This window comes from Pan troglodytes, chromosome 4 (assembly GCF_028858775.2).
Source record: "Pan troglodytes isolate AG18354 chromosome 4, NHGRI_mPanTro3-v2.0_pri, whole genome shotgun sequence".
Classification (NCBI taxonomy): Eukaryota; Metazoa; Chordata; class Mammalia; order Primates; family Hominidae; genus Pan; species Pan troglodytes.
Genome location: NC_072402.2, coordinates 62612709 through 62684797, shown reverse-complemented (window position 1 = coordinate 62684797; position 72089 = coordinate 62612709). Strand labels below are relative to the sequence as shown.

Here is a 72089-nt window from a genome sequence, read left to right as displayed (position 1 = left end):
ATGATTTCTGCTCTTTTTAGGGATATTTAAACACATAATCTTCCTATATGATTTTTGCTCTTTTTGTTTTTCTCCTATGTAAAAAATTGGCAAGTCGATCATTTATCATTTTGGAAACCTAAATGCTGAGAATGGCAGTGGATCCAATGGTATCTTCTCTGTAAAGTTGAGGAATGCGAGAATTGCTTTTTTACCTGCCATTCTTCTCATCACAATTAATATTAAATAGTAAAATCTTATTCTTTTCATCACAGTTAATATTAAATAGTAAAATCTTCTAACTTATGTAAAGAATGGGATACTAGAAGATGGTAAAATGTACAATCTTGAAGTGACGCACCAAATTGTACTTCTCTCTCACCTATATTTGGAACTAAAAAATAATACTGGTGTATCTGTAGATCAGATCATCCAAAAATGTCTTGAGTGTTCATAAAATGTGGAATGAACTATATACTGAGAATAAACACCAAAAGGAATTTACTACTTTTTTTTTCCTGGTAAATCTGTTCTTTAGAATAGATGCTTACTCAAGAAAAAACGAAGGAGTAAAAGACTAAATCACTCGAGGCAGATGTTTGATGAATTAGATACACTCAGTTGAGAAATCTAGACCAAGGGTTGTCATCAACCAGCCAGGTAACAAATTGAGGGGCAGAGAGGGATCCATCTTCATGGAAATAAATGGCAGGAATGGGGGATAAACATTTCTGCTACTAACAGTAGAGGAGAAAACTCTGGAGGGAACTTTATCCATATGTCTTGCCACATTGATCATTTTTTAGTGCCTCTTTGGGGTGCTTATATCATCTAGATCTGCCATTTGATACCTGTGAGACTAGAAATTGATTAATTTCTACATATGTAAAATGGTCACTGTAATAGAAACTACCCTATGCATTTGTTATAAGAACTAAATTAGATAATTCATGTCCAGTCCTCATCATAGTGCCTGACACATGATAAACACTCAATATATAATAGGACAAAACAATGTCTGTATCGTATGCCATATGATCCCATATGTAATAAAAACTGGATGATATTTGATTACTTCTGTGCCAAATTTAGCTCTTGCCTTGTGCCTTAACTTACCTATATATATGGCTGGCCTGGGAGGATAAAGGATTGAGAAGAATTAGGTGAATGACATTCTTGACTCTTGGTATTTATGGCTCTGTAGTTTCTAGCAAAAAAAAAAAAAAAAAAAAAAAAAATCTACTCTTGGCCAAAAGGAAAATTGCTGTAAGAATATGGGGTCACTCAGAATATCAAAGGGACACTGAGGCACCAGGTAGCTCCTGAAGACTCAGAAATAGGGATTCATCTATAGCTGAAATGAAGAAACAAATGACAGCCATTTTTCCCCTCTCTGGTCTCTGTATTTCTCAGCCCTTGAGAGAGAATCCATTTGATTGTGTTTGAGTCATTCATTGGTCCTAGGTAAATTAAAAGCAATACATAGCCACCATGGTGACCCTTTACTAGTCAAAGACCAATTAAAATTTCAGGTCAGATGGTCTAATGGAGAGCTTCTTTCCTGAACCTCTACCAACATATTGCTTTTAGATTAAATAACACTTTCAATAATAAGATTCCATTTATTTTTTCCAGGATAAAAAGCTTCAATTGAACAGCACATTGTACCCTTCATAGTTTATATTTATGGAATGAAGAATTCCCTTCTATCCTGACAGCCTAGACTTAGCCAACCTTGTAATAACTTCAATAGAAGGAATTAACATCCCCTTCAGGGGCAATATTACAATTATGTCTATTTCTACATACGGTTACCTAGCCCATTGTAACCGTATGTTTGATTGATTGATGGATGGATTTATTTATTTAGTTAGTTAGTTAGTGAATTATTGGAATATTGTGTGCATTGGAGTACAAGGGAGATATCAGGGGATTTGGGGGCTGGATAAAATTGATAACCATTTATTATTATGAGTCCTAACTGTGGCTTTGCTATTTCTTAGAATATATTTGGCCTCAAGAGATTCCTCATTTTACTTTATTGGTCTTTGATTTTAAAAAAATTTGGGGGTACCCTGAACAGTAGCATATTTAACACTTTCCTAAAGTGTTTTTAATTAATTTATTGGCTAATAACTAGAGTTATATTGGAGACACAAGATGTGTTTTTCTAATATTAAGTAGGTAAATAACACATTTGAGTTTTCTTGCTTTGGCTTTTAATTCAAAATCCCTTTGGAATAAATATAGCAATATTATTTTCCAAACTGGTACTTTAGTGAGTAAAGTAGCATTTTCATTGTCATACTGATAAAAGGAAATAATGAAATAATCTGTACATTAAACTCCTGTGACACTAGTTTACCTATGTAACATATCTGTATGTGTACCCCTGAACCTAAAATAAAAGTTTAAAAAAACTACATAATTTTAGTTAGATTTCTACAGATCTTTTGTGTCTTAAAGTCATTCCAATCTTATGTGTATACTGAAAAATTTAATATTTCTTTTCAGACAAAACATTTAGGGTACTTTAAAATCTCTTTATCATACTCAATTAAAAACTATGTCCAAAGTGTCAGAATCCTTATCAAATGCTGAATAGTGTACAGGGAACGGAATTTCCACGTATCTAAAAGCTTGTCAAGCAGTAAATTACTCTAAGCATCTATTAATATATGAAACAAAATACTTTTGTTGTAATTCTATTTTCTTACTATTTCAGTTTTAAAGTTGGTTTACCTTTCCACTCACTTGTGGATATCCTTGTTTAAATCTCTGATGAAATAAAAACATTTATTGAAATAAATGTTTACCTTTAACATTTTTTGTCTTTATATTAACTCAAGTTGAGACATAATTGCCATATTCTAAATGTCCACTAAAAAGCTTAAAAATGCAATAGATTAAAATGTAAATATTTTCTTTGGTACTTGTGATGCAAAAATATGAGTCTTTGAATTGCCCCACTGTTCAGGGCAAAGCAATGTCTGTACCACATCCAATATGATCTCACATGTACTAGAAACTGGAGAGTTTAAAAGCCCTTCTATTCTTTCCCTTTCAGTAACTGCCTTTACCCTTCGAGATCACACTTTCATGTGCCAGACCCCGTGGAGCTGTGTTAACATTAACACGATCCCCCTGACAGAAAATCAGATCAATTGTAAGCCAGTTCTTTCCTGAAGTAAACAGCTTTAGGGGCTGACTGGAAACCCATTTGACAAAATAAATATATATTTTGTGTGTATATATATATATATATATATATAGTAATATATATTTGTATATATTACCCTACCTCATTTATCTCTCATATCTGTTATTTTTTAAATAACATAAAGGAACTCAAGTCTTAATTTAATTGTGAATGTAAAAAAAAAAAGAGCTTTCACTTCACAGAATTAAAGTCTACCTAAGGTTGGATTTAAAGAAGACAGAAAGGCATTGATGTTTGCTGTATGAGTCCTCTCCTTTCTTTTCATCAGTTCTGTGATGTCGATAGTCTGCCATTCGTGTTTCATTCACGAATCATGTTTACAAGCATTGAACAAATATGCATTTTTATAAATGTTATCTGTGAAACCACACTTTACGTGTTTTATCTCCTTTTCCACCACAGCAACCCCATGAAAAAGGCATGAGTCCAGTTTCATGGGGGGAAGCTAAGGCATGGGGACATTTAGAAATTTCTTCCAGGATAAGCAACTACTTAATGGAGTAACCCGAATTTTAACTTTGGCCTATTTAACTACAAAATCAGTATCCTTTCAGTTTCCTGCCTCAGCAGTTGGCTATTTCAGTAGGAATGCATATGTGTGTTCTGACAATAATCGCCAATAATGTGTGTACTAGTTAGGAGTAGTCTGAGCAGTGTCTAAATTTAAAATAAAATCTAATTTTTCTCATCAGATGAAAAAAGCTATATTGTTACACAGTCGAGTAATAGGTCATAATAACACTCTATATTTTGTAGAACTTTACAGTGTGCAAGGCGCTTTCTCATCAGTTATTTGTTTCTCAAAACAAAGCTGGGTATAATTATTATATGAATTCCCAAAGCAAATGATGACCAGTAAGACAGGGTAGTTTAAAGAGAAGGAACAGGCTGGGTGTTACAACTCACACCTGTAATACTAGTACTCTGAGAGGCCGGGTGGGTGGATTTCTTGAGCCCAGGAGTTCAAGACTAGCCTGGGCAATATGGCAAAACTCCATCTCTACAAAAAATACACAAATTTGCCAGGCGTGTTGGCATATACATGTAGTGCCAGCTACTCAAGAGGCTGAGAAATGGGAGGATTGCTTGAGCACAGGAGGTCGAGGCTGCAGTGAGCCATGATCAGACCATTGCACTCCAGCCTGAGCAACAGAGCAACATTCTATCTCAAAAAGAGATGGAACAGGGCTAGAGGTTTAAAAAATTATTATATGGTCCAAAGCAAGTGAAAAATATTATTATAGTTAACAAAGGAATTTAAAGAGCACAAATTTTGTGTTCTAAAACCTGTTCCCCTTGCCATCTGGACAAGAATATAGTGCAAGAATACCTTAGTCCTCACCTCAAACAGCCCCAATTCCTTCATTTTTAAATTGAAGGATAGTGACTTCAGAGGTTCCTAATAGCATTCAACCTCTATTTTAGCAGAGATATCTGTCGGGCTAGTTAACTTTACCCAAAAATTTAGATTTTATGCTCTCTAGAAGTCTAAATCTATTCCTCAAGTTTCTGCAAAAGCTGGCCTTTTACCCCCAGTCTTGTATTCTCATGGGCATCAGCTGGCCACAAGCTCCTCTTTGTCTGTGCTGTATCAAATAAAATAAAATGGTAAATTTTATTGCCAGGAACAAAATTAAGAGTAAAAGATGAACACACATAAGCATAGCAGGTTCTACTGAAGATGCGGGAGTGGAAAGGAAGAATCCCATAGTGCATTACACAAAAAGTCACCTTTCGGAATAGTCATGTTGAACCTCACATCACCCTACAGCACTGATTTTTTCCTTCATCCATCTACACCTAGCCTTCCTTCTGTGTATTAGTCAGTACAGGCTGCCATAAAAGATACTGCAGACTAGTGGCTTAAACAACAGAAATTTATTTTCTCATAATTATTCAAATTAGAAGCCAAAAATGAAGTGCCAGCATGGTTTTTTTCTGGTGAATCTTTTCTTCCTGACTAGCAGACAGGTGCCTTTTCACTGTGTCATCAAAAGGCCTTTCCAGACAGGTGCCTTTTCACTGTGTCATCCATCAAAAGGCCTTTCCTCTGTACATAGGCAGAGACAGAACTCTCTGTTGTCTCTTCTTTTTTCCAATTGGTTTGATGTCCTGTTGGGTTAAGGTTCCACATTTATGAGCTCATTTAACCTTATTTACCTCCTTAAAGGCCCTATTTCCAAATATAGTCACATAAAAGGTTGGGACTTCAACATATAAATTAGGGTGGAGGGGCACAATTCAGTCTGTAACTCTTCGTTATTCTAATTTCTCTCTCCATTTCCTTCTTTTTCCTTTCTTGCTGTAACTCTCACTCTCACACTGCACTTTGACACCCCAATATTTTCTTCCCAACATTCTCCAGCTTATAATTCTGAACTTGCATTCCAAGTTCTCAACTGGTGGGTAAGAAATGGAAAGGAGGGAAACAGAAGGAAAGATAGATAGCCTTCCATTGTTAGTTACCACTTTCTTTGTAGAGTATAAATCAATATACAGTAAGTAGTATTTTTTTCTGTTGCATCAACTCTTTAAAGTATAAAACAGCATTATAATTAAATTTCCCAATTGAAGCACACAAGTATTATTGCCAGAACACTCTCATTTTCTAAGGTTTGATGGCACCATGAGAGAAGAGTATAAGCATTGTGAATTCTCAGAGCAGTACTATAAATATGCAAAGCATAGCAGTCTAGACATCACTGGTACAGTGGCCAAATATTATGAATGCACATTTAAGTGAACCAGACTGAATTTTTTCATTGGATTTCATTTTAATTTTGCAATTATCCCAGTGCCTAGCAGAGGAACAGGCACATAGTAGGTACTAAAACAACAATTGTGGAATGAATTCATTTTCTCACTTAAAGCGTGATTCTAATCCCTGAAGGTATGCATTCATTATATTGTGGTAAATTGTATGTTTTAAAAAATTAAGGTTTATATATAGTTATACATTACATATGATCTGAAAAATGCATTGTTAGGCAATTTCATCTTTGTGGGAACATGATACAGTGTACTTACATAAACCTAGCTGGTTGAGCCTATGTTGCTCCTAGGTACATACCTGTACAACATATTCCATACAGAGCACTATAGGCAATTGTAATACAATGGTATTTGTGTATCTAAACACAGAAAAGGTACCATGAAAATATGGTAAAAAGATTTAAAATGCTACACCTTAATACGGTACTTATCATGAATGGAGCTTGCAAAACAAAGTTACTCTGGGCAAGTCAGTGAGTGAGGAGCAAATGAATGTGAAGACCTCGGACATTACTGTACACTCTTGTAGATCCATTAAACACTGTATACTTAGGCTACACTAAATTTATCTTTTAAATGTTTATTAATAAATTAACCTTAGCTTACTGTAATTTTTTTACCTTATAAACTTTTAAATTTTTTTAACTTTTTGACTCTTGTTATAACAGCTTAAAACAAACACATTGTACAGATGTACAAAAGTATTTTCTTTGTATCCTTAGTCTATAAGCTTTTTACTATTTTTTAAATTTTAAATTTATCTTTTAGTTTTTAAACACTTTTGTTAAGAACTAAGACACATACATACATTATCCTAGCCAATACAGGGTCAGGATCATCAACATCACTGTCTTCTACCTCCACATCTCATGCCACTGGAAGGGGTGTGGGGGCAATAACATGCGTGGAGCTGTCATCTCCTGTGAGAACAGTGCTTTCTTCAGGAACATCTCCTGAAGGATCTGCCTAAAGTTGTTTTACAGCTAACTTTTTTTTTTTAATATGAAGGAGTATACTCCAAAATAATAATGAAAAGTTCACAATAGTAAATATGTAAACCATAAAAGCCATTTTTTATCAAATATTATGTACTGTATATACTTGCATGTGCTATACGGCTAGAGGCAAAGTAGGTTTGTTTACACCAGCATTATCACAAACATGTCACAAAAAGATCTTACAATGTCTACAACATCGTATTGTTAGGAATTTTTCAGCTCCATTATGTTCTCATGGAACTACCATCATGTATCATTGACCGAGACATCATTATGTGGCTTTTGACTGTGTATGTGTATGTGTATGTATGTATGTGTATGTGTATGTATATGTATGTATGTGTATGTATGTATGTGTATGTATGTGTATGTATGTGTGTGTATGTATGTGTATGTATATGTGTGTGTATACATATATACATACTATACATATATATGTATATATATTGTATGTGTGTGTGTATGTATATATGGTGGCTGTAGCCTGCTGTCTTACCTTCAAACAGGCCTTCTGGTAAAATACATGTTAATGCTTTGTTGACAGGCCACAGTATAAATTAGAGGAATTATGGCTCAAAGGAAAGGAATCTACCTGCACTTTCCTTTGTGGAAGATCTGCACCTTGCAAGGGTGTCGACAGCTCTTTGTCCCCACCTGGGCCTAACTTCAAATATTAGTTGGTGCTTTTCTTTCTGAATTGCATCCAGCTGAGTAGATGGCAAGCCCACAGTTCTCTCTAAAGTGAGTCAGGATTTAGTAAAGCAGTTGGGTTACCCTCTGGCACAAAGAACAACAACACAGCTGAGGATTGATGTTATTTAACAGCCAGCAAGAAAATTTCCAAGCATTCCTTCCATGTGATACCTGGAGAACAAGCTAGCAAATATTGAGTTCAGGTTTGTTTACTCTTGATATAATTTCACTTTTCTGTTTAAGCAAAAAACTTGAAAGACATTTTTTTAAAAGTCTCACACTGCTTCTGGGACATCAAAACATTATTTCTAAAGAGGGACTGGGTGATTTAATTATATGTTTTTCAGAAAATGTTGGAAATTTTTTTTCAAGTAATATATTTCAGTGATGTGAATTTAATTGCTATATTCACTGGACTACTGGGCCTCTAAATGCAAAATGTGCCTATATTTGTACATGTTTTAATCTAATTTTCAGAAGCTATATCTGAATAGGCATGATGAAAATGTGGAGTTTTTACAGTTAGTTAAGATACATCCTGACTATATCTGATGCATTTCTGCTTTAAATAGGAAATTAAAAAGTTAATTAGATGCTTAATAGTCTGTCATTGGTGGGCAGTTGGAACCAGGAATATAGCATCACTAGGTATCTCCAGCCCTGTAACCAGGGATCCTAAGGATTTTAGCAGGAGGACATCCCTTTGCAGAGGAAAGCCCCTTAATCTCATAGTTCATTTGTGCAGCTTCTAAAATCCTCTTGCTCAAATGGGGCGCTGTGAAGTTTGGTGGTTTAAGTAAAGGATGGAGGTTGCCTCTGGAGATATCAGCATGGAGAAATGTAGGACACCAGTCACAGACATTTGTACTTCAGTTGCAGATTCTCCAGTACTAAGTAGCAGAGAAACAGATTAGAAATATTCCTAGGCTGTAAAAGTGCAGTGGTTAAGAGAGCAGGCTCTGGTGTCTGAACCAGGCTTGGATTCAGACAAGATCTCCCAGACTCTAGCTGGACATTCTTGATAGTTTATTTCATCTATAGAAGCCTCAGTTTTTTTATTTGTAAAATGGGGTAAAACAGGGCCAATAATACCCAATCCATAGCAGGTTGCAATGCCTACATAATTTAGATAATTGATGATAAGCACAGTGCCTGCGCTAAGTGCTCTATAAATGTGAGTAGTATAATAGGCATGGGGCCTGGATTTGGTGATATCATACAGCTGTGGGTCACAATGCTGCCTGCACATTAGAATCACCGAGGGAACTTTTAAGACATGCCAATGCCCAGGTCTACTCCCGGATATTAATTCAATTTAAAGCTCCCCAGGTGATTCTAATGTGCAGGCAAGGTTGAGCCCCACTGCTATAGTCCCTCAGATTTTCAAATCTGTCAGGGCTTTTAGTAATCAGCTAAACCAATGCCCACATTTTACAGCTGGGGATGAAGACCAGCATAGTGTAATAATGATTTGTCTAGGATCATTTTTAGTAAGTGGCAGAGGTGGTGCTGGAACAGGAGCTTACTGATTCCTAGCCCAGAGCACTTTCTTCTCTACTAAATAAATCAAAACCTGGCATATTTTCTATGATTGTTTTAGAGATTTTGTAATTTATTAAGTTAACTAGTAATGAGATTTAGTGTCAAGGTGGTTAAAAGAGTCTGGTTAGCATACCATGCTCCTCTGATATGACAGTATTCCTAGAGCTTTATTTATGGTACTCCTCTTATTTGGCAACCCTAAGATAAAAGAGAAAATAAATGATTTTACTAGAAAAAGGGGCTGTGTACATGATCTTAAATGCTGTGTTATTCTTTGAGGTTGATCCCAGCACAACGAAGCAAAACCACTTCTCTGTTGTGCCCAACTTTCTTAGGTACAAGCTACAGGTAGCTGATGGGCATAAACTGATCTCCAAAAAGCTGGAGGACTGGAGAGTAGTTTCAAGGCTGTGGATTTCCAAGTGTTCCTCCTTCCCTTCCTGCTGTTGCCCTAGTTACACAGCTGCTGGAACAGCACCACTAATTAGGTGATGTCCCTTGTTCCCCACCATCTGGATGTCACGGCCCAGTCCCAGCCCAAGTCTCCCTTGTGACTCTCCTTCCTGGCATTGTGTACCATGCTCTCAATCCCTGCAAAGTGCTCTGTGATCCTGCCCACACTGGAGCTCATTGTGGGATTCAGTGGTTAAGCAGGTGGCACAAGGGAAAGTGCCAAGGTCCTAGTCCAGAAAAGACTCTGAAGTGTCAAGTAACCAAGATAAGAACAGCGAAGCTGAAGTTAAGTCTTGTGTCACTAAATTTAGATATCTTCTCAGGAAGCAGTAACAATTCAATTGTTTTACTAAATTCTCAAAATGTGTGAAGCTTGCAAATATATTTCTGAAATCAGAGAGTTTACACAGTATTTGGATATGCCTTACTGTATATATTACAAAATATTAATTCTGTCTGTTTTTCTTACATTTGTAATTTAGAATGTTATTTTCAAGCCTTTCTGTATCTTTTCTAAATCCAAATTTCTTAATTTTTTGATGGAGTCTTCACTACTTCTAGTCTAAATGTGTGTGCATATTTAACTAAACCAAGACAACATGTATTCTAATGTTTATATTTCAAGAAGATTCATAGTTATTTAAGAGGTCTTGATAGGAATTGAAAACACATTGGATTTTTACATGTGATACAAAGTTAAGGTTTACTTAATAATTTGTATAAACCATTACTCTTAAAGAGATTGAACTGTATCTAGGCTAAAATTCCCAGATTCATCCTCCTTCTGCCAAATGTTATTAGCAGCAAGTTAAAAGTGGGCCTGCTGTCACTGTGACCCCAGCTGACCTCTTAATTTCTTGAGTTCAAGTCCAATTAACCTCTACGAAGAGGCACAACTGTTCTAACCAGACAGGTCAATAGAATCCAATAGTAATCATTTCATCTTCTGCCTTGTCAAAGGGTGGCCCTCCCACCTAACCCATTTCACACAAAGGTGGTCATTTATCACCGTTTAGAGAACTGTACTGAGCTGTGTCCTAGCCTTGCCTGAAGTACATTCATCAGTCGTTTGGACAGGAGCTGGGGCGTGCCTTGCTGTGGACGGGCCCAGCAGAAGGTGCTACTAGAAAACCTTCCTTGTCTGGACAACCTGTTGGTGCTCTTTGCAAAACGACACCCAAAGTTTGAACCCAGAAGGCAACTGAAACTGATTAATGGATATTTCCTTCAAGGAACGACTCCTCCCAATTCCTACCCCCATTAATCTATAAAGCCTTTCTTTCAGGAGAGGTTAGACATTATTATGATAATTTTTAAAAGACTTACTTTGAAAGTCATGGTGAAATAAGATATTCAAAAGCAATAGACATTTATAACCAAAGCTAGTTCCTAACTAGGCTGCTTTTGGAAAAGTGAGGGGTAGAGCTTTAACTGTGTAGTTAACATTTAAACCCATTTTCTAGACAATTCCTCACAAATTCTAGATGTTCATTATGATGTATCGATTTTTGGAAGTGGTTCTTTGAAATCTTTTTTTTTTTTTTTGGTCTGGAGAGGACTTGGTTTTACTCAAATGTTACTATACTTCAAAACTTTGGCTTATTAGAAATTGAATTCTAGAAAGAATCTAAAAACCAAATTATGTTAACATATTTTCAGTGTTTCCAATTAAATAAGATATGAGTGTGGAAACCTGATATTTTATTTATATTCCTATGGCAGGGCTATATACACAGGTATCTACTTATGCTTTATATTTTATCATTTAAATTAATGTGAAAATTAAGAAGAATTAACAAGAAACCAGTTATTGGGAGAATATATGTCTGCCTTGGCAGACGTTTAAAACTAACAAACACAATAATTCAATGTATTTTTTTTTACTTCTAAGTTGGATCTTTTGGGGCTCAGTGAGTTTATTTCTTTTCATAAAAAAACAAAAAATTACCAAGGTTCAAAGTCCATCAGCATCGCTAACATATTGAATATATCTTGCCCTTCATTTTCCTTCTGCTTCTTTTTTACATTCCACTTCTTCTCTTACCCCCAAAGAGTATTAACTGCAAGGCACAAGCAGGGATGTAAACTTGGTAGAATGAACAATTCCACTTCCAGACTAAGTCACTCTTCAAAGTAAGACCACTAAAGATATCATGGATCCTAAGTTATAAGGAATTGATCCCTTGCTTTCCAGATCAGCACTGTCCAGTAGAACTTTCTGTGAAGATGAAAGTGTTATATAACTCTGCTGTCTAATGCTGGAACCAATACACCCATATGTGCCTACTGAGCACTTGAAATGGATGAATGCTACTGAGGGATGGACACAGGGTACCTAGAATACCCTCAGTCTTCACTAGGTAGGACTTAGCAGGTTGATTCTTTCCTTGAAATTGGAAAAATGTCTTAGACTCTCAAATGTACAATTAATCTTAAAGTCTGTGTCTGCCTTTCTTTACATTCTCATTGAGTCTGTGGCTTTAAGTTGTATGGACAGTGACACATGCACGGAGAGGATACACTGATCTTCATGACCCATGAAAAAGACCTTTGTCTCAGCATGGGTAGTAACATAGCCATGTGGAAATTAGTGTTATCTGCAACAGGAGTTAAAATAGAAACTTCTATGTTGTCTTACCACCTTCCAGGTGGCTAGTCTCAAAGTGGTCTGAGGCTAGTCTTCATGGATTAACTCGTAAATGTACAGGAATTAGGTTATTTTTGACACACAAAAAAATGTTCCTCATATTTCATGCACATATTCCTTATGGTTAACCAAATGTCTTCTGCAAATAAGTTGACACTGGATATAAATATTTTAAGACATACAGAATTGACATAAGTAAAAATGTAGGCAGCTTTTGAATTACTGTTATGGAGATATGAAATATTGTTTCTGTGAATTAGCCAACTATCCTATGATTGTTCAAATGCATGAGACACAAAACAGCAGTGAAAAAAATCCCTCTAATTTAGTTGTTCAGTTTCCTACTGTCTTGTATTAAAAGCTACCTAATAGAATTTATAGTTGGAGAAACCTTTTAGGCAGCACTCTTTGTATTTTTTATTAAGTCCAAACCCAGAGAATCTACTTAATGTCAATTTTGTACAATGGTTATACTGCACATCATATTTTATTTTAAATCTGCAGGACATGATGATAAATTGATAATTGACCCCAAGGCCATTACAAATAAAGAGGCCCTGTTTTTCATTAGTACAGTAATACCTAGTCATAAGGGAAAGAAGACCAATGCTAATTTAGCCCTGAGAAGTGAGCAATCAAGAACTTGTGGTTTTAAAAACACACGTTTAAAGAAGGCAAATTTCTAGTTGTGAACAGTAAAAGAAAATTCAATTATAGGAACATGTGATTAGAAACATGCCAAGAGCAGTTTGTGTTGTGTGCTGATAAATAGAACATTCTTAACTGTGTTTACTTAAAAAAAAAAAAAGTCCAGCTGAGAAATAAACTAAATAATGTCAGTTAATAGAATTCCTGGTGGTATTTTTGTTTAGAGTATGTAAATGTAATTTTCTCCCCTTAACGTCCCCACCCTAGAAGCAGTTTTCAGAAAAGTTCATTCATGTGGAGACATCTGTTTAAACATGCTCCCCAGACCTATATGAACTTTATATCACCATATGTAGACTACCTGTCTTAGCTCTACTGGCTCTTGCTTCTCTAATAAATAAACAAAATTTGTTGTGAGGCTCTTGTTATAAGCAAAGATACCATGAAGAATGCAAAGTCTATAAAATATAGTCACTGATCTTGAGCATCCAAATATAAAGAAAATGAACACATCTAGAAGTTAATATTTTATAAATATAATAGCAGGTACTAATCAAGTATTCTGCCCACTCAAAAATATAGAGATAGCATTAATTTGTGAGAACTAAAAAGTCTATCAAGAAATATGTGGTGTTTAGAAATAGTCTTGAAGGATAAGCAGAATTTTAATTGATATGGTATTTGGGAGGTTTTGTTCTTCAAAGGACTCTATAAGGAATATAAAAAGACAACCCAAAGAATAGGGAAAAATATTTATAAAATCTCTATCTAATAAGGCTTGGTATCTCTAAAAGAATATATACAAATGACCAGCAAACACATACAAAGATGCTTATCATCTTAGTAATTTGGTAAATGCAAATCAAAACCACAATGAGGTACCACATCACACCTACTAGGATGGCTAAAATAAAAAATGCAGACAATGAAAAGCATTGGTGTGGATATGAGGAAATTGCTTCTGGAATACCAAATGGTGTAGCCACTTTGGAAAACAGCTTTTCAGTTCCTCGAGAAGTTAAAAATAGAGTAACATAGGACCCAGCATTTCACTCCTAAGCATATGCGCAAGAGAATTGAAAACATTTGCCCACACAAAAACTTGCACATAAATGTTTATATTAGCATTATTTAAAATATCCCCAAAGTAGAAATAACTCCAATGTCCATGAAGTGATGAATGGATAAACAAAATGTGCAATATCCACACGGTGAAATATTATTCAGCCATAAATAGAAATGAAGTACTGATACATGCTATAACAAGCATGAACCTTAAAAATGTTATGCTAAATGAAAGAAGCCAGACACAAAGGTCCTATGTTGTACGATCTCATTTATTTGAATGGTCTAGAGTTGAGAAATCCATAGAAACAGAAAGGGCCGGGTGTGGTGGCTTGCACCTGTAATCCCAGCACTTTGGGAGGCCAAGGTGGGCAGATCACTTGAGCCCAGGAGTTCAAGACCAGTCTGGGCGACAGGGAGAATCTGTCTCACCAAAAAATACAAAAATTAGCAAGGTGTGGTGTGCACCTGTGGTCCCAGCTACATGGGAGGCTGAGGTGGGAGGATCACTTGAACCTGGGAGGCGGGGTTTTCAGTGAGCCCAGATCATACCATTGTACTCCAGCCTGGGAGACAGTGAGACCCTGTCTCAAGAAATGAGAAAAAAAAAAAAAAAAAGAGACAGAAAGTAGATGTGTAGTTTCCAGAGACTAGGAGGAAGGAAAAGTGGGGCGTGACTGTAATGGTTACAGGGTTTCTTTTTGAGGTGATAAATATATTGTGGAATTAGATAGTGGTGATGGTTGCACAACTTTATGAATATGCTAATAACCACGTGTACATTTAAAAGGTTTAATTTTATGGTGTGTGAATTATATAGCAATTTAAAAAATAGGATACAAGAGGGCACATGGGTAAAGTGAGTGGATAGTATAAACAAAGGTGGGAAACTGTGAAGAGAACTAAGATATATTTGGAACAGGGTAAGTAATCTTGTTGATTGTAGTCTTGGATGGATATGCAGATAGATAGACAGACAGATAGAGATAAAATGGTAATGCTAAAATGTCAAATAATGGAAAGATCAGGGAGTGCTTCCACAGGACAGGCTAAAGAGTTTGGCATTTATTTGTTGATATTAAGCAGTCAAATTAATTTGGTAGTAGGGCTATTTTAATCTAAGTTGCAAGGAGAAAAAGCTGGAAGGAGCAAATCATCTATTCACAATAAACATCAGTTGCTCTGAAAGATAAAGTGTCACACTTCGTGGGTGAGGTAATGTGGGGAGAGGGTCAAGAGAGTGGGCTAAGTAGTCAGAAATGACTCAGAGAAACAGCTTCCCTGAGCCAAGAACTGCCCTCTGACCAGAAGAAAATGTCTCCTGGTCTCTATCATGGATACCAAATAAAACGAAGTCTATATCTTTTTAAAAGTATAAAAAGAGGAATTTTATCCTTTACTCCAGAAATGTTATTAGATGTCAATTACGATTCTTCTTGAGGTTTTGCTAATAATTTTAACAAAGCCTTTAAAATTTTTTTTAACAGAAAAACAAACTAATGAACAGTGAGGAAGTTTAGTCTTACTGAGAGTTAGGAATTTTGTTAAATTTTTAAAGGAACTAGAGGCTACAATAAATCTTAGAGTAGGCTGGGCACGGTGGCTCATGCCTGTAATCCCAGCACTTTGGGAGGCCGAGGCAGGTGGATCACGAGGTCAGGAGATCAAGACCATCCTGGCCAGCATGGTGAAACCCCATCTCTACTAAAAATACAAAAATTGGCCAGGTGTGGTGGCGCACGTCTGTAGTCCCAGCTACTCAGGCAGCTGAGGCAGGAGAATCACTTGAACACAGACGGAGGTTACAGTGAGCTGAGATCATGCCACTGCACTCCAGCCTGGGCGATAGAGCAAGACTCTGTCTCAAAAAAAAAAAAAAAAAAATCTGAGAGTAAGTGGAAAGCATCCATGGACAGGACTATTTCAATTCATGTGCTGGGTGGGCAATTTCCCCTTAATGATGAAAGGAATTAAGTTCATTTTATCTGTGGAAGACTTTAGAGGATATAGACAGAGCACAACCAAAGATAACTGATCATAGGGCACCATTGTCTCTTGCTGGGATCAATGGCCAGCTGGCACAGCAAATTGTCCTCTGATATCCAAGGTTGTCCACTACATATTGCAGAATTTCGATGGTCCTGAATATATTATCATTTATAAGAATTTGCATATAGAACAATGGACAATTAAGTTATAAATTTTTTGCACATATATTTCAGAAAAGAAAAAGGACAAGGAATGGAGCCTTTCCTGAGAATGTTTGCCCAGGAAAGCTAAGTTTGTATTAAAATATAGATAGGCAAATAGAAACAGAAAGTATTTTTGGTAAGTAGATTCCATGACAGGCAGAAGAAGGCAATGACTATATTTTAGGAGAAAAATGTTATAGAAAAAAATAAGTTTAAAAACATCTAACACATCAAGGAAAGAACTCAGTGTGTTATTGGATGAACACGAATGGTGAGGACCCTGCCTAAGTACCAGTGAAATTCCAGCATCTGCAGCAGTTGATTTGATATGGCAGAACACTGAGTGATTCCAGCAAGAGGCAATAGTGCCCTTTTATCAACTCAGGGGCAGTAAAAACGGAGAGGAAAGTTGAATTTAAGTGGAAGTTTGAGGAAATCATTAAATGTGGCTGATTCAGAAGTGTGGACAGCCTTGGATGTCAGAAAGAATATTTAAGATGATAAAGAGAGACAGCAAAGATGTGGGCCATGAAGAAAATGTTCATCCACAAAACAACTGCATGATTCTCTGCTAGGCTGACTAATAACAGGGTGGCAATATTAACAAAGAAAGAAAACTTTAGAAAGGAGACACTGATATAATTTATCCATTGATTCATCAAACACTTTCAGATATTCTTCTTTACCTTGTGCAGTTAGCCAAGCATCAACAATACAGTGATGGAAACAATAAAATCTCCGCTGTTCAGGGTCTCTGAGAGATTATCTGTCCTTGTAAACAATTGCAAATACAATATTATAAGCACAAAGCTGTGAGTAAGACAAAGTTGGTGAAGTAAAAATCAGAGAAATTGTCACTGAAAAGGGTCTATTCGAGATGGGATTTAAAAATTAATAGGAGGCCGGGCGCAGTGGCTCACGCCTGTAATCAAAGCACTTTGGGACGCCGAGGCGAATGGATCATAAGGTCAGGAGATCAAGAACATCCTGGCTAACACGGTGAAACCCCGTCTCTACTAAAGAATACAAAAAATTAGTCGGTCTTCGTGGCGGGCGGCTGTAGTCCCAGCTACTCAGAAGGCTAAGGCAGGAGAATGGTGTGAATCTGGGAGGCGGAGTTTGCAGTGAGCCGAGATCGCGCCACTGCACTCCAGCCTGGGCGACAGAGCGAGACTCCGTTTCAAAAAAAAAAAAAAAATAGGAGCTCACCATGCCAGAAATTAAAAAAAAAAAAAAAAAAAAAAAAAAAAAAAAAATTTAAAAGGCAACATAGCAGTGTTTGCAGCCATGAGGAAACCAAAATTAGGGAGTATTCTGAGTCATGTTGAAAAATTTGGTGACATTAGATCCAAGCATCCCAGTACCAACGAACTACTGGAGAGGAAGAAGATGAAGGAAGTTGCTGAAGATAATATGAACTTCAGATTTCGTTCCACAGGCAATGAGGGGCCAGTGAACGCTGTAGAGCTGGGGAATAACGGGATTATATTTACATTCTAGAAAGGTTAATTTTGTGGTAGAATCTGAGAGTGAAGGGGTGAGAAGGCTGCCTAGAATCTTGCTCTCTTCTGATGAGAGACTGAGATGATGAGGACCTCCTCGGGCTGGCTGAGGACATGGAGAAACAGAAACAGATTTTGGAGCTGTTTAAGAGGTTAAATCACCAGAAAGAAGCGATGTGATAGAGGGAGAAAGTGAGAGGGAATGGAAGCTATCAAGGAAGACTGGAAGGTTTCTGGTTTGTGTGACATGAAATGGAAGATATGAAAGACTGGAAGGGAAGCAGTTCTCAGGTGGAAGAGGGGCAGACAACAAATTCATGTTGGTATATGTTAAAAATGAGTTGCAAACAGCACTCTACTTTGAGCTCTAAAGGACATTTCCAGAGACATTGGCTGCTCTGCATCTTCAAGTTGATGAAGGAAGGGCAATTAGTCTATATTTTTCTCTGCATCCAAAGATGCAGTATGGGAATATGATTCCTTTAGTTTTTACCAGGGTCGGTAGTGCAATTTAATTGCTTTAGGGCCCTTCATCTTTTTTATTTACATGAGGAATATTTGGATTCCTGAACTAGTCTTGTACTTTTTTGTACCACTGATTGTTCTTTCGGTGGTGTTGTTAGAATTGAGCTAGTTATTTATAGTTCTCTGTTGAAAGAGCCCACAGGGAGGAGAGGTGAGCTGAGCATTTGAAATTCAGGATCTGGTTAATGTTGTCAGCTCAGTGGATTTGAGAATATTCACAGATAAGCAACTCAGAAGGATCATACTTGTATTGTAGGCCCTCAGGTATTCAGGAAATAGATCTTCTCTTGTGATTCAATAGCCATAATCCAAATTAAACATCTGGCTTTTCCAATGTGTATTTTTGAATGTATGTGTCATTTCTTCATAGACATATCAAGTCATTACTATGTGGTAAGATTTTATCCAGAAGATTCTCTTCCTTAAACCTTTATATATGACCCTTTTAAAGCATAAAATTGTTTTAGGTGTGAGTTTTTATTATGCAATACAAGGATACAGTCTTTAATTTTCTACCTTTAAGAAATTGATTTAAATTTACATTACGATGCAATTGATTGAAAAGGTGGAGGGACAAAGTCCTTAGGCCATGGATACCTGAGGGGACAATGAATCAGGGAAGACAACTGGAGTGAGAATAAGACTATAATCTCCCAAATATAAACTTTGTTTCTATCTCATTATTTCTATTATCTCTCAGTCTAAGTCTCCAGACTTTGCGTGTGTGTGTGTTTGTGCATAAAGAGTTTAGGAAATATAAAAATGCAGCAAGGTTAATGGGAAAAGGTCGAGAACAGGAGTTTCAAAATCCTGTTTCTGAAACTATAAACCCCTGAAACTGTCACAACCTGAATGTACACTCTTTGATGATTCTCTCACTGGACAGGATAGTGAACGGGTATACCAGAGGGAAACTGAAAGTGATGATTATGGGGATGATGATAAGTATCAATTGGATAGATGTATAAAATATAAGTCTGTAGGTATACTTTGTAATATCCACACATGTCTTTTGAGAAATCTAAAAGTAGAAATAACAGGGTGGCTCTTTTGGTATTAGATTTTTAAAAATAGATAATTTAATTGGATTTTAAAATTAACTATAAACATTGCAGACCCAAATGCCTTACAAATAATCTTTGGACCAAAAAGAAAGAAAAAGCAAGAAAGGAGAGAGGGATGGAGGGAGGGAGGAAGGGAGGGAGGGAAGGAGGGAAGGAAGGAAGGAAGGAAGGAGAAAAGCATAAAATAATTTATTATTTCATAAATAATGAATTTCTAAATAATTTATAAATATAATGTAAATATTTTATAAAATAATAAAAATGAAAAAGCCTGCAATCTAAAAAATAATAACAAATAAAAAGCTTGCAATAAAAAAATTAAAAAGCCTGCAATCAGTCTACTCATTAGAGTATAGCAAATAGTAATTGAATTAAAATTACTGATTTGTATTAAGAATCTGTTTATTGAGTCTGTCTACCTATATTTATTTCTGTCTTGTCTCCACTAACCTGTTGTTACTGAAATAAGTGTGAAATAAGCAAATACATGCACATTTACTATAGCAAACAGGCCGCCCACAATCTAATTAGACAAAACTCTGCCCATCTGCTCTGCATTATCATGGGGCCCGCTCAAATGGATGCTGTTTCATTACTAAAAGGCAGAGAGATGCAAATTGAATTGAGCTGGACTTCCTCTCAGACAGAGACCAGGGCATGAAGTCAAACCCTTGCTGTGATCTAACAAAGCACCACTGGGAAAAAGTGGGATGAGAGGGGATTTCTTTTTCTAAGGCCACATGTCTAGTACTTACTAGAGGCCATAAGGGAGTGTTCATCCTATTGTTTGGTACAAGGCTACATGAGTCACCACAATATAAACCTTGTTCACTATGCAAATTGTTGATTTTGGTACTTAGTCCCTTGTCACAGATGCCCTTTTATTAGCTATATGTCACGGCATGTTGAATTGGATTCAACATGAGTGAGACTATAACTAGTAGGACAGACATGATCGTTTGTTTCATAGAGTTTGCAATTTGCATTTAGTACTAAGGTGTATACAGAGATTAATTAAAATATATTGATGAAACTATTGTTCAAAGTAGGGTCCATGATATGCAGCAATGTGAACGCAGTTTTGGTGACATTCCTGACCAGTTTTAGACTGGTTTTGACAAATCTCTATTAATAGGGATAATTAATTGCTGATGTCTCCAAAAGATTTTAAAAACTCTTTGGCTTTAAAAATTTGTAAATTTAGAACAAGAAAAAAGCTAATATAGTGTATTAAAAGTTCTGCATTTTGATCTTGGAAATAGGCTTTGAAATGACATTTTTCTCCATATGATGAATTTGTGCCATTTTCTTCAGTAAAAGCTATTTTCCTGCACAAATGGATGCATTTTATCCTGGATTCCATTCATGCTTATTTTTTTAAAATGTTTATCTCTTTGTAGAAATGCACTCTAATAAGGATCCAGTCTTCCAAGCTTCAATAGGAGCAAAAAAATTAGATTTTATGTTAAATTTAAAGGTTTTTCCTGTAAGTATTTTTCCTGATAAAAGGTTACACTGTATCAAAAGAGAACTACATACAATTGGTAAAATCTTAAAAACTGGAGACATATGGTGACAGACTCAATGTTTCTTTTTGTACTTTCAGTGACAGGTGAGCCTGAAGTAGGGGGAGCAAAAGTTCCATGTCCCGAGTCTTCCCTATTGTACGCTATTCTCCACTCAGAGTTCATTCCCAGGTTGCCTCCAGATACTCAGACTTTCTTAGCCAATAAAGCCCATCCCTAGGCCCCTAGGGAAGAATCAGATGAACAGTTCTATCCTGCAGGAATAATTTTTGAGATTCAAAGTGTTTTGTTACACTTCTCTTCCATTTTGTACAGATTGGAGTCATCATTTCCAAATGGGGAAGAAATACCCTTTAGTGTTGAAACAGCAGACATTTGTGTCTCATGAGACTGTCCCAAACTCATAATAGACATCAATGAGTAATCATAAAAGCCCTGCTAACCTAGTACTCAGTGTACCTGTTGCTCTCATTACCCGGTGATAAAATGAAGACTCTTTGCTTTCCTTGCTCTGGCATCTGCAATACCTACCATGAATCTCAAATAGAAGTGGCTATTTGAACTCCACAGGAGTAAATCCATTGTACTGGCCTACAAGTTAAGAAGAGGAACATAGGCAGATGTTGTGGTAACTTTGCTATTTAGTTAGATTGAATAAAACACATACCAAATAGTGTTCAAATCCAACAATCCCTTTTGCTTACACAGCTTCCTTGGACTCAACTCCACCTTTTGTGAATCTCTATATTGTGGTATCTGTGACCTGAATACCTGTAGTTCCTATTGCTTTTTGAGTATCCCATTTGGCTGTTCCTTCCATTTATTAAAAAATGATCGGCCTGGCGCGGTGGCTCACGCCTGTAATCCCAGCACTTTGGGAGGCCGAGGCGGGCGGATCACGAGGTCAGGAGATCGAGACCATCCTGGCTAACACGGCGAAACCCCGTCTCTACAAAAAATTAGCCGGGCGTAGTGGCGTGTGCCTGTAGTCCCAGCTGCTCGGGAGAATGGCATGAACCCGGGCGGCGGAGCTTACAGTGAGCAGAGATTGCGCCACTGTACTCCAGCCTGGGCGACAGAGCCAGACTCCGTCTCAAAAAAAAAAAAAAAAAAAAGAATAAAAAGAAATGAACAGCCTGGGCTGTATGACTAATTTTCCCTTCAGTTGTTAATCTCACTATTCTTTGTTGTCACAGATGCGCAACACCCTCTTCACTTGTTCTAACATTCAGTTTTTTGTTCTTTTTTGTTGGTCATTGGTCATTATCATTTGCTTTTCTTTTTTTTTCTTTCATTCTTTTTCTCTTCTTTTCTTATTTTTAGAGACAAGGTCTCACTGTGTCACCCAAGCTGGAGTGCAGTAGCACGATCATGGCTCACTGCAGCCTTGACCTCCTGGGCTCAAGTGATCCTTCTACCTCAGCTTCCCAAGTAGCAGGAATTACAGGTGTGTGCCACCGTGGCCAGTTAATTTCTGTATTGACCTCCAGGACTCAAGTGATCAGCCCATCTTGGCCTCCCAAACTGCTGGGATTATAGGCATAAGCGACCGCAACCTGGCTACCTTTTTTCCTTTTTGTTGAGCAAGTAAATCTGCATTCCATTACTTTGCTTATACATAGCTCTACCTACTCATCTGACTAGACTTGTCTGTATAATGACAAATATATATATATTTTAAAGTTTCTCCACTAACTTTGTTTCCAGAATAAAGTTCACTGTCTCAGTCTTTCCTGCTGTGTCTATCTACTGTTGATCACTAGTCACTCTAACAACTTATGAAGCATTTAACTTTTGGCATGAAAAAAGCTGTGCTTTCGGTAAATTTTACACACGAAGTTATGTTTGTAAAGGTTTAGGTGTAAAATAAGTTTGGGGATGGACATTTCAGGAGAAATTGCAACCTTGCCACTGCCCCTGATATTGTAGGATTTAAGTTGCAGCCTCTGCTTCTGGGATCAGCTCTGGGCACAAGCAGGAAAAAGACAGCAGTGATAAATTTTTAGACAATACAGCAAACAATTTAACCTGATCCAACTCTTAACTAACTATTAAATCTTTACACCAAAATACTTATGGAGATAAAAATAATTAATAAAAAGTGATAAATCAGTTTGAATTATTGAAACCTTTAGATTACATTATTTTGATTTTGTTTCTAGCATATATTCAACTAATTTGTAGATAATACCTTTAATTCATTTTAATTATAAAGTAGCACATGAAGACTTTTGAATATATTGTTAACAGATATATAGCTTCTAATCTAGGGAATATTTGAACGAGAATTAGGATACGAGGAGAGATAGAAAAAATTCCTTCAGAGGTAGATGCCTGAGAGGAAGACACACATATTTGGTGCATAACTCATTTTATCTTTTGTGAAAGAATCTATGTAAGACAAGGAACTAAAACTCAAGTGTGTCAGGGGGCCAGGCCTGTGATATAAAGGCGTGAAATCAGCTGGTTGTTGGCAAGAAGTAGAGACTGGAAAACTGGAAAGCACGTGGCCTGCTATTCAGATCCACCTATTTGTGGTCATCTTATGGTATTTCAAAAGAAGCCAGAAAGCCAGATTAGCATGTGAAATCATTCATTATTCAAATTTCATTCAAATGTTTGAAAACCTGATAGGCCCCTCCCCCCCACCAAATATCTGTAGTCTCCATCATAGCCTGTGGGCTGCCAGTTTATAATCTCAAATATAAGCTTTATCAAACTTATTTCATATCTATTTGAACTATAATTCTCTGCTTCCAGTGAGGACTAGTCCATGTTAGTTTAGGTCCCTTTGAGGCTAGTATTTAATAAGGACTCAAAATACATTTGTTGAAAATACGCTGAGAATTGCCTATTACAGTATAATCACACCTTCCTCTTTATACTCTTATAGTACATTGGGCTAATGTAGCTGATTAGTAAAATGGGGTTTTAGACATACCCATTCTATGAACCCTAGTGAAACTAGTATATTTTTGATTATTAAAAATAAGTAGAAATTAAATTTGCTGTTGCAGCATATTGGTGATTAGAAATTCTTAATTTAATGCCATTGATAATTTTTATTTTTAGCAATGTAAATGGTGATTAAATGTTCTAAGATCAGCAATTTTTACTTTATGTTTTCCTTCTTATACAAATAAATCAGTTTATGCATTTATTTTCCACCAAAGTTTGTTATTTGGTTTTGCAGAGTTGAGTAACACAGAGGAATGCATGGTGTAGCACATGAAATCAAGACCTCTTAGAGCAATATTATGAAATCTGTTTTAGGGCCTGTAGTGCTCCCCAAGGCCATAGATTCTTGTGTCCGATCATTTCCTTGAATTGTTTTCAATTTGTTTAAAGTGTTCAAATTTGTACTTATTATCAATAACTTATTTAGATATTTGAGTGTGATGTGTTATAAAATTATTTTTTGGTTGCTGTTTATTTTTTGAAGGGAGACAGTTTGTGTAATCCTTATCTGTGTTAAATTTGCTGTGAAAGAATAAATCAGAGGGAATTATTTAATTATCAGGTTTTTAATTTGTATTTTTAGTGCATTATTTTAATGTCTGTATGAATCTCCTTTGTCCTCTTTTCATAGGTCTGCCCATGAAGTGGGCTGGCATCATTCTCCAGGGATTCATCAGGTACCACAAACACCTATGTATCACCTGTAAAAACATTTATTGGTGCAAGCAAAACCCTCCAGCAATCTCAAACAGATCTTTAAGGGCTGCTTTTTTTGGTTTTTTTTTTTTTTTTAACTTTAAGGGTTTTAAGTACCTGTTCCTGATGTGGAATATCTTGTTGCATCTTCTCTGAAGCTAGATAGAAGCTGAATCTGGACTCCAGGAGCTCACTGACTGTTTAGGGAGTTCACTGTCATAGAAGCAACACTTGAGAAATAGTTACCTCTTCCCACGTGAGCTATGCTGCTTTGGCAGTGTATGGATTATGTATGGAGGGTACTACTCCAACTAAACGAATTCTATTATCACCTTTGCTATAAAGCCATATTTTATGGTGGAGGCAGTCAATAGCCATAACCACCACTTGATACTACCTCTTCTGTAGGCTGTTCTATCAGCCAATGGTATTACTTTATACATATCATGAGATTTTCTTCAGTGTGTGCAAGCTGTGGTAAGACAACTTTAGTGATGCATTAACCAAAGGTAAGACATTTCAGTGAAACAAGGATTGATACCCATGGCCAAAGTTTATGTGACTATGGGGAATGTGTTGCCTACAGGAGGTTTTCATGCTTCAGGTTGGAATTGGAGTCAGTGAATGAGAGTAGAAGAAAATGAGAATAAGACATGGAGGATAAGTTATCAATCTACCAATGTTAAAGTCTAAAAGCCTGATAACTTAAAAGTCTTAGTCTGATATCAGAAAGGTTTATATCTATGTGTTTCTGTAAAACTTGAACAGAAGTTTGGGGGTAGATATTTATTAGGAAACAATTTTTACATTGGATCAAAACATGTAAGATAGGTAACAGTAATTTCTTCTGCTTCAATGACTGTGATAACAAGACATATTAGCCAGAAAAAAAATAGAATGTATTAAAAAAAATAGAGTTGAGTGATTTTTATGAAAAAATGTATCTTGGATTAAGGAGTATGTCTACGAAGGTGGTGGGGCTCAGAACGTGATACCCCAAAGTACGTTGTCTTGGCATGCTGAGTACTTTGAACTAAAGGAGATTAGAAGTCCTCAGAAGCAAGTTCTCTTGGCCTTCTCCTGCCTTCTTGTCTCCTGTCTCTCTTTTCCATCAGAAGAGAGTCATGGAAACCAGAATTCCTCTTCCCCTAGGGGGATCATAGAAACTAGAAGTCTTTTTCCCCAAAGCAATCCATAAAACCTAGAAAGGCCACTTCCTCCCTTCTTTCTTCTCCCTTGAAGATCCTTGTTGCAGAGGGACCCTGCTCTATACCATATGTGGGGGGAAGGAATGCTACACAGAGAGGCCAAGAAGAACATGAATAGCCAGGTTTTGCCTGGTTCCCCCCTCAGTCTATTACCATTCGATTATTTCCTTTTGTCTAATCACATTTCTACATGACTATCCATTTGTCATTGAACCTAAGCATAACAAAGGGCAGTTTTTCTTTGGGTCGTTGGGTCTTTCCTTTCTGAAGACTCTCATGTCATGTAAAACTTTGAATAAATACATTTGTTACAGTCTTCTCTTATTAATCTTTTGTCATAGGAGTATCAGTTGTGACCCTTATGATGGGTGATGAAAGGTATCACACCTTTCCACTTCTAAAAAGGTAACTGCTATTTCTGCCCTTAAGAGTTTGTTTAGGTTAATTTAAGGCCAGAAGAATTTCTGAGATATGGTTAACTAAATGAAACATAAATATGATACATATATTTTCATCATTTCTATGAAAATATATAGTGCTAACTTTTTTCATTGAAATTGTTCAATACCCTAGTTACATTTACTTATGATTATCATTGTGTAAGAATCATAAGTAAAAAAGGAGATTACTTAACTAATATAAAATTTATGAAAAAGGACTTTATTCCTAGTTTAAGGAAAATAATTTTTTTTTTCATTTTTGTGTCCAAGAGCTTTTAAGAGTGTTCATGAAGTAGGAATTGTAATGCCTACTTGACTGGCTGGCTGTGAATAAGATATGTGATGATATGTGAAAACTACCACCAATATGCCTAGAAAATTTAGGTGATCAATAAATACTTATTTCTCCACCTCATCTCCACTATGTCCCCTTCCTTCCACCTTACTTTTCTAATCTGCCTCTTATTTGGACATTTGAGGTTAGTATTTTACAAGACATATTACTTGGTGATTTTCAAATATCCTTATTGTCTACCTTTAATTGCTTAAAGTGTTTCATCTTAAGCAAGCTATACATTTGACTATTTTACATAAATAAATATTGTTTTTTAAGTCCTGTATTCCAAATGCCCCTGGGTCATTTGAGCTATACCAGATCACACATAGTTCTCCAAATACGACATAAACTTTGACAATGTGCTCCTGATCATTCTGCTTATATTTCCTGGTATGTCATTAATTGCTCTATTGCTTTGGTATTCAAAGTATTTGAAAATATCTTATTTTTGACATTTATACTATATTCAAATAACTTTTACTCTCTGATAAATAATGACCTTTTTCAGAACAGGGATCACATTACTTTCAACTTTGTATCTTGGGTGCATAACACAGAACCTGGTCTTTATTAGGAATGCAATAATGGATTGTTGAGTAAATGAGTAAATTAGACCACCAACTATTAACCAAATATAGAAATCAATGAGAGCTGTGAAGCCATGCACCAACAAAGTAGGTTTAAACCTTTGATTAATGTCCTGATGAATGAAGGATGGGATTTAGATACTCAACATACAGCAAAAGTGTACCCAGGATGGCGTGGTACTATCCCCAACTCCTCTCTTTTACCCCTTCTAATCAGGAATCATACCACAATGCAGGTGAGTAAGAGTTATGATCTTTAGAAATAACCATGAATATGTATTTTAAAAAATAAGAAAATCATTTCTAAATTTTTTGTAATTCCTTCAGAGGTATGCTTCTAAAAGGAAATGATTATGAAGGAAATTGTCTCTATAATGGTTAAATGTACTACAGTTTTTTACATGAGGAAATATTTTTGTTTAAGCACAAGACAGAGTGGCATTACATTTCCTGGAGTTTATTATTAGTCAATAATAAACTGACTTTGCCAGTAATGTTATCTTTCATTCTTGGAAATTCACAATGAATGTTGAATGTTGAAGTATCTGAAAAGTCTTGCAGTTGAGATACAGCTTGGTAGGGATCTGAAAAGCATATGTATTAGCTACATACCAATTATAATCATTTTTTACCTAAGAAAGTCCTGAAGTTTAACTTGTCTACACTTTCAGTTAAACCTTTGATTTTCTAATATTGATCTAGAAAATGATTTACTAGAAGATTCTCAATTATAGAGGAGTCCAGCTTTCACCCAGAGGAGGAGAATGTAGAAGCTGGCTCCATATTAGGAAAGCATTTTATTAGTTTGAGATAATTTTAGTGCCCAGGTATATACTTCCATAGTATATTTTGTCTATACATGCATTACATTTATTTACTGTCCTAACAGAGGAGAGTTGAGCAGAATATATGACTTTATAGTACTTATCATCTATTTTATAGTACTAAGTTTAATTCCTTTTTATAGTGTTAGGATTGATTAAGTTACATTAAGCTATCAAACAAGTCCAAAATCTCAGTGGCCTAAAACAATAAAGATCTATTTTTGGACCATGCTACATATCTGTTCTGGTAAACTAGGGATTTTCTTCCACTTTGACTTCACCAAATGATTGAGGCTGATGAAGAAGCCAGAGTTTGGAAACTATCATTTTGACAATTCCATGTTTCTGCTTGGAAGTGACATAGATCGCTCTCACACTTGTTTCTTTGCTAAAGTAAGTCACACACACATATGACATCAAGGGAACAGGGAAACACACATTTCTCTTTTACTCAGAAGTTAAGAAGAACCTAATATTACCTAACAGTAGTATTGCTACCATATTAGTCCATATTTATGAGACTATATGCCAAATTAGAAAATAATTACTTAAAATAAAATAATAGATTTATTTAAAAACAAAACAAAAAAAAAATGAGAAGACCAAAGACTGCACCTAGCCTGTGCTGTGGTTGTTTGGAAGAATGGCATTAAAATCCCAGAATGACAGCAGTAACCATTATATTACACATCACTTAGAAGATTTTACAACAAAAATCTAGTATCACAGCATAGCAAATATTCCTATAAACTTTCTCTCCACAGATAAGGCATTCTGATTGCTTTGCATTTCCCCATAAAATCTATTTTTCAAACTTTGCACTGAGAAACACTTGTTATTTTGCAAAAGCCTTTACAAAACCTTCAACTTACAATTCCTTAATTGATGGGATAGATATAGCGGAGAGTCACATGTAGTCCACAGAATCATTTACATTTTCTGCCTTAAACATATTGCAAGGGTGATAACATTTTACAGGTTCTCATTAACTGTCTTGATAGTGTTATAAATTGATGTTTGGCAAAGAGCAGTTTCTAATATACACGAATAATTTGAGAAGGATAGTGGAGATGGTATACTTATATGGCTGTACATATATAACTCATGAAAAGGAAAGATAAGGCCCAAAGAATGCCTGATTTAGTTTGGTGATGCAAGGTAAATCCACTAAGATTTGGTTTACTAAGAGCGTGGGAAGTATTCTAATATACAAAGAGGTTTGTTCTTTTGTTGAAGTTTTGAACTTTTAGAGACAGAATCCTTGGTGTTAATTTAGGCAAGCTGCACATCCCAAACCTGCACTGGGACCTTGGTTAGCTGCATATTCTGGGGGAAGATTGCCACCTACTGGAATACCAGCAGCATTCCCTCAGGTTTTATGGTCGATGTAAATATGGCTCCTTTAAAATAACATACCTTCCCACATTTATTTCAACGCAAACTCCTAGATATGAAATTAGTGTATTCTTCCTCTGAAGTAAGCTCAATATGACCTGCTCCAACCGTCAGCTGCTAATCCTCCCTGTTCCAGGTATCAATCCTACAGTTCTTTGGGGATATGATAGACGAAGTTCTGGTTTTCTTAATTGCCAGGTAGGCATCAGTTGATATCCTGCCGCAATCAAACCCAGCTATTACCTAATAGATAACCATTCTAAAAGAAAAAAAGGTAGCATGATATTTAAAAAATTTGAATGCTTGGAGCAGTTTTACTGTCTAAAAAGTGTTCACCTTTGAAATATGTTTTTGACCACATATTACAAGTTTGTGAACAAGAAAAATAATACTACAATTTAAAATGTATTCATATAAGCAGCAAAACTGTCGGTGATTCATCTAGGCAAATGGCATACAGCCAAAATTATACTTTTCCATTCTGTTGTCACAGTGTGGACTTTTGTAACATAGCAAGGGATTTCAATGCCATCTTTTGAGTATTGAATGAAGGGTGAATTTGAGACCACTTACAACTCCATCATCAATTTTAAAGGTAAAATTGTTATAAATGTTATTGGGTTGATAAAACTTAATGGTTTGAGCAGATGAGCATACGGAAAGATGAGAAGAGGATTTAAAGACACAGAACAGCAGCATGAGGAAGAGTGCCAACTGGAGGGGTAGATCCATAATAAGAGAGGTGACTGATAAGAGAAAATGGGATAGGAGTAAGGGATTAAGGATAGCTATTGGAAATGAAGGTAAAAAGCTGAGATAGTGTCTATGGAGGAGGCAATGTGATATAGAAAGAACAAAAAAGCCAAATCAAAACTTTGGAATTGCATAGACCTGGGTCATCAGCAGGTCTGCTTCAACTGCTACAAGCTGAGAATAACAATTTCCCCATACTTTTTACCTCTATTAAGTTAGAGAGTATCTATGAAACACTGAAGCTCTTGAAACATAGAGTAAACATTTTTCATTTCAGTAAAGAGTTTAAAAGAAAAATACAAAATTAATAAAGATGAAAAGAAAGGTCAATACAAAAGAACTTCGGAAAGAAGAGCTGAGATGAAAAGAATTAAAATAGCAATAGCGATAAGAAAAATCAGATCTTGATGAGAAAATTGATGGGGTAATAAAAACAGTAATTGTTCAACACGATGCCCATATTATCAAAAAAAAGTAAAATATGCAGGCAGACAACATTTGCATTGGCCAAACCACACCAAATAAACAATTTAGCTATTCGCATGACTTTCTATCCACGTGAAAGAAATTTCCATTTATCAGCTGTAAATTTTTAACTCACTTCTCTTTGAGCTACACTTTCACTTTTCAACAACTTTCTGGACCTTTCGGTTTAAATACCTCACCAAAATCTTCAACTCCGTATGTCAATAATGAAATTTTGTTGTCTTCATTACTAAATTTGACCCTCTCTCCCTGATTCTTTTACTTGGTAATTAGCATCACCATTCTCCCAGGACAGTGGCCACTTAATTTGGTACTTCTACTTTTCCTCTTTCTCTCTCTTCACCTTTCCCATGTGGAAAACCACATACCATATTTATGGTAGTGATAATGATGAAAACTAGAATATATATATTATTTTAGAATTTATCCAACATTAAACTTTTTCTAAAGATTCTTCTGCTGAATCTATCTCTCTATATCTGTTTGAATTTTTTCCCTTAAATTATATGCTTCTTAACATGTCAAGACCTTCCATGATCTTATACAACTTGGTTTTTAGATTAATTTTCTTTATATCTTCCCAATATCCTGTTCCAACCTGTTTTTTCTCCAAGATAACTGGTTATGTCTTTCTCCCTGGGTATTGAAAGCCCATTCATATTTCAAGACCCTGATTTGATGCTATTTTCTCTATGATCATTTCCCAGTAGCAGGCCAGCCACCCAGAAGTTGCCAGATGCCAGTTTCTTCTACCACTCAGAACATTACTAGAATTAACTGGAGTTGTTTCTGACCAAATAGATACATATACACACACGTATATGTTCTCAATTACTCATAGTGATTTAAATTTAATGTTATTAAGAAATTCATTACATTGCTACTTTGAGGCCAAATAATACATAGTGTAACCCTGCTTATTTGAAATTAGTGATCTATTTTATAATCAAAATGTTAAGTCTTCCCAAGTTAGTTATCTGTTTAGAGCAGGAATTTAAAAAAAAAGAAAAAAGAAAAGAAATAAAGAGGTAATAGGGACCACATAGAATTGGTTAACTGTTTTGTTTTTTTTTAATTTCTTTCAGAACAGTGACTCTTCATTGGCCAGTGGAAGAAATTAGTAAGTGAATTTATTTCTGTACGTAATATTTATGAATAGAAAAAACACTTTCTGCCGGTATCCACTAAGTAAATACTGAACAAATAATTAATATGTTTTGAAAGACCTTGACTGTATTAGGCTTTGTAATGTTTAGAGTCCTCTTAGTTTATGTTTCTTATATTTACTGTTTTTTTTTTTTAAGAGTTTAGCATAGGTTTGCCTTTTCCCCTAAGTCTTAGGAAGGCAGATTTTCTGTCTTAGACAACACTGTGGTAGAATAAAAACATGAACAATTGAGACGTGGAAGTCAAGAACAATACTCTCCATGTTAGTTTCTGGGCGCACAGCCTAGTAAAAATTGGCATTTTGTCTTATGGTTATCATTGGTGATATAGATGAAATGAGTTATGAAGACTTAACCTGAATTTTAGGTTATTACACTATCACTAATGACATAAAATACTCAGGACTTCATACACACACACAAACACACAACAAATCAGATTTAAAGGTAGAAACAAACTCAGTCTGTTTACTCAGTAAAGACTATTGTGTTCATAAATGCAAGTGTTAAAAAACGAATATACCCTCAAAGCAGCTGTATGAGTTTTTTAGTATTTTTTTCTGAATTTTAGATTTATAAAAACCATGTCTCAGCTGCTACCTTTCAACAATTTTACTCTGAGGCAATAAATAATTCAATGTGCTAATTTGACAGATGACTCTCCAGGAGCCTCCTACCATTACTAGCATCATTAGGCCATAATATGCATGACGAGGATGGGCCATTCAGCAAATGTCCTTCACTTGTTTACCCCTAAAGAGCTGTGCTCTGCACAATTAACTAATGAAGCATTATGGGCCTTTTTTTTTTTCTTCCCTGCTATTTCAATATATCAGTGCAGAGAGTCGAGGGAAAATACAGTCTGTTTCCTTTGGCTAGATCAGTATTTATGGGATGGTTAAGACTGCACTGTAGCTCCCAGATGAATAAGGTGAAAATAATAAGATGGTCAAAATAGATCATTGCCATCATTATTATTATTTCCTTTTCCTTCCATGATTTGTGAAAAAAATGTTAAAGGAATTTGGTGTTGAAATGCAAGAACAAGATAAAAAATACCCAAAACAGTGCTCAAATTTTCTGCTTAATATTTGCTGATTATCAAGAATTTGTACACTGTCCTCATCAAGTTAGGTAATTTTATGTTCACCTAAAACCTTGACCACATGTTAATTTTCTCAGATTTCTATTCAAGTTTAAAATTAAATTCCAGTTAAAAAATATTGAAATAAGAGTGTGAATATGGGCTTTGGTGCATATGAATCTCCTCTTACCATCCAATGCAACAAGGCATGTGCCTACAAAGGTTCAAATGAAGTCACTAAGTCCACGTCTAAACAGTTTCATCCTGCAAAATTGGGTTAAACAAAGAAACCTCATCTGACTAGACTGCTGTTACTGTTTCAATGAATTATTTAATTGCCAAGACATTTTGTTGCTCAGAAAAAGTGGCTTAAGGTAGAAGTGAGTTTAGGGACCTCTTTGTTGCATTTAGAGTGTATTATAGGTTCTTAGTTTAAAAATTATCACATCCTTTACCATTCCTAGTATTGTTTTGTGCTTTAGAGTGAAAAAAATGAACTCTGCTCGAATCATGTCAATTGACATAATAATTGATAGGTCCTAGGAAAAGAACAGTTACATTCTTCTCTTTCCAACCTTCATCCAGACCCACAATGATGTTGATGCTATGTCTAAGAGGTAAGAGTCACAACTATTCTTCTTAGATGTAAAACTATTTTATCCAGTTGAAAATATAGTTTCAATGATAATTATTATAATGCTTCTTTTTCCCCAAAGAAACTAATAATACATCATAACAATCATTGTGATACTAATAATAATTAGATAGCTATAATTTATTAAGTGCCAGTTTAGTCTGAGCCCTTTGTTACATGCACGAGAAACATGAAAAAATGGTGTGAAGGGCTCGTTGGTTCTTTTACGAACTTTGAGGTTAGAAAAATTTTCACATTAAAACAGGAAGAGAACCATTATATTTTAAGAGTTCTGTAGACAAATTCTGGTAGATTATCAATCTCCTGTCACCTTTATGGGAATGCTCAAAATCACTACTACTATATACTTCCTCATACTATTCCACTTGAAAAATCAATCTATTCATTTCTTCTTTCAGTAAAATCAATTTTAAACATGCTAACCCAGTAATAAGCAAATTTAGTGGAAAAATAATTTAAACCCTTTATAAATATAAATGTTCCCAGTGGTCTTTCTATAACCTGGTAAATTACAGAATCAGTGAAAATCTGATATTTCTGATATTTTGTATTTAAAAAATTGAGTGCCATTAATGTTTTTTAAATATTTGTTTTTCAATCCACATATAAAAGTGGAATAAAATTACTAGAGCATGTAAAATGTATTTTTTCAAAATGTACTTACAAATGGAAAAGACTACTTGAATGCCAAGGAAAGCAGTAGTTTCTTTGCTTTTATATTGGAGAGAAGGCCATGCATCATCTCTGTAGAACATCCTATCCATAAAAATCTGAGGAACATTTGTAAGGAGTGGGAACACTTCCAAAAAATTATGCTGGAGGAATTTCACAAGACTGAATGTATTTAATGCAAAATTTCTTTAGAAAACATAAAAATCACCTTTTTATACCCATTCTTTTCTTTTCCTTACTTTCCATGCCCATCCTTTGCATATGAAACCTTCCATATGGTTTGCTTAAATTCTTCAAATGTAATGAAAAATTATTATCATAAAGGTCCAATACATACTTCAAATTAGTATTGCTATTTGAACTATGTATTGGACCTTTTAGTCTGGTATTTGTAACTCAGACATTTGATTAAGCAGAAAAGAGACCAAAATATGGAATACTTTGTAGGATAATTAAATGCTTTGTAAATACAGAATAGGCAAACTTCATTTTAAATATTTGATAATTTTATCCAAAAGAGCTATCTAGCAAAAATAATATGGGTCAGAATGTTATATAATTAATACAATTACATCAACAATTTTAGGATTTTGGCATTTAAAATGTGCCAAGTATCACTAACAAGCACTGAAAATTACTTACAAATACTGCATATTAAAGTTTATTTAAAAATACAGTTTCCATAACACAAAAGCTATAAATCAGTACTCAATGAGCTTCAAAAATTACAAGTACTAAAACAAATGTATATAATTTCCATATACATTTATCTATAATCAACATTTAACCAAAATTATCTCAAATTTTATATTACTTCTAATGAAATGTGTTCCTGCTTTGTGTAAGAAAAAATTAATATCTACATGTTGTATTTTTCTAGAGCTTTGCTCATTCTTATGTAGTAATTTCTTTTTTTAGTGTGATTTTGCTAAAAATTCAATAATGTACCATTAAAAAAATAATACTTATACTAAATACATCCAAGAGAGGCACTCTCCCATACATATGCCACTTAACTGCAGGCTCACAGTTCATCGGAGACATTTCTGTTTATTTTGATATCTTTTGTTAAAGAAATCCACAGTAACAATGATGACCAGACAAAGAGAGGGAAAAAAAAAGCCATTCATCCATTCATGGGTAATTGAATTCCCTCATATTTCATAAACAGACTGCCTATCTGTAGGGTTGTGTTTTATTTCAATAACTTTCTTTAAAATGCTTTTCCTTATAAGATGGGGAATTACAATAATGTTTAAGAACTCAAGGTCAAAACAGTTTTTAAGTTAGTTTATTTGATGGATGCATTGCTGTGAGAGGAGGCACCCCCTCCCTTTCCTCTCCCCTCTCTCCTACAAATTGCCTTTAGACTGGATGTTTATTGCCCAATGTAAAGAACAAAACAGGGAAGTAATTAAACCTAGAATTGCCTGCTGGTGCTTATGACATTCAGGCCATGGGCCTGAGCCTAAGAGTCCACCCAAATCTACAAAGAAGGAGCCTTGGTTCTGAAACAAAGCCAAGCAGCAAGACATCATTACTGTTAATTACCTGATAAACAAAAAGGACTTGGTGTCGTGGCAAAACACCAAACTCAGTGTGGCAGCTGATGCTGTAAAAGACAGTTGGCCTTACTTTGTCCTGTTGAGCATTGTACTGTGAGATGATCCACCTCCATAAAGAGCTCAAGTAATTATACTCCAACAACTGTGTTTATACGCTCTGTACTCACTATTGTGCTCTACTAACAACAAACAACCTGTCCTCTGGAAACAGGTGGCATCTGCTAAACATCAAATAGAAAAGAAAAAGACATGCTCTCAAATGGTAATTTATTAATTGATAAGCCAGAGGACAAAGTACATGAAAGCAGGTGAAAAATATGGAAGTACATTGTTTAGGTCCCTTATTAAATAAATATGAATTAAATAAAATATGAGATATATTTCTCAAAATAATCATTGGCTTTTGTGACCTACCTTGAAATATAATAGCACAAAAGAAATATTTTAATAAGAATGTTATTTATTTGTGACCTACCTTGAAATAAAATAGCACAAAAGAAATTTTAATAAGAATGTTATTTATATATTGATATTTATATTTCCTATATGATATGTATATATGTATATATGTATTTTCATTTTGTTTTTATCTTTTTTATTCTGATTTTCATTGATTATGCATGAAAATCAACCAAAGAAAGTAGTTAAATGGAGTGGAGTGGCAGACACGATTATGTCAAGCTCAGATGAGATTGTGTCATAGAATCCTATGTCCATACAATTGCAGGACATGGAGTTAATCAAGTGGATTTGGGTGTCTTTGGGAGAGTGATGTAGCATTAATGGCATCATTAGATAGATCTGGTTAGCTTCTTGTCACCTGGGGCATGGCCTTAGGTGAATTAGACTTCTAGAATCAATTTCTTCATATGTAAAATAAAGTTAATCATACATTTCTCTCAGCATTGGTGTGAGAAGTCACAGATGTAATGTGTACGTTCATTTAACATAGTGCCCAATGCATACTAGGCTTTCAGTAAATAGTGGTTTTGGTAGCCAATTGGAATAAGTTACTCATGTTTGAGGCAACTGGCTATTTAAGACAACTAAGAAACACAGAGTGGGCTGAATCATAGCTGATTTGGTAAGTATGGGCAGGTAAGCAAGTCATACTCTCCACCGGTAGATACCCTATCAGCTAAGGCAAGGACACTCAAAAGCTCTGAGGCCCAGAATCTTCAGCGCTTCAGGCATTCCTCACATGCTTTACAGGATAATGGGATGGTTAAAAGTAGTGAATTTAGATTTCAGAATGACCTACATTCAAGTCCATGCTTTGTGGGTTGCTATTTCTGTGTGCCTTGAAAGATGACTTAAACTTCTTAACTCATATTCTTCACCTAAAAAGTGAGATGTACAGGTCTAACCTCTTTAGAACATGAACTACCTAAATTTGAATCACAGTTTCACAATTTACTTAGTTACTTATCGTATCTCTGATTTAGTATCCTCACCTTACACTGGGAACAAATATTATAACTACTTTATAGGATTGTTAGGAAAACCGAGTCACTCACTAGCCCTTAAAATGGTGCTTGGAACATAAGAAATCTGTACTATAATGTGCTTTTATTACCAGCTATTTAGGAATTTTTGAGCTCCTTTTGAGACCTTACCTACTTGTGATAGTAAATATTATTAGTAGTAATCCCCACCTGCTCATGGATGCCACCACATGGCATGCTGTCAATCCTCCACATGCTTTTCTGAGAGACTTTGCAGTTTACCTTCACATTTACTTACAAGACAATGTCACCAGTATGCCCACTACAATTACCACATGACACTCTCCATGTACTTTCCCTCCTACTTTGCCTCACCCTATTTTATATAAAATCTTGGCAAAGTAACTTGAAAAGGCTTCTCTGTTGCCACTGCTGTTATAAGATCTCAAATGTCTGTCATTCAAGGCCATTCAAGCGTCCTGTTCTTGTAGTGGGATTCTAGCAGACATGGAGAAAAGGATACCTCCTTAATTCTCTGTCACACTTTGTCATCTGGGCCTAGAACACTCCTCATGCCTGTAACTGCTTATGTCCATAAGAGCTCTTGTGAAATCAGCTCCCGCCTCTGACTTCCCTAGGCCTCCAGCCCAGCCCACTCTCAGAAGGGAATAAAGCCCAAGGTCATCCTATTCGCTGCCACGGGCTCCCCACCACATGCTTCAGGCTTGTAATGATGTCATGCTTAGTGGGTGAAAAATGAAAAATGTATTATTGTTACTTATGTGTCCTCTCATGTAGACCAGCATAATTATTTTTTAATTTTGGAATTCATGGAAGTTAATCAAACTGAATTTGCATATTTGAAGCCTCAGAGACTGATTATTTCTGAAGAACCATATGCCAGTAGCTGTAAAATGCTGCTCCTTTGTTATACAGTCAAATTTCTTGCTTACCTTTCACGATAAAAGAATTAGTCTGACACAGCACTCTATTCACTACTATACTGTCGAATAGTAAACTTTTCTGATCTTTTTATGACTGCCAATAATTTACATAAATAACAACAGCATTAAAGTGCAAACACTGCAGTTCTAGGGAATGAAAGAACCATTACATTTAGCTTAGTAAGTAAGCATCCTGAATAAAATCCACCAAGAAATCATAAAAATAACAACACACAGATTGTTCTTTATATTTTTGTGTACATTAGCTCATGTAATTCTAAATTCAGAAGTAATCATTCAAATTCAAATTCTAAAAGGTATGTATTCTGAAGTTGCCATCATCACTTGCTTAAGAAGAACCATAAGCTTTAAGTAAGTTGTTTAAAATGTCTACATTTCTTAGCAGTAACTTCTATCCATTATTCAAAAAAGGGCTTTTCTATGTACTTTCTATCATCCTTTTTTGTTGTCTTGCTGATTAAAACCTTTACTGTAGAAACTTTTTGCTACAGTGTGTGTGAACACATGATATTACAATAAATCGCGTGCCAAACAATATTGATAATACATTGTAAATTTATATTAAAGTGGTCATTATATTAGCATTTATATACATTTATATGTTATACAGAGGACCTAAATAACTTGTCTTAAAATGGTAAAAGTAAAGGTGTTATTCAGGTAATATAAGTGATTTTTCAAGTGTTAATGAAAAGTTGAAAATGTTACTAAGATGTTAATAAGATGTTACTAAGAAAATGTTACTAAGCAAAGATGCTTAAGATATATGTTTGGAATAGAACAATGTAGGTCTTGCAAAGCCAGTCTGTAAAATTGATGTAGATGATGCTGAGTGATTACAGGCAGCACACCAACCTTGAGCAATACTTCACCAAGACATAGATTATAAAGGCATATTCCTTGCTTCCTAACGTCACCTCCACAATATTTTCATCAGTGAATGCAAAGCTATTGCCATTTTCGTCTTTGTTTCTCTCACTATACGGTTTACTCATGTTCTCCAAAATACGCTGTCTCCTTAAGGAAGTTTTATGGTATTTATAATAATAAAGCACTTGGAAATTGTGGAATAGAAGCTAGTTTCTTTATAAGTATTGATGTTATTTAAATCCTAAGTAGGAACTCAGGATCGATGTATTCAAAAATCAAACCAAAATTGTGATTTAATATAAACTGTTTTTAAAGATTATCATCTAAAATATAGTTGTTCTAAATTTCAACAATTTTAAATATTTTTATTAACTTAATGCATATATTGAAGAGGGCAGGCATTTTTTACACTAGCCAAGTTATTTATGCTGACTTATCAAATATTTACTGCTGTTTTTGTTATGTGCTTCATTCTATTTGTGTTAAATGACCTTTAGTCTCTAGTCTAAAGCAATAAAGTGAATGCTTCCTGTCCTATCGATTAGGAAAGGCCTATTTTCACACTAATAAAATGGGAAGGCTCGTTTAATAAAATACTTTTTGCTACCAGTGGCCATAGGTGAACTGGAGACTTGACAATGCTGGCAAAGGTCAACTGAGAGGACAGAGGTCAACTCTGTGGTAAATCAACTTCCAGGAACAAATCACTGGACACTATAAAAATCAAAAGTGGTTCTTTAAGAGACCAACTTGACCCTCCTTAACCAGAAAATAACATCTGACCTGGCAGTGAAATTTATCACAACATTTCAATTAAAACTTGGCAGGCACACTAGCAGCTTACTGTTCTTCTACAGTTGACCTTGTTATAGAAAAAAACAGAGACAGGAGGGGAAAAATGGATATTCTGGATTCATATTGCATAACAAATATAATCTGTACAGTAAGATTTTATCAGTTACATGAAGTTTTCTAGAAACTAGATTAATATGTTATGAGTGAATAAAATACAATTTTGCATAAATTATTTGCTGTTCAATTGTTTCAGATATCTGATTTTTTTTAAGATATTAAAAAACAGCCTGTCAATGTTATCAGTTAAGCAATAACCTGAAGGTGTTATATTTTACATACAAGTACATATCTGGAGTTTGGCAGGGCAAACAAACATTCTTAAGTATCCTCCTTTTAAATTTATTTTTGCAATCGTCTATATATTTACATTCTAGATTTGAAGTAACTTAATCATATGATTTTCCTCTCATGTCTACCGAACAGAAGTATGATAAAAATAGAGAAAAAATGTATCTTATACATGCCAGTCCTTTTGGGTATGGTAATTATGATCTTAAAACCCAGTATAAGGTACAATATTTAAAAATGAATTTTGAATCTAAATGGCATGTATGGTCTCAGCAGTTCTCATCACAATGGAAGCACTAAGAAAATGTGAATAGATTAACTCAAATGGCATCGCGTTTTTGACCACAAAGGGTCTTCATAAAAATTTTAAAATCTGAAGTTATCTGGGCGTAGTGACTCATGCCTATAACCCCAGCACTTTGGGAAGCTGTGGCAGGAGGATTGCTTGAGCCCAGGAGACTGAGGCTGCAGTGAGCAGTGATGATACCACTGCACTCCAAACTGGACAACAGAGTGAGAACCTGTTTCAAAAAAAGTCTGAAATCATCACAACCTACTCATCTGACAAAGGGCTAATATCCAGAATCTACAATGAACTCAAACAAATTTACAAGAAAAAAACAAACAACCCCATCAAAAAATGGGCAAAGGATATGAACAGACACTTCTCAGAAGAAGACATTTATGCAGCCAAAAGACACATGAAAAAATGCTCATCATCACTGGCCATCAGAGAAATGCAAATCAAAACCACAGTGAGATACCATCTCACACCAGTTAGAATGGCGATCATTAAAAAGTCAGGAAACAACAGGTGCTGGAGAGGATGTGGAGAAATAGGAACACTTTTACACTGTTGGTGGGACTGTCAACTAGTTCAACCATTGTGGAAGTCGGTGTGGCGATTCCTCAGGGATCTAGAACTAGAAATACCATTTGACCCAGCCATCCCATTACTGGGTATATACCCAAAGGACTATAAATCATGCTGCTATAAAGACACATGCACACGTATGTTTATTGTGGCACTATTCACAATAGCAAAGACTTGGAACCAACCCAAATGTCCAACAATGATAGACTGGATTAAGAAAATGTGGCACATATACACCATGGAATACTATGCAGCCATAAAAAAAGATGAGTTCATGTCCTTTGTAGGGACATGGATGAAATTGGAAACCATCATTCTCAGTAAACTATCGCAAGGACAAAAAACCAAACACCGCATGTTCTCACTCATAGATGGGAATTGAACAATGAGAACACATGGACACAGGAAGGGGAACATCACACTCTGGGGACTGTTGTGGGGTGGGGGCAGGGGGGAGGGATAGCATTAGGAAATATACCTAATGCTAAATGACAAGTTAATGGGTGCAGCACACCAGCATGGCACATGTATACATATGTAACTAACCTGCACATTGTACACATGTACCCTAAAACTTAAAGTATAATAATAATACAAAAAAAAGGTTGTTACTTCCCTTGAATTATTTCACTGCACATTGTGGCTCAAGTGTATAATAAAAGAGTCACAGGAGACAGGCACATTGGCCTCTCCTTTTCCAAAGGTTAAATTTGTGACTCTTTAAAGGCATATCATCGTACCTTTCTCAGTGAGATGGCAGAAATAGATAATTTTAAAGATCGCTATTTTATCATTAAATGGCTATAATCTCTAAACTTTTCAAATAATAATGATGCAATCCAAACAAGTTACAGAACCAGGATAAAGCTTAGGATTTTATGACTTTTAGGAATTAGAAACATTTAAATGTATAGGTTTTGGTAATACTTTGGAAAAAAGGATACCATGCATGTGTTGCCTACTCTATGCAGGCAACAAATTCTAAAATCAAAGAGATGATGGGGCTACTGCTGTTGAGGTAACAGAGGCAAAACATGAGGGATGTCGGTAAGGTAATGCTATTATTATGATTAGATAGCTATAGATTTTTATTTATATATTTATAATCATTGTATCTAATTAATGATAATACTAAAATATGTAAACATATTCTAGATCACTCAGCTAGTGACCTTATAACAGATGTCAGTGTTTGTAATAACAATTTTATTTTTAATCAAATTGGAATTTATCAGTACTCTTTAATAAAGACAGGCTCTAAAGTAAAGACCTGAGATGAGTGGTATACAAAAGGGATTAAGGCCAAACAACAACCCAACACTGCAAATGAAAGTTTCACAAAAAATCAAATAGACCAAAGTCAGGGGTGGGAGGAATTAAAGCAGCATAGGACTCACTATAAAACAGTGATGAAAGGAAACTGCAGTGACAATATTCCTTTGCAAAGTGCTTATGTAATTGGTTTCAGCAAAATATTTTCCATTATTGCATTCATATTTATGTTTGAATTGTATTAGAATTTGACTTTGTTTTTCATTTGTAGTAACTTTTTGCAGAATGAAAGCTAACTCAAAGGAGGAGAGAGTGATACAACCCTGGGGGGTCATGTCAGTGTGGAAGAGTTGGGAAAGTGTGTTTTCAAGGTAAATGGAGTAGCTAGCTGAAGACTCGAGGAAAGATAGAACTTAGAATAGTCTCTAAAGAAGAACTGGTAGCTGGGCAGAGAGAAAAAAGTGCTTTCTGCCTGAGATGAAATTGGAGATTGATGGCAATGTTTAAATATTCTTTGCAACTTTTGTGTCATGCCTTTATTATTGTTTTAAATTACTCAAATACTTAAAATGGAATTTTAAAGGAACTATTTACAACTTACATGTTAATGTTAATAAATATGTTTATATTCTCAATCCAGAATGTTGCCAGTCAATATATTTCTGAAAAGGATTTTCCTAGGATGAAGCAACCACAAACTTTCCATGCTCAGAATGCCCCTCAAAAGAACCTTCTGCAGAAAGCAAATTTAGCTGACAGATTTCAGCTGCCACCATTTTTGATGCATCAAGGTAGTCATCCAGGGCCACATTTACCTTGCATTGCTCTCATCCACTGATTGAATATACTTTGTATATATTATACTTGCAGTAATCTCAAAAGATTAAAGATAGTTATTTAAATGTTTAATATTATATACTATGCACATTTATGAAGAAAGAAATTTGGTGACAGAGAGCTTACCAAAAAATGTATAATTTACCACAAAATGTTTACCACAAAACACAAGAAATCATAAATCTTTAAGCTAGATGATCTATAGCTTTTTAAAAAGTTCCAAATTGCTAGGAAAAAATTGTCTTTTGAATTTTCTTATAGTATTTTTCTCTGAGAATGTCATCCAAAGAGATTGTTCATGAAGGCTGTAACAGAAACTATAATTAATAATATTTATCTCTAAAAAGTAAAGATGGAGAATGAGAAATAGTTTCAATTTTATATTCAGTTAATATTTTTTATAACAAACTGCATTACCTTTGCATTTAGAAAAAAATTATAAAAGTCAGGCCCTAAAATTTCTGAGTTCTCAGTATGTTTACTTTTATACTATTGGTTTTATGAACTAAGTGCCATAGTTATATATTAAAATTATAATCGTATAATTACATGATAAACATATCATATTTATACATAAAATATAAGTAAGAATTAATATGTTCAACATTTCAAATCCCTGTAATTTTCTTGACCAGAAAACTGGCTTAGAAAATCAATCGTATTGCCAAAGTTCATGTATGTATGTTTTGAGAGAGCCAGCACTGGAAACCCTGTCTTTTGACTCAGACAATCTATTAGACTAAAGTCTTTTAGTGAGTGCATTCTATATGCCATTCTACAGTAGATGCTGGGGATACAACTGTAAGCAAGGCAAATGCTGTCTCTGCCTTCGTGGGACTTACATTCTGTCACAGAAGATAAATGTAATCAAATAATTAGAAGTTTTGAGAAATATGCTTAATAAGTACCAAATGATTTAGAAATATGTAACAGGGGATCCTAATCTAGTTGGAGGGATTGGGAAAGGCTTTCCTATTGAAATGTCATTTGGGTTAAAACATGGATGGTTTATTTTTATATTTACTTTTTTTTTTAAACTTGACTGTCTTATCCTATGCCATGTAGCAGGTTGTACTAAAGTGGCAATTGCATGCATGTTTCAAGTCATTGTTCTCAGTGCCTACTTACCAGGCACTGAAAATTCCCTTTACATCTGGTATTTACTATTGCATTATGCAGGGATTCATATCTATCAATATGATCAGCAATATTTCAGCCACAGCACTTATCAACAAAGGAAACACTTTCTCCTGAATACCATGTGTTTTCACCTGAATTATTTCTGAACCAAACTGGGTCCTTTATATGTAGAATCTCTTTTATCCTTATGTAGAAAATTAGTGTTGAAAGGAGATTAAAATATTAGTATTAAAATATTTTAATATGTGGTAATACTGGAGATATAAATTGAGCAGTTATTAAATAAATGTGATAAACTTTCTATTGATAGTGATGTATTTAGTTTTCATTGCTGCTATAACAAATTACCCCAAACTTACTGGCCTAAGCACTACAAGTTTTTTTTTATAGTTTTCCAGGTCAGAAGCTCAACATAGGTCTCACTAAGCTAAGTTCAAGTTGTGCACAGGACTGCCTTTCTTTCTGGAAATCCTGAAGGAGAATCCATTTCCTTTCCACTGCAAATTTATAGAAGCTCCCCACATTCTTTGGCTCATGTCCTACTTCCTCTTTCTGCAAAGCCAGCAACATTATTGTATCTCTCCAACCACTCTTCCATAGCCACATCTTCCTCTGACCACAACTGGGAAAGGTTCTTTCCTTTTAAAGACTTAAAATCGTTATACTGAGCCCACCAGATAATCGAGGATAATCCTCCCTTTTTAAGTCTTCAATTTAATTACATTAGCCGTATCCTTTCTGACATGTAAGGTAACATATTGTCAGGTTCCATGGATTAGGATGTGGATATCTTTTGTGGGGAGAGGGCAGGCATTATTTTGTCTACTTCAGGTTGAATATTATGCTTAATCTTTCATGTACAACTACTTGGTAAAAATAAATGAAAATGTAATTTGTAGAGAAGAAAAAATAGATTAAATATTAGTATACCACAAGTATTTTAAATCCTCCCTTTAGAAATATCTTCATTCAAAATTTGTAAAACTTGTCATGAACCTCAAACAGTAAACCTTCAGTAGGCTCCATAAAACATGGTTTGCAAATGGTCAGCCTATTATATTTGAAATTACAGAGTTATGATACAAAACTGATAGCAATAACTTCTCTTTGTGGTAGCAGAAATAAAACTAATACCAACCGTGTCACATAGTTTTGTACATATCAGAAATCTATAAACATTGCAAATATAAAATAATAATATAATTCTAAATCACATTTTAAATTGCTCTAATGTAGGACTGGTCCTTCATTGGACCAGTAATGGGCTGGTCCTACATTGAAAATTGTTAAAATTCACAAGGTTTCTCATTAAGATATTTTTCCTTTGGTTTGTTATCAAGTCATGTCAAAGCGGTGCATGTAAAATACACCAGGCATGGAGACTGGGGAGCAGGAGCAGTTTTCTGGTTCTTCCTTTGTTCCTCATGAAGCTGAGCCTGAAGTTAAATGAGGAAAGCAATCTGAATGGAGAGAAAAACTCTCTAAGTCAGAAAGAAAAGATCAAAGCGATCTTTGTCCTTTGTACCTTTAGGTTGGAAAATGAACAATGTCATCACTCAAGGGGGTTCCTAATATCTTTACTTTCCACTTATATCATTGTTAGTTTGTTTCATGTTTGATTTTTCATTGGGCCCATTAAGGGCCTATTATTGTCTACCATATACATTTTAAAAAATTGGTCCTTAATACAGCCTTTTGGTACCAAGAGGGCATAAATTATTTTTGGAGTGTTTTACTATATTCTAACAAGATCGTTCTTCCTGGGAATAGTAAATGTGACTTCCAAACATAATATACTCCTTTATTCAAAAGCAACAAGTCCCCAGTTGTGGAGACCCAACAAAATTAATTATTTAGCATATTATTTATCTATGCTGGTTGTATTAGAATTATCTAGAGAGATAGAACCAATAGGATATATATATAGAGAGAGAGAGAAATAGATCTATAAGAAAGCATTTATTAGGGGAATTGGCTCATGTTATTATGGAGGCTGAGAAGTTCCATCATAGGCTGTCTGCAAGCTGGAGAACCAGGGAAGCCAGAAGCATGACTCAGTCCAAGTTCAAAGGCCTCAGAGTCAGGGAAGCTGATGGTGTTACTTTCAGTCTGAGTTGAAAGTCCGAGAAACTGGGGCTGCTGGTGCGAATTCCTGAGTCCAAAGGCCAGAGAACCTGGAGTTCTAATGTCCAAGAGCAGGGAAAGAAGCCTGAGTTGAAAGTCTGAGAAACTGGTGCTGCTGGTATGAGTTCTATAGTCCAGAGGCCAGAGAACGTGGAGTTCTAAAGTCCGAGAGCAGGGGAAGAAGAGTGTCAATTCCAGAAGACAGACAGAGAATGTGAATTTGTCTTTCCTCTGTCCTTTTGTTCTATTTGAGTCCTCAGCCAGTTTCTTGATGGCCACCCACACTGGGTGAGATGACATCTTTTTTATTCAGTCCACTGATTCAAATGCCAGTCTCTTCTGGAGACACTCTTACAGGCATAACCAGAAGTACTGCTTTACTAATTAACTAGGTATCACTGAATCTAGTCAAGCTGACACAAAATTAATCAACACAGTGGTGCATCTCTAAGGCCAAAATCCTCAATGAACATAGAAAAAAAAACCCTCAACAAAATACTAGTAAACCAAATCCAGCAGCACATGAAAAAGCTAACCTACCACAATCAAGTGGGCTTTATCCCTGGAATGCAAGACTGGTTTATATATGCAAATTAATAAGTGTGATTCAACACATAAACAGGACTTAAACCAAAATTCACATGGCCATCTCAATAGATGCAGAAAAGGCTTTCACTAAAATTCAACATCCCTTCATGTTAAAAACCCCCAACAAACTGGACATTGAAGAAACATCTCAAAATAACAAGAGCCATCTATGATAAACTCACAGCCAACATCATACTGAGTGGGCAAAAACTGAAAGCATTCCTGTTGAGAAATGGAACAAGAAAAGGATGCCCACTCTCACCACTCCTATTCAGCAAAGTACTGAAAGTCCTAGAGAGAACAATTAGGCAAGAGAAAGAAATAAAAATTATCCAAACAGGAAGAGAGGAGGTCAAAATATCTGTTTTCATACACTATGACTGTATACCTAGGAAACCTCATAGTTTCTGCCCAAAATCTCCTAGATTTGATAAACAACTTCAGCAAAGTGTTAGGATACAAATATCACTGTACAAAAATCAGCAGCATTTCTAAACACCAAAAACATCTAAGCAGAGAGCCAAATCAAGAATACAACCCCATTCACAATAGCCACAAAGATAATAAAATCCCGAGGAACACAGTTAAATAGGGAAATGAAAGATCTGTACAATAAGAATCATAAAACATTGCTCAAAGAAACCAGATATGACACAAACAAATGGAAAAAACATTTCATGCCCACGGATATGAAGAATCAATATTGTTAAAATGGTCATACTGCCCAACGCAACTTACAGATTCAATGCTATTCCTATCAAATCATCAACGACATTCTTCACAGAATTAGAAAAATATCTTAAAATTCATGTGGAACAAGAAAAAGCTCAAATAGCCAGGCAATCCTAAGCAACAAAAAGAAAAGCTGGAGGCATCACATTACCCAGCCTCAAAATATACTACAAGACTATAGTAAGCCATACAACATGGTACTGGTACAGAAACAGACACACAGACTAGTGGAACAGAATAGAGAGCTCATACATAAAGCCACACACCTGTGACCATTTGATCTTCAAAAAGTGGACAAAAACAAACAATGGGGAAAGAACTCCCTGTTCAATAATTGGTCCTGGGATAACCGGCTAGCCAAATACAGAAGATTAAAGCTGGAAATTTTCCTTACACCGTATATAAAAATCAACTCAATAGAGGTTAATTAGACTAAAATCTAAAACCAAAAACTATAAAAACCCTGGAAGATAACTTAGGCAATACTATTCTGGACATAGGCCCTGGCAAAGATTTCATGACAAAGATGCCAAAAGCAATTACAACAATAACAAAAAAATTGACAAATGGGACCTAAGTAAACTAAAGAGTCTCTGGACAGCCAAAGAAGCTGTCAACAGAGTCACAGACAACCTACAGAATAGGAAAAAAAAATTTGCAAACTATGCAGCTGACAAAGGTCTAATATCTATAAAGAATTTGAACAAAATAACTAGCAAAAACCAAAGAACCTCATAAAAATTGTACAAAGAACATGAAAAGATACTTTTTAAAAGAAGACATACACATGGTCAACAAGCATAAAAACATTCTCAACATCACCAATCATTAGAGAAATGCAAATCAAAACCACAATGAGATCCCATCTCACACCTGTCAGAATGGCTATCATTAAAAAGTCAAAAAATGACAGATGCTGGTGAGGTGGCAGGGAAAAGGGAATGCTTATGCATTGCTGATGAAAATGTAAACTAGTTCAGCCATTGTGGAAAGCAATTTGGCAACTTCTCAAAGAACTTAAAACAGAACTACCATTTACCCCAGCAATGCCATTACTGGGTATATAACCAAAGAAGTATAATTTTTCTACCATAAAAACACATGCATGCTTAAGTTAATCACAGCACTACTCATAATTGCAAAGTCCTGAAATCAATCAAGATGCCCACGGATGATAGACCAGATAAAGAAAATGTGGTACATATACACTATGGAATACTACACAGCAATAATAAAAAATAGCTCTTGTTCTTTGCAGCAACATGGATGGAACTGGAGGCCATAACCCTAAGCAAACTAATACAGGAACAGAAAAACAAATACGACATGTTCTCACTTATAAGTGGGAGCTAAACATTGAGTACACATGGACACAAGGAAGGGAACAACAGACACACGGGCCTAGTTCAGGGTGGAGGTTCGTAGGAGGCTCAAGATCAAAAAACTACATATCAGATACTAGGCTTATTACTTGCATGATGAAATAATCTGTACACCAAATCCCTGTGAACACAATTTACCTACGTAACAAATGTGCACAGGTACCCCTGAACCTAAAATAAAAGTTAAATAACAAACAAACAAAGAAAATAGAAAACACTAAATTTCTTCTTCTTTGTACTCATTGATGTGTTGCACAGATAACAGTGAGATCAACTTTGACTTAGAGGGATTGGCTACATTAGGAATTCCATGCAATTGTGATCAGCTCTGAGTAGAGCAACAAATACAGGGCTTTCCTGCAGGGTCACAGGTGAAGAGCAGTTTGAGGTCTATATGGTTGAAGAGGGAGGTGAAATTGGAAATATGGTTATAATACTCACAGAAATATTAAAATGTCTCCATAGTGTGAAAAACACATTAAAGTACAAGAGTAATCTATCATCCTAATGTATAAATCAATTACTACTTAAAACAGCAAAGATCAGAAGACTACAAATTTTGGTCATGTGCAAACTGAAAATTTGTAATCTGATAAGCTTACTCTTAGACAAATAATCATTTCCACGTGAAGATAACATTTCCTACTATTCAAGTACAGAAAGCTATACTACCCACACAGTCTTCCTAAATAATCTAGCAGCAAAGTATAGAAAGCAAAAGAAAAAAATTAATTAAGAAAATAATAGAAACACAGTAATACTTCAATACTTTATTAGAGCTCTCTTAGTTATTGACAGATCAAGCAGTAAAACAATAAATAAAATTATAATAGATTTAATTAACTTAATTAACATGCTAAAATTTCAGGTATGTGACTTGAATGAAATGTCCTTCAAGCAGAAAGTATAATTTTGCTGCTGATGCTCATCGTACATTTATAGAAATTGAGCATGTAATAAGCCACAAAAATCAAATAGCAAAATTTACAAGATACTTATGTGGGCACTAGTGACATAAAATTAAAAATTAAGAAGATGAACAAAAATGACAAGTTATATGAATTTTAAGAGAAAACTTCTCATAGTTAGGTCTACTTTCAAGCATTTTTCATCAAATAAAATATACACATAAAAACTAATAAGGCCACATAAAATCTATGAGCTAGATACAAAGTTATTGTAAGACACAAATGTGATATTTTATCAAGTAAAAATACATTAAAATAAAATAATAATGAAACATCCATCTAAAGAACTTTGAAAGGGAGCAACAAAATAAACCTAAATGAAGCAGGAGTAAAAGATGTATAAATTAAAAAGCAGGTTAAGGACAATACTACAAATTGATAAATGCACTTTGATATAATTTTTGGTAAAAGGTAAAACATTGTGAAAGACAAAACAACTAATATATTAAAAAACACATTGACAAAGAAAATATAAACGACAAAGAGTAAAAGAATATACTTACAACATAGAGTGATATAATATACTTAAAATATGAAGGGGACTTTTTCAATGTGTAATTTAATTTTATAATATTTCATTATATTACGCTCATTAGTTTAATAAAAATAAAATTATTTTATTTTTGTTTAAAAATTTTGGATATTTTAAGCTTTAATGTTTACATTGAGAATGCCCAACATATGTTTTAATAAAATTAACCACACCATAAAATAGAAGATGTCAATCTATGAGACCACCCAAATAGATGCTGAAATGAATTTGAGTAAATTTCATGTATCATTATGATAGAAACTAGATAGAGAAGAATATATATATATATATATATATACACATATATATATATATATATATATATATATACACACATATATATATATACACATATACTTTTTTATTATACTTCAAGTTCTGGGGTATATGTGCAGAACGTGCCGTTTTGTTACATAGGTATACATGTGCCATGGTGGTTTGCTGCACCCATCAACCTGTCACTTACATTAGGTATTTCTCCTAATGCTATCCCTCCCCTAGTACCCCCCAATAGGCCCTGCTGTGTGATGCTCTCCTCCCTGTGTCCACGTGTTCTTATTGTTCAGCTCCCAATTATGAGTGAGAACATGTGGTGTTTGGTCTTCTGTTCTTGTGTTAGTTTGCTGAGAATGATGGTTTCCAGCTTTATCCTTGTCCCTGCAAAGGACATGAACTCATCCTTTTTATGACTGCATAGTATTCCATAGTGTATATGTGCCACATTTTCTTTATCCAGTCTATCATTATGGACATTTGGTTTGGTTCCAAATCTTTGCTATTGTGAATAGTGCTGCAATAAACATACGTGTGCATGTGTCTTTATAGTAGAATGATTTATAATCCTTTGGGTATATACTTTTAACCTGGTAAATACTATGTTTTAAACTACCAGCCTACATTATCTTTATAAATATGACTTTAGCAACATGCTTACTAAAATCAAATACAGTCATGCATCACTACATGACAAGGTTACAGTCTGAGAAATGTGTCATCATGGGATTTGGCTATTGTGTGACTATCATAGAGTGTATTACACAAGCCTAGATGGTAGAACCTACTACATGCCCAAACTATATGGTACAGCTTATTGATTCTAGGTTACAAACCTGTACAACATGTTACTGTACTGAATACTGTAGGCAATTGTAATAAAATGGTAAGTATTTTAAACATAGAAAAGGTACGGTAAAAATATGACTCAAAAGATTTTTCAAGGCCAGGTGCGGTGGCTCAGGCCTATAATGCCAGCACTTTGGGAGGCCGAGGCAGGTGGATCACCTGAGGTCAGAAGTTCAAGACCAGCTTGGCCAACATGGTGAAACCCCATCTGTACTAAAAAAATACAAAAAAATTAGCCAGGCGTGGTGGCATGAGCCTGTAGTCTCAGCTACTTGGGAGGCTGAGGCAGGAGAATCACCTGAACCTGGGAGGCAGAAGTTGCAGTGAGCTGAGATCGTGCCACTGCACTCCAGCCTGGGCGACAGAGTGAGACTCCTTCTCAAAAAAAAAAAAAAAAAAAAAGATTTTAAAAAATGGTATGTCTATGTAGGGCATTTACCATGAATGAAGCTTACAGGACTGTGAGTTTCTCTGGGTGAGTAAGTAAGTCGTGAGTGAATGTGAAGGCCTAGGCCATTACTTTATAGTACCGTAGACTTCATAAATGCTATATACTTAGGCTACACTAAATTTATAAAAATAGTTTTCTTTCTTCAATATTAAATTAATCTTAGCTTACTGTAACTTTTTATATTATAAAATTTTTAATTTTTTAACTTTTTAATAATAATACTTGGCTTAAAAAACAAACACACTGGTCAGCTGTACAAATATAATATTTTTCTTTATATCCTAATTATAAAAGTTTTTAACTGCTTCAAAAATTTTTTTTTGTTTTACTTTTTAAACGTAAAACAAATGAAGACTTAAACACACAAATTAGCCTAGGCCTACACAGAGTTAATCATCAAGATATAACTAGACAATAGGAATTTTTGGCTTCATTATAATCTTAAGGGATCATCATTGTATATGGGGTCTGTCCTTGACCAAAATGTTATGTGACACATGACTGTATTAGACAATCATGCCTTCTACCACAACTGTAATTAAACATGTTTCTAAGTTTTAGCCACTGCACATTTGTAAGAAAAATAAAGTGTCTGCAAAAATACATTTATAAATATAATTTGTTTCACTTAGGAATATTATATATTGTATTACATTCAAGACAATCAACTTAAAATTTAAAAGAAAAATTGAGTCCTCAGTAAATTGACTAGCTATATCACTAAAATCCTAAATGAAATAACTTTTCATCACGCTATTAGTTATCTGTAAAAAGTGAAAATGAAGAAAATCACATTCATCTTAGCTATCAAAAATATAAACTAGGGAATAACCTTAATAAAAATGGCAGATGTGTATAAATAAAATTTAAAACATATTGAATACTGTATATGAAGAAATGCATGTTTTCTCCTCTGAGAAATTAAAAGGCTAATTCTTTAACAAGAAATGTAAACATGAAACACAATATAAAGAAATGCCCAGACATATATACAGATACTTTGACAAACTTATCCTCAGATTCAAATGAAATGTGGAAAAGACAAAAATAATCAAAGATTTGACAAAAATTACTGAAAAGGGACATTTACTTTCAGATATTATGATGTATTAATACAAAAATCAAAAAATGTAGTACAATACACTAAAGACTTAACATAGCCAGATCAATCACACAAAATAGAAAGCTTAGAAACATACCTACTAATATTTAAATGGTTTATAAATGCAATTGTTATCACATTAAATCAACTAACAACTTGGGGTTGGGGGGAGGGGAGAAAGATTAAAAATTAAATCAATCAATCAAACAAAGATACCCTAAAAATATGCTGGTGACTATTTATGTAATTTCACAATATGATCATTTTTTTCCCCAAAAGAAGAGATAGTATACAAGCAAATAAGAAATGATTAGTAGGTGAATATTTTACATATAAAGAACTCATAGGAACAAATAAAATATGAACATCCCAGGGAACATTGATCAAATGAGATAAACATCTAAGTCATAAAATTTGAAACACTTAGGGCTCAATTACTGTCTATTGTAATTGAGCTTAAATGTTAGCTTCATTTTACTAGTTTGATGATTTTGAGTAAATTATTTTAATTCTCCATGCTTTTGTTTTCTCATCTGGAATGTTAAGAATGCTATTATACTTGTACTTCAGAGGTTTGTTGTGACGATTACATGCTTTTGTGTCTGTAAAACACTTGTTTCAATGCATGGCACTTAGAAAACACTCAAAATTACTAGGTTTAACCTACATACCCAAACATAGAGGAAATATATAAATGAGTTCACCTTTGCAATAGAATAGTAGGCAAACTTTAAAAAATCATGTTGCCATGGATAAAATAGTCATTATCTATTGACAAGTAGAAAATGTTCAAATAGTAAATATAGACTTTTGTTTTGACCTATGACAGTAACTATTATGGGACTAGCTCTCCTACTGAAAAGTATAACATTGATTAACTACATGAGGTATCTGCTTCAGTATACTGGAAAAGAAAGAACAAGACTATGATCCTCAAGACTCCTCCAGGGAACAATCTCTTGGCCATGTCACAACAAAGTAGAGTCTAAACACACCTCAGGAGTTTGAAGTAGGTTAAGAGGCTGGGCAAGGCTCTAGATGGTAGAGATCTGTGAAGAGAAAAGCATCAGAAAATTTCTGTGAGTCGTTGGCCAAAAGCAGAGCTAAACTACGTAAGACTTAACAGAAATTGTCTCCTATGGGCTTGGGAACAGAATAGCACAGAGGTATTACAGATTAAATAATGCTAGGAATCTTTGCAGTTCAGGCGCGTGCAGTGTGCAGACATTGTTAGGTTAACACACTGTGAAAAATCTGGGCCTTCATCTTAGGAACCAGAAAGGCTATGAATTAAAGAGTAAAGACAATATGTTCAGGTAAGGCCTAGTCTACCTCTTCTCTAACTAAGTCTAAAATCAAATTCTGGAAAAATCTTTGGGGAAACAGATTCTGGACATCTAGTTCCTCAAGTGAGAGGGACTTGAGAAAACTTAGATGTCTATAGAATTGCCCTAAAAAAACATAATTAGGCCGCAATCAGTTCAAGATGATCAGTCAGTTGTAGATATGCCGACAATTGCAAAAAAATTCCTTCAGATGAACAAAATAGAACTAGAATTTCTAAACACGTCATTAACAAAGTATAATGCGAAGTAAGTAACACATGGAAAGAAACAGGAAAATGTGACCTACAATCAAAAATATATATATATATTCATAGCAATATTCAGTAGCAATCAACATTGGGATAGCCCAGACGTTGGATTTAGCAACAAAAGTCTTTAAAGAGGCTATTATAAATATGTTTAAAGAAATAAGGGATAAAATGTTCAGAAAATTAAAGGAATATATGGTCTTAGTGAGGAACAGGGAATATATATTAAAGGAAGATATTGTGTAAAACGACTGAAAAGGAAATTTCAGAACTGAAAATTATAAGACAGAAATGAAAAAACAAATCACTGAAAGTGCTTAACAGGAGATTGAAGAAAGCAGATGGAAGAGTCACTAAACTTTACAAAAGATCAATAGAAATACTCCAATCTGAAAAACAGATAAAAGAGATTGAAGAAAAATGAACAGACACTTAAGATACAAAAAGAGTCAAAACATAAGTTTTTAAAAGTCTCAATAGTGAGAAGAATAAAAAACTGAGCTAAACATTTTGAATAAATAATGGCCCAAATTCTTTCCAAATTTGACGAAAATATTAACTGATTGACTCAAGATTTCAGCAAAACCCTAAAACATAAAGTAGAAAGAAAACCATACTTAAGCAATTCTTAGTCTAACTGCTAAAAACCATGCTAAAAATGTCACCTAAAATCCTGTAAGTAGAGAAAATATCTTTCAAAATGAGAAAGAAAAAAACATTTTTTGATGAACAAATGTTGAGAGAAAAATTGTTGTCATTAGACCGACACTAAATTTGTTACATTTGGACAATAGGCAATGTCAAGTCGGCATTGAGAACTGAGAAGCATGAAGCAGGCAGGTAGACGGGCCAGAAGTGAAGTGTGAAGGAAGATAAGATTTACTCTATATAAATTCTAGGAAGCTAGGGATGCATATGATTAGCTCTGGAGAAACAATTGAAAATTATTTTTAAAAAAGAGGGGAAGGAAAAACACAGTCACAAAAAGGAAAATTAAAATTAAACCCATTGAAAGTAGAAGGAAAGAAATAATTACAAGGCAGAAAGCAATGAAATAGAAAACAGATCATAAATAAAATTAACAAAGCAAAAGCTGATAAAGACCCTAGAAAGACCAATGAAGGGAAAAACAAGAGAAAATATAAATTACCTATATCAAAAATAAATGAGAAAATATCATTAGAGATCTGACAGGCACAAAAAGAGTAATGAGAAAATGTTATGAACAATTTTTGCAAACAAAGATGAAAAGGCCAAAATCCTTGAGAAGTATAATTTTCCAAAGCTGATTGGAGAAAAACTAGGTAATTTAACCAAACCTTTGATATTTATTAAAACAATACAATTAATAATACAAAGTCTTCCCATAAAAACTCTAGACTAAGCTAACTTCACCAGAGAATTCTATTTAAGAAGAAAATCAAAATCAAAAGTAATTTTATGATTCTGCCATATCCTTGATACCAAAATCTGGCAAAGCCAAAACAGGAAAAAGAAAATAGAGACAAATATTTCTAATAATCCTAGAAACAAAGTCCTTAAGAAAACATTAGCAAATGGAATCCAGCATAGATAGAAAAGTATCATGGATCATAAGCAAGTAAGACTTATTCTACAGAAGTTTGCTTAGCATTTAAGATCAATCAATATACTCCATCACATTTATTGAAGAATGTGTTCATTTCAAAAGACTCATGAAAATTATTTGATAAATTTGAACACTTGTTTATAACTCAGCAAATCAAAAAAAGAAGGGGTTTCTTTTTTCAAACTAATAAAAAGAATCTATGAAAACTATATAATTAACATTGAAATTATAAATCTTGCCCCAGTAGTTGGGAACAAGGCAAGGATGTTTGTTCACATTTCCATTACATATTGTACTGAAGGTTTAAACTGTTGTAATAAAGAAAAATAAAAAAGTAAATATAGAACTGCCATATATTCCTGCAATCTCCTTCCTGAGTACATATCCAGAAGAAAGGAGATCAGTATATTGAAGCAGTGTCTACACTATTCACAATAGCCAAGATATGGAATCAACCCAAGTGTCTATCCACAGGTAAATGGATAAAGAAAACATGTTATATTTACACAATAGAATACTATTATTCCATACAAGAATAAAATTATATCCTTCTTGGCAACATGGAGGAGCTTGGTAGGCAGTATGCTAAGTGAAATAAACCAGGCACAGAAAGGTAAATACCACATGTTCTCATTCATACGTGGAAGCTAAAAAGTTGATCTCACGGAAGTAGAGAGTAGACTAGTGGTTACTAGAGGCAGGGAAAGCGATGGAGGAGGGAAGGATGAAGTGTGGTTAACAGATAATAAAGTACAGTAAGATAGGAGGAATAAGTTCTAATCTTCTGCAGCACTAAAGAGTGACTATAATTAACAATTTATTGTATATTTTCAAATAGAAGAGCAGATTTTGAATGTTCCCAACACAAATAAATGATAGAAGTTTGAGGTGATGTATACGCTAATCAGCCTGATTTGATCATTGCATATTATATTTATGTTTCTAACTATCACGCTGTACCCTATAAATATGTATAAATATTGTGCGTCATTGAAAAATAATGATAAAAGCAAACAATTAAAGTTTGAAAAACTAGCATTCTAATTTGTCCCTATTTGTAGATAACATGATTGTCTATGTTGAAAATCTTAAGGAATCTATTTAAAAAACTACTAAATTTAATAAGGGTATTTGGCAATGTCAATGGATACAAGCTCAATATACAAAAATCAATTGCATTTCTATAACTTGAAAACAAAATTTTGGAGATAAATTTTAAAATTTACAGTAGTTTTGAGAATATTAAGTGGGAATTAATATAAAAATTTATGTGCAAACATCTACACTATAAAATAGAAAATATTGGTAGGAGAAATAAAGAAGATCTAAATAAATGGAGGAATACATTGTGTTCATGGATTAGAAAAACCCCATATTATTAAAGTACAAATTTTCTGGAAATTGATATGCAAAATAAAATAAATCTCAGCCAAGTTCCCATGTTGCTTTTTAAAATTTTCTAAATTGTGGGGTGGGGGGAGGGGGAGGGATAGCATTAGGAGAAATACATAATGTAAATGACAAGTTAATTGGGTGCAGCACACCAACATGGCACATGTATACATATGTAACAAACCTTCACATTGTGCACATGTACTCTATAACTTAAAGTATAATAAAAAAAATAAAATTTTCTAAATTGACATGGGGATTCTGAAACATGTATAGACATTCAAAAGACAGCAAATAACCAACTATTTAAAAAAATACAAACAGATCAGTGGGACAGAGTAGAGAATTCAAGGGATATGACATGTTGTCAACTAATTTTTGTTGAAGGGACATGTCAAAATCAGTGAGGAAAGTCTTCACAAATTGTACTGGAACAACTAGATATTAGTATGGAATAAAATGATGAACCTCAGCCCCTCCCTCACACCATATGCAAAAGTAAATAGTTTTGAAATAAATCATATAACTAAATATAAAGCAGAAAGTACGAAGTTTCTAGAGGAAAACATAGGAGAAAATCTGCACAACCATGAAGTAGAAGAACATTTCTTAGAAAACAAAAAGAACTAATAATCAAAAAAATGGAAATTTTTGTATATCATCAAAATTAAAATCTCTGCTCTTCAATAGACACTATTAAGAAGATGAAATGATTAGCCACAAATTGAAAAAAGCATATATTCTGAAAGAATAACTTCCTTCTGGAATATATGTATAGTACTTAAAATTAATCAGATAATGCAATAAAAATTGGCAAAAGACTTTAAAAAATGCTTTACAAAAGAATCAATGTCCAATAAACACAAAAAAAACTCCGCTGGTTCCCAGCAAAATGTATATTAACCACATACACGTGCCAGAATAGCTAAAATTTAGAAGATAAAATATACCAAGTCTTGGCTCAATGCAAATGTTTTTCAACAGGTGAATGGATAAACAACTGTGTTCTATTCATATAATAGAATGCTAATTAACAATAAAAAGAACAAACTATTGATAAATGCATCAATATGAATGTCTCAAAATATTATGATAAGCTAAAATAGCCAGACATAGAAGAGTGTATATTGTATGATTTCATTTATATAAACTCTAGAAAAGGCAAACATACTTTCTAGTGACGGAAATCAGTGGTTGTCTTGGGTAGAACCTGGGAGTGGGTGTTAACTTAAAAATGACAGAAGGGGGCTTCCTGAAATTATATAAATGTTCTAGATATTGATTGGAATGATGGTTATATAAGCGTATAGATTTTTCAATATTCATCAATCTACTTACTTACATGGGTGCATTTTAAACATTTCATATATATGTCATAATCCCCGTTTTTACAAAAAACTTACCTTTTTAACTGTAAAATTTACACTTAAAAAGTGTAAGTTTTACACTTGTAAGTGTAAAATTAAGCTGAGAATTCATTCACTAAAAATGAACATTTATTATAATTCACAGTATTCTTATAGATACTTTTGATTCTGCTAGATTTCAGGGGATTTTTTCCCAATTTCCTCTACTGAATCTGTATATCCATTAGATAAAAATAACTGTTATCAATAAATTCAAAACAGAATATATTCATTTATTTAAAGAGGACATGTTACAAAAAATTTAGGTAATTAGGCGTATCTCAATTGCTTGGTAGATTTTGCTTAGTATGAAAGAAAACTTGCTTGAAAAATTATTTGAAATTTCTAAAGACACTAATTCGAGGCTTTTGAAGAAGTTATTCATGATGTTTGAAAAGGATGTTTGCCATAAAAATGGAATACAAAAATAATTTTACAGAAATAAACTGTTATTGATCATTGGACTTCTGGATATTGAAAATGGAGAGCAATTTCAAATAATTTGGGATTTGCAAGTGTGATTACAGAAGAGTACTAATACCATAACAACAACCTGAAAAGTGGTCTGACTTATGGCAAAGTGGTGGATTATGGGATTGACTACCAGATAGAGTTATATTAACATATCATAGATACTTAATACATACTTATTTAAATAATATGTGCTGAAGTAGAGTAGAAAAATAGTTCACATATCATAGAGTCTAAAACTGAGACTAAGAGACATACTGACTTGCTCATGGTCATTGAACAGTGAGTTTTTGTTAATAATGACAATATGCTTTTTCACAATAACCTTCTATAATTTAAGATTTATGAGGGTGGAGACTGTGATCTTTACCTAGTATGTGGAAGAGTATCTGGGGTTTAGGCATGTTATAAGTATATATTAAATGAATGAATACATAATGCTAGTGAACTCCCATCAAATATTTCACCAAATCATCACACATATTAAGCATTATAATTATATTAAAACAATAATAAGATATAATAACACACTGGAAAATATCAGTTGTTGAGGTTTTTAAAGCAGAATGATTGCCCTTCAGAAGGAAGAGAACATCGGGAATTTCACTTTACCCTAGTATCATACCGCCCTACTCTGACCCCCTGCACTATTCCTGCACTTTCCACTTCTTTTCACTTTGTCCTAATCCCTAGAGATCCAAGGAATAATAGATCTGTTAGGGATTTAAGCCTACATGGCAGTCACTTTCCCTGTTGGAAGCAGAGTTGGCTTTTCTTTTTCATTTCGATAGAGCATTTATTTTTATTTCATATTTAAAGAGAAATTCTGTCTTTACATGTCACACCAACCTAGTGTACATGGAAGCAAATCCCTAAAATAATAAATGATTTTTCATGAAAGGTGGGATGGATTTTCATCTTCAGTTATTCTTATACATCTCTCAATGTCAGTTCTCTGGGAGGTGTTAGTTCCATTTTCAACATATACACGGCATCAACATAGTGTCAAAAAGTGTCTTTGTCACAGCTTGTATCCCAATGGAGCTATTAATTTCATTTGAAATCATGTTCCCTTTGTGATATAAGCAGATTATAAAGAAATTTATTGGAAAAAATATTTTTATTATTTTAATATCTTGCCTATGTTCATTTAAGGGCCATGATCCAACATGTTCTCTTTTGATACACCAGCTAGACAAATGATTTATAATTCTTTTGGATGCAAAAATCTAAGAAATATTTAAAAATCATGAACACCCACTTCAGGATTGATACTGCATAAGGTTACTCTAATTTTCATGTGAAGTCCAAGTGTTGTAACAATTATGGCTCATTATGTTGTCAAAGAGAGACCTGTATTCAGTAACTATTTCCAACTCAAGACAGACTGTGTTATTGCCAACAGGCTTTTCAATAACCTGTGACAATCCAGCTTGCAGAGGTTAGAATTTAGCCACGACACTGTCATCATTTTGTCTCAGTTCCTAAATTATCCAGCTTTTTTTTTTCCAGAGATCGCAGATAAATCCCTTATTCTTGTTTATTCTTTAAGGGTTCTCCTCTTAGTTCTCAGCATAATAAACATGTTTTTCTAATGATTATATTCTTCAAATTACCTATGGCTTTCATCTAGCAAAGAATATGAAGGGAGGAAACAGAAGAAGAGGAAAGAATCCAAATGGAATACACTGTTTTTAACTTAGCTTCTATGAAGGAGCAATAAGGTTTTTCATTTAAGGCATCTCATTCATCTCCTTGGCTGTGCACCTTGTCCATTTACAGCCACCTCCTATGACCTTGTTTACTCTGGAGCCTGCTCTTTCACATGGTGAAGCAGGCACTAGTGAATAACTGCGTGACAGTCACCAATTCATATGCTTCTGGTAAAAGCATAATAAGCATCCTGTTTTAGAAATACAAATAAAATGGCTGAGTGATAAAAGTGTTTCTGATCTGACACACAAGACTTGAAATACAAGACTTCAACTTAAGCTTAAGGTAAAATTGCTTAGTTTAAAACTATTCCTCTCCTCCAATGTGAAAATGCAATTCCATAAAAGTTTAAGGGTGATGATCCATTTTTGTATGTAGAGAAGTTTTTAAAAAGCAACTAAAATTGTGTCAATTATTTGGATTACAATGCAGTTTACTTGTTTCCAATCCTACAAAGGGCACTCAAAGAAGAAAAAAAGAAGAAGGATGAGTGTTTCCCTTCATTTACCCCTGCTCTCTGATACAAATATTTTATGTTCTGGGATCTAAAGAGGTCTCTTGAGTTGGGTTAATTGAGATGTGAGAAAATGTATAAAAAGATAACTACAGTCCTTCAAATGAAATAAGCCATGAAATCACCATCCTTATCATTAAAACTTTAATCACATTGAATTTATAACAATAATTATGAGAGTAATGGTGTTAATGGAGTAGGGGTAGGAGATAGAGAAGTAGTGGCTGTAGCGTGAACATTATTTTATAACTTGATAATATCATTTTTGTATTTGCTATTAACTTTTCAGTATAAATGTAGGGGGAATAAACTTTTCCTTAAAATTTGTCTTGTCTAAATAGTCATAGTAACTATTATATGAATATATGCATGTACATGTGCATACAATGAGTTAGTGAAATATTTACCTATATACATATACCTAAATACCCATATATGTATACATACATACAACACATCCACATGTATGTTTAATCCATTTCGATTTAGGTTTAAAAATAGTGTTTTTGTTTGAAAAGGGCCCCCATCAATCTGGGGATAAAAGAGGAATGGGTTTGATTTATTGAATACTGCATGCATAAATGAAAGAAATAGAGAAGGTCCAGCCAAAATCTTCTAATGGCAAAGACTGATGATCGGATCTGGCAGAATTTGCTTTTTCTTTGCTTCAGGAATCCACATTGTTGTTTACTGATCAAAATGAGGAGGAATGTTGGGGTAATTAAAGTTAATTTACTGGCTCATAAACTTTAACACATTTGATGATGTGTAAGGCCCTGACTAGCATAAAAACCAAGTCAGAAATTATTTTAGGCAAAAAGCACTTCACACATTTGTAAGCAGCTTTGATCAATAAAACAACAACCTCATATATATATATATTTATATATATATAAATAATGGGTTATATATATATATAACCCATTAAAAACTGACATATTTTAGTTTCCTGTATACTTATTTCTATTATGTTTGGTTGTAACCTTCTGAATACAGTTATACTGTGTTCTTACTTCAAAAATGCCATGAGAACTTAATAGTTTGTATATAAAATGAGCCTGAAAAATACCAAGCCTTCTATGAAAGATCTGAACTTTCAGTATTAATGATGCAACTTTTGGCATTAGGTTTTGATCCTTATTAAATCTTACTGTGCTTAGGAGAGATGACATTTATCAGTCATTCGTACTTGCCATGAATTAGTTTATCATGCTCTGTCCCAAGAATCTACAAAAAAGGAGACAGGAGAGCAAAAGCACACCATAATGCATAAGTCAGGGGTATTCAAAACTGCCCTAGGGCAGGGGAAAGGAAATTGGAAATTAACTATTTTTTTTTCACAATTTTTGCTGTTATTTAGTCCATGCTGCAATGCAAGGAAGGACCCTGATTTACTCTTTAAACTGAAAAAAACAGCTTTATTTTCTGAGGCATTTAGAAGATATTGACAACGTCTGGTTGACACTTTGGTGCTTTTCTTTGACATTTGTCTCTGTTAAGCTTGAGAAAGGTATCATTATCATCAATGCTCTCCCCCACCCTCAACACCTATCCCCCTTTCTACAAATCCTGATAAAATAAAAAGATTTTTACTTGGTATTTTCTTGATTCTGGATTCTTTCAGAATAGTATGTATGAGTGAAAGTCCTATCCTTGTAAGAGTGTTTGTTTATGGTGCTATTTATTTAATTAATTATTCATATGCCAGATAATGGAGAATAAACTGGTAGAGCTGAGGTCAAATCGAAATACACCATAAATGTGTGATTTTAGAGCAGGAGACAGCTCCACAGATATGGGTTGACTGTCACTGACTATGGAACTGTCATCCCCATCATGGTTAGGCCTATTAAATGGCATGACTCTTTAGCAGGGCATGTCAAGTCAGTGAAGAATGATAAAGACTAAGCTACATGCATGCTAATCTGGAAAGTATTATGAAACTGCTTTGCGGCCAAGGATTCTAGTTTGAGATATGACAATGTCCAGTTTGTTATTATGACAAAAGAAAAAGGAGAATTGTTTACAAAATTGCAGGCCTTATATAGAAATGTCTGCCTTTTTACTCTTTGGTTTATTATTAAATATGAATAAAAAACAGTAGGATTTAAGAATAGACATGAAAATTTTATCCAGAGTGGGAATAAAAATGAATACTAAGAATATATCTGAAAGATATATCCAGCCTAGTTCAAGATGTCAAGAAAAATGAGATTGCAAAATCAGGGTTGCATAAAACTGAGCAAGAAACAATAGAAGTCAGCAATTGCAAAGCAAATGTGCAGGAATAAATATAACAAGTTAGCAATTCTCCCTGCCTGTTAGGAGTAGAGACCATTTATTTCTCTCCAGAGGGAAACTGAACATTTTTAAAGCCATAATTAATATTTATGTGTTTTAATTTGTGAAGTTTTTTTTTAATAGAAACAGTTGTGTTCTTAGGAACTTTGCAGTCTGATTATAACACAGACTTATAACATTGTCTTACTTATACAGGTAAGTGTTCAAACTAGATTCAGAGGCAAAAATCTAATAATATTCAGAGAAGGAATGCAAATTCCACCCAGATTCTGTAATGTCAGACCAGTTGGAAAACACCTGTGTTTTGCCATATTGGGGCGGTGTTGCTCATTGAGATCATATAAATGTAAGGAATTTGGCAAGTCAACCAAATCTTTTTTCTTAAAGTTATACATTTTATTGTTAACTCTCAGGAATTAATATAGTTAACTATATTGTGTACAATGACTTTTGATAGGTCACATTTTCCCTAGAAAATGTATCATTTACCCTTAATAATTTTGACTTATCTCATTTTGTAAGGAAATAGTCCATTAAAAACTTGTATGTTATTTTTTAAATCAGCATCTTTTGAGTCTTAGATTTTGAGCCAGGTCTTGGACAACTAATCAAGTGACTTTGATCAAAATCTTTGGGAAACGTAATGTTTTAAGGACAAGTTTAATTGAATCACAGTTTGAAGTGGTAGCAAAGTGAGTTTGCCCTTTGTCATAACGTACCTAGGAATCCTGATCTATATTCCTGATTGCTATTGATTTTTCTAGATTTCATTATAAAATCAATAACTGTTGCACAGGGTAAGATAGTTTACAAGGGTTGCAACATACTGTGGACTTCTGAAAACATACTGAGCTCGGTGAAGCCACCCAGGCAGCCAATTAGGAGAAAACATCTATTAGGTAAAAACAGGGCAGTCCCATTGACTGCTATTGATTTTCTTAGCCCTGTGAAAAGACAATCAATTAGATAAAGAAGGCTAATGTTACAGCTGCAATTTAATAACTCCTAAAAAAAGAAGGAGGGCTATTGATTCCTGACATGGAATGTTGAGGCTTATTGAAATATACTGAACTTCACCTGTCTTTTAATCAGGCCTGTGGAGAAGAGAGGAAGCCTGCCATTGTAGCCTTGTGGTATAGAATCCCAATTGTTAAAGAGCTTTGGTGATGCCAGACCTAAGAGATGCAAATGAAACAGAACTTTAGAAGAAACACAGGCCCAGATTGAATACGAAATCACGGAAGCTATTGACAGAAACTGTCTTGGTGAAGGTTGTTTCTTTCTCTATACAGAGCTCACCAGAGTACCACCTGTCATTTTCAAAAGCAAAGTCAGTTTTGCCAACCAGCCGTGAATGACAAATAAAGCTTTATATGAAACACAAGGACATATTATGTGCTATTGTGAGTTCTGCTAAGTGCTAATTTATCTGGCTTGTTCTCTTCAGCAAACACAGGCACAGACACATGAAATAATCTACCTAATTATGTAGCTATTTAGGAGAAAAACAAAGCAAGGTGTTTTTGTGTGTTGCAGAAGGTACATGATACAAGAAAGGTTTTCACAAGCCCTAACATAGCTAATGAAAATAAATGAAATGCTGTAAGCTGCAACAATTTTAGAACAAATAAACTTTTGCTAGTTTTGGATTTAGGGAGTCCCAGCTGCTTTTCATAAATAGATGAGTACTTTCATTCATTTTTTTATAGTCCTTAATTGGAAATGGCTAATAGGCCTTGTCCCTTTCAAATATAAAATCTGGACTAAAATACCTCATATAGATATGTTCTTTATGCTTTTCTTTTCTATTGCATGTATTTGATCCTTTCTCCCTCATTATATATATGCCTTTTTACCAGCAGACAGCTGCTATTCACAATAATTGCTAGGGCAGTCAATTATACTTTAAATAGACCTACTTGAGGACAAATGGTGGTCTAAATTGTACTAAAGACACACCATACACAAAGACTATGCCATTTCTACTATCTGAAATATTCTAAATATTCCTGAGCAGCAGTATAGTTTATACACCTTACTGCAGCATGTCAAAGCTTTTCTCCAAAATATTTCCAGAATACAAGTGAACTATTCTGTAAGCCATTACATCATTGCTTAAATTTCTATTTATAAACGGAAGACTATATTGTGCTAATTCCCCCACATGTATTTAGGTAGCGTAAATCAGAATTGTACAAAATCTATTTTTGTTGAGTGCTTTCCTTTTTATTTAAAACCATGCATATTCAATATGCATATGTTTCTACTTATTAACATGGATGTCTAAAATGTGTTCTTTAAAGAGTACACTTTTCTTTAAGAATTACACATTTGTAAAAATAACTTGTGATTTGGACAAATAATTAGATTTTAGAACTTAAGATCCAAATCAAAAGTGGGTAAATATGTCCCTTATTACAACATATAGTGCCTTGTTTACATATGCAATGTGCATTTTACAAACAATATTAGATACAGTGATATAAGTGAGTGTAGCACATTTCTGTTTATAACAGTATTACATTGTCAGAATAGTCAACACATTATTGATTGGCAAGGGAAGTACACTCCATACAAATCTGAAATGCCATCTTTATAAGCAAATCACAATCATATTTTTAAAATCAAAATTTGGGGATGTAAAAACGTTTATTTAATTTAAATATTAGAAACTACAATTCATTCAGGCTCTTGGAACATTATACCAACATGTCAAGTATTCTCTTTATTTTTCAATGTATTACACGTAGGTCATTTTTTCTCAAACTTGTGCTTTGCCATTAAGTATATAAAAACATATCTGTATCTGGGGTAAAATACCATGTCTCTTAGGCAGCTTGGATATAGGTGTTTGGAATTGTATTTTGACCTTAAAGATTTAAGATAGCCCTCCCCCTGTTAGATTAGCATAAGTGAAAATATATATAGCAGAAATAAAATCTAGCTTTAAAGATAAGAATCTGTCAAAAGAAGAGTAATGGAAGTGCATATTTAAACATCAAGGAATGAGCTTTTCGACACTTACACCTCTATTAGAGATATTGAAGTAGCATTTAGCTGTACAACATGCAATAGAAGAGTCCTTCACTAAGACATCTTCCCTCAATTTTCCAAGACTGCAAAAATAAACACTTAACTTTAAAGCATATGACGAGTGTAGAAACAAAGTCAAGTTCCATTTTCAAAACCTTACAAATAATTTGTGAATAAACGAGGACAAGTGCATCAACTAAAAAGATTTTTACTGAGGGTTTTGTGGAACTCTTCTTAATAATATCATCTCTAAAGCCAGATTGCTTGGTTCAAACTCTACCTTCCCCACTTTATAAGTGTGCAATTCCTGGTAAATATTGTCTTGGGGATGCTGTAATTCCTTTTGGGGATGGAATCTCCCCTTAGTTCTCAGTAGGTCTTGTGTGAGAATACAAAAGTTTTCAGGAAATCATTGTGTATCTTGATTTTTCTTTTTCTTTATCACATTAGTTAAAAAGCATGAGAGAAGATGCCGGCAAGGGAAATTGTCAACAAGTGGTCAATAATTATTCTTTAAGAGTTTTGTTGTGGAAATAGAAATTTTGTTAAAATATCTTTACTTTGGTATTCGTAGAAGTTATATCATGTCCAAAATTTAAAATCAAGCCCAAAACATTACTTTTTCCTTCACACAACAAATGACACATTGTATAACAAAGAACCACAAAATTAGGTTTATGGATCTAAGTCTAAAACCATTTTACGGTTACTAAAAAGAAAACACATTTTGTAAAAAAAATTCCTATTTTCCCCATTCTCAGAATGTTAAACATCTTCTTCTTTTGTTGTTAATTTGATAAGTACTGTGCTTCGAGACCAAAAGGCTGACAGGTAAGTCCTGTGAAATTTCTCAGCTAAGCTCCAAAGCATGTCACTTGAGACATGGAACTTTATCAGTCACTTCACTGGCAAAGTTTTAAGCAACTAACATGTTAGTGAGAGTAGTTTTAAAAAATTCGATCCTAAAAATTAGTATAACTTGTCCTCAAAAATTTTATTTTTTAATGCTTTGATTTGTAGAGTAATATCAGAATTATAAACTTAAGAAAAATGAAAATATAAGCATCTATTTTCCTGAGTCTATGTAACTGGAAGAATAAAATATTGCAAAAACTATTTCTATTAAAAAATAAATTAAAATGTTGAGGGTAGAGAACACAGTGAATGTAAAAATCACAAATATTGGGGGATCTTTTCAAATGTTTTTAGAGGGGTTTGTTTGGTTTTTATTTTGTTTATTTTTATTATTTTCTCATATATTAAAAAAAACACTGACAAATGAGAATTATTTTGATCCAAACAGTAGAAACAGTGAAGATTTGGTGCATTTTTTTTCTGAAATTACTTTTCTTCAATTTATAATTGGTTTTTGAGTACTCATTTTTATAGTTCTCCGAAAAGGCCTTTCAGAAAGAACAATAAACTTTAAGATGTGTAAAAAGGTGTTGTATCACTTGAGCCCAGGAGTTTGAAACCAGCCTGGGAAGGATGGTGAAATCTCATCTCTACAAAAAATACAAAAATTAGCCGGAGCTGGTGGTGCATGCCTGTAGTCCCAGCTACTTGGGAGGCTGAGGTGGAAGAATGGCTTCAGCCCAGGAAGCAGAGGTTCCTGTGAGCTATGATTTCGCCACTGCAATCCAGCCTGGGTGACAGAGCAGACCCTCTCTCAATACGTACTTACATATATATAAAATATACATACATATATATATATACACACACACACACACACACACATATATATATATATATATATAAATTCTACCTACAAATAATATGGAATCTATTTGGGACTCATCTAATAAATGTAACACAAGACAAATCAATCTAAAATTATGCTATTAATTTATTTCTTAGACTTTTTTTCACTGACTTTCTCCTCTTTTGGCTCATTTACCAATACGTTCAGTTTGTTTTATGTAAACTCATGACCTTTTACAATTCAATAACATTTACAGTTGTTCAATGAATGCATTACCATTAGATTTGTTGTTGATAATACAGTAGGTTAATACAATAAATCAATAAATCAGTTAACAGTATTTTGGAAAGCTTGTCATTGGGGAAATATAAAATTGTGAGACAGTGCTATGGTTTGACTGGTTAAGTGGGAGGATTTTACTTAGTGGATACCAAACATTTATTCAAAAGAATTAATGTTATTTAAAATATTTTTCCTTTATGTGACCTCAGAATTCCTTGACTATGTAATAGTGTCACTATTCTGCCACATTTACTTTTCTCTCTAGTATTAGAGTTAATTGAATTCTTGTTTTAATAGGAATGGTTAGACTCTAAGCTTCTTGAAAAGAAGAGTGCATTTCTGGTTTATCTTTGCACCTTTCTCTAGGTGCTTAATATATAATGGGCATTCAATTAATACTTGTTGAATAAAAAAAAGACTCTCAATGATTGAACATATGGCCTACTCATAGTTCCTTAATGTTTATACATCATTCAGACTATTGTTCACATCCTTCCTGAAACTCTCTCTTTTTTACTTTACGGAAAGTACACCATCTCATTCACTTACCTTACCAGTTCCCTTTTCTTGTCTTAAATGCGGATTATCCCTAAAGTTTTCTCTTTGTCCTTCTTCCTCTCTGTTCTTTCGCTTCCCTTGCCTTCCGTGAGTTATCACGTCAACAATCGTGTGGTCTATCATGTGTATCTTGCCTCTATTTTGGGAGCTTTAGCGTATATGTTTAATGGTCTTTTGGCCACATCTACTTAGCTCACAATAACTGCAATATTGTTAAAACAAAATTAATCATAATTTATTAATTTGAATAATATACATATAATTGGACTGTACACTTGTCTTTCTGTGAAATTGCCCTGTGACCACAAGTAAAGATGTCATAAAAGGTAGATACAACTAGGCTTTTCTACATATATTTTGAATATCTGGAAAACTATGACCAAAATGCTTTAAAACAGATATGGAACACATTTACTCCATTACTTCTAGGCAATTGGATATAGTATAGCCATAAAATAATGATATTCTGAAAGTTCATTAATTAAATTAAAATTACATTCAAAGTATATTATTAAATGAGAAAGAAAAAGATGAGAATGCCAGTTATGTTCTTATTTTTAATAAACTATGTAAATCCAGTCATGCACCTTATAAAGACCAGTCAATGACAGACTGCCTTTATGATGATAGTCCCATAATATTATAATGAAGCCGAATAATTCTTATTGCTTAGTGATACAGTAACTATGATAGCATCATAACATAATGCATTGCTCACATGTCTGTGGTGATGCTGGTGTAAACAAACCTATGGTGCTGCCAGCCATATAAAAGTATACCACACAAAATTATGTACAGTACATAATACTTGATAAATTGTTATGTCACTAGTTTATGTATTTATTATACTATGCTTTTTATTGTTATTTTAGAGTGTACTCCTTCTATTTATTTAAAAAAAAAAACAGTTAACTATAAAACAGCCCCAGGCAAGTTCTTCAAGAGATATTCCAGAAGAAGACATTGCTATCAGAGAAGACAACAGCTTCGTGGGTGTTATTGCCCCTGAAGACCTTCCAGTGGGACAAGATGTGGATGTGGAAGACAGTCCTATGGATGATCCTGACTTTGTAAGGACCTAGGTTAATGATTGTGTTTATGTCAGTTCTTAACAAAAAAGTTTAAAAACTATAAAAAAATATACAATAGATAAAATCTTATGGGATAAGCATGTAAAGAAAGAAAATATTTTTGTACAGCTATAGAATGTGTTTGTGTTTTAAGCTGTGTTCAATCATTTAAGGTTAATTTACTATTGAAGAGAGAAAAATGGTTTCTTAGAAAGAGTGCAGCATAAGTATTCGGTGTTTATAGTCAATAGCAGTATACAGTTATGTCCTTGGCCTTCACATTCACTTGTCTGTTACTGACTCACCCAGAGCAACTTGCACTTCTCCAGGGTTCATTCTTAGTAAATTCTCTATACAGGTGTGCCATTTTAAATCTTTTACACTGTATCTCTACTGCACCTTTTCTCTCTTTAGACATGTTTAAATACACGAACACATACCATTATGTTATAATTGCCCATAATATTCAATATAGTGACATGTCATGGCCGGGCGCGGTGGCTCACGCTTCTAAGCCCAGCACTTTGGGAGGCCGAGGCGGGTGGATCACGAGGTCAGGAAATCGAGACCATCCTGGCTAACACGGTGAAACCCCATCTCTGCTAAAAATACAAAAACAAAATTAGCCGGGAGTGGTGGCGGGCTCTGTAGTCCCAGCTACTCGGGAGGCTGAGGCAGGAGTATGGCGTGAACCCGGGAGGTGGAGCTTGCAGTGAGCCGAGATCGCGCCACTGCACTCCAGCCTGGGCGACAGAGAGAGACTCCGTCTCAAATAAATAAATAAATAAATAAATAATAAAATAAAATAAACAAACACCTAACTAGAGAGTGAGAGAGAGTTAAGAGTAACAGCATTTGTGAAGAATACCACATTTCTGAGTCTTTCCCTTACTCTAAGCCAGGATAGGTCAGGGAGACTGACAAAAAAAAAAAAAAAAAAATCATGCAAAGAAGCTATCATGACTACAAGAATGGGAAACTGGATTCCTGTTTCCCAGCTGGGTTATTTCTGAACTGCTCAATCTACAGTCCTGTCAGGTGGCTTTATCCTAGTCAAATATGTTGACGAACCGTTGAGAAACTTTTGCATAATCTTTGTAATTTGGGGTAACAAGTGAATATATATTATATAATATATAAATTATATATAATATATATGTAGTATATAATATACATTTTATATATGTATGTGTGTGTGTATATAAACACACACACGCAAATCCTATTGGATAAACTGTTATGCATCACTTAACTATGGGGATA

General features: G+C 34.3%; 2 long non-coding RNA genes across 2 annotated transcripts in view; both read left to right on the top strand.

Annotated features, from left to right (window-relative positions):
• The window catches only part of LOC129143974 (uncharacterized), a 27024-nt gene extending 2562 nt beyond the window's left edge, over positions 1-24462 (top strand). The window contains exon 3 of the long non-coding RNA XR_008547999.2: positions 24416-24462. This is a non-coding gene — a long non-coding RNA (uncharacterized LOC129143974). The remainder of the gene's footprint in view (positions 1-24415) is intronic.
• A 5302-nt stretch (positions 24463-29764) lies between these two features.
• On the top strand, positions 29765-65562 carry LOC112207281 (uncharacterized). The gene is made up of 4 exons (XR_002941713.2): positions 29765-29866; positions 31596-31630; positions 33346-33377; positions 65271-65562. It is a non-coding gene; the product is annotated as an uncharacterized LOC112207281 (long non-coding RNA).
• The last annotated feature ends 6527 nt before the right edge of the window (positions 65563-72089 follow it).